This window comes from Ischnura elegans, chromosome 1 (assembly GCF_921293095.1).
Source record: "Ischnura elegans chromosome 1, ioIscEleg1.1, whole genome shotgun sequence".
NCBI lineage: Eukaryota > Metazoa > Arthropoda > Insecta > Odonata > Coenagrionidae > Ischnura > Ischnura elegans.
The window spans coordinates 82,901,379-82,973,467 of record NC_060246.1 but is presented as its reverse complement, the minus strand read 5'-3'; positions in this window follow the sequence as shown (position 1 = coordinate 82,973,467).

The following is a 72,089-nucleotide window of genomic DNA, read 5'->3' as shown; positions in this document are numbered from 1 at the left end:
AAAATGTGTCACGTAGTGTAACGTTGCACAAAGTTATGGACCTTCTATATCTGTTTACAGAACGAGTCCCAATTTCAATTTTTGAATCTTATATTTTATTTCTCAATATTTGGAGTTAAGAATTTACCCCAGTCTACAACTATATTTGATTTCCTAGACGATACAATGGAAGGCAATTCATTTTGTTCAACTGTACCAAGAAGGTTGAACAATCCAGATATATCTTGAATACGGTCCTCATATAGTCAAAGAGCAAAGGAGTAAACAAAAATTGACTTTCTATAAGCACTGAATGAAACAAATTACGCAGTCACACATATGGGCTTAATACACCAAGGATGAATTTTTCAATGTAAAAAAATCATTTGACTTCGCAGAAATTCGAATCCGGATATCCCGAATAACGGTCAGGTATGCTATCAGTTACGGCACCAACCCAATGGCTAAATAAAAATAATAAAAAATTGATTTGGTTTTAATTCTACTATGAATCCACAGTAAAATACTGCCGCAACCTCAATAGTTATGAAATATATGTTAGTCAATCTCTCTACGAAAGAAGAACGCAGTGATACATCAAAATCAGTATATATTCCAGTTGCTATTCAATAAATTCGTCTGGGATTGGAGGGCCATTAATCATTTGCTGGCGCCAGCGGAATCGAAAGGTTTCCCCCAAGGGCTTTGTCCTTCCCACTTTCACCCCTAGGCAAGAGGGGAATTGCGGGCAGGTTGGCAGGCAAAGGGTGGAAGGGGATCAGGGGGTAGGACCCTGGGGGATACCAAGTCTTCTCCCTTTCACAGCGACCCTCCTCCAGCAGCCATTTCCCAACACTTATCGACTCACCGAGTACCGTCTCCAACCCAGCCCCTCCAGGACTTGGGACCATGTGACATTTGAATCACTAAATATAATCATTTCATAATCTGCAGTCGCGTTTACAGTGATATGCGTGAAAAATCACAATATCAGATCAGATAAGAAAATATTTTATCCAAGAACCACCTTTTGCCCGTTGGTACTTTTTCAATACTAATGATTTTTTTGTGGGGTCGAATCCGAATCTTATTTTGGCTACCAAAACTGCACGATGCAAAAATACAAAAATTCAATTTTTTTTCGTTTTATTTACCTGGAATCAAAGCTGTTATAGAATCACGTTTTTCACTTTTTTATATAAATTTTATATAACTTTAGTTTTTTGCATTTGCAACGAAAATTGAATGCTCTATCGACTTAGCCATTCGCTACCAGTAAATAAGTGATTTCGCACCTAAGGCTTCTGAAAACATATCGAATTATTTCAATTGTATACCTGAGGCAGTTCCCCAGATGATATTTTTATTTTTCCCTTGTTCCACTCTCTTGCTCTTTTCCTGTCTATGAAGGTTCATAACTCGTCCATAGGACCTGTTATAATCACAATCTAAGCACGTCATATACATTTTAACAGATTGATAATTGGACATGTGATTGAGTTCATTGACATAATAGTCACATTTGAATCCAGCCGAGGTGATCAAAGGATTAAGAAACCCAATACTGCTTTAAATTTTTCCATGCAATCCACTGTTTATTTACTCCATCCGACCTTAATATTGCACTTCACTAGAGCGTGACTTATTCTTAAATGTTGCATATTTTCCACGGTGTTAGGCGAGATATGGCAGAACAACGTGATGAAATCGAAAGAAGTAATTTTTTTTAAAACACCAATTAAATTTAACAATGTCACTGCCAAAAATTCTGCAGACAGAGGAACGAAAACGTAATAATCCGGAATACCTTCTCGATATTTAATTACATTCGATCGAGAAGATTACTTGCGATTATAAATTTAAGAATCTGGTAAAATATGTTAAATGATGCCACTCTAAAGCCGAATGATTTGAATCCAGACTCTACGAATTCCACAATCCTTGAAGATCTCCCCATTAAATATGTGAAATAGAGTATTAAATTATTAAAAAAAAAAAAAAAAAACAAATATTAAAGTATCATAAAAATTTGAGCTCGTGAGAGTCAATCGAAAAAATATACGGCTACACATGCACGCCAGTGCGTCGCTCTCCTCAAGCACTCGCTCACTCACATCCCCTTGACGGCGGCGACACTTGCAGCCAGCTCATGTTCCTCGCCCGCTTCCATCCCCATCACCCAGAGAACTTTCCTCCCCTCCCACGCCGAGCCGTGGGTATATTACTAGCTATGAGATTTCATTAGCATCGCGGCCTCCGCCGCCGCCATGGTTATTCGCGTCGTCGAGATGCGGTGGAGAGGAGTGGGGATGCAGAGGGGAGAGGGGGAAGGCAAGGAGAAAATTTCGACCGTTTAATTTCGATTTTCCACGTGCTTTAAAGGAGAAGAGGTCATCCCGTCTCGCGGAAACAAATGCTCATGGATTCGGTGAGGTTTCTTTACAAAGGATACTATTTTATTATGTACACTGTATCGATAATAATCAAGTAAATTATTCATTTTTCTAAACCCAAGGCACTCACTTACTAATTAGTTGGGAATTATTGACAAATTTATGCACTCATTTGTTAAGTATGTAGAGTGTTTAGAGAAGCTTTAATAATAAATTTAAGAAACGGGTTACTTTTCATAATAAATAATAGGAACAACTGTGATAGTATCTTGACTTCAATGTCAATCACATATGGGTCATAACGTTTTAAAAACCCTTGAATAAAATTTTGTTCTCTCTTTGGGCTCATATGTTTCTCAAGCTAAATGGGTTTTCATATCTAAGTCGGCAAAAATCTAATACTATGGACAAAGAAAAAATGATAAAATCTTTCTTTTAATCAAAGGTTGTTGGTTTCTACTCGAGAGGATTGATAAATGAATAACGAATTGATAGCATGAATTCAATGAGTAATGAATCGATAGGATGAATTAAAAATAACTTTTAACACTGAATGGCACGTTTAGTATGAACGGTAAAGATTTATATGCAAGTACTTATTTAAGTTATAGAGTAATAAAATTGAAATCTTACGTGACAAATAGTGGATCATTATATTCATTTCCGTACCATAGATGAGGCATCTCACTTGGTTTTACCTGAATAGAATCCAGTGAAATTATCGGGGAGACTAGACTCATAGATCAGAAATTGGTCAGTCAATCAGCATCGCAAACTAAAGGGACTCCATTCCTCTCCGCTTTCAATTGTTCCGTCGGTTCTCTAAGGTTTTACTTTGTTCTCCATGTCTGCTCCATCTAAAGTTCTCATTTCCTCTGCGAAACCAGTGTCGTTCTATCTTCTCTTTTGTCTCCCTCCTTTTGTCTCGGCGCATTTCCCCTTTCTCGGAGAAATAATGCTCTTCACTGATATATTCAGACAAGATCCCAAAACTTTACGTTCCAATTTGTAAGAAGGGGGTGACAATAGCTACAATGAACTTGTTAGTTTTTTTTAAACCTTAATATCTAAGGTTTTAAAATTCAATCAATCTCGAGGAGTCCATCCAAATTTTATTTTTACGTAATTGATTATAACGTGTTTTAGTTTTGCCTACGCAAAGGTATTTTCAGAAAATTAGTGCTAAATAACCAAAATATATAGCATTTTAATCTTTAATTTACAGAAACATATTTCAAAGGCTTCCGTTGTGCCGGCTATACAACGGAAGCCGTGTTAGTATCATGCATGGGAAAAAAATTAGACCTTAAATATAAATTATTATTGATTTCAATTGGAAATACATATTGTTCTCTGGAAATCCATCCTGCTTTTGATGAACGCACAACAGCGATCGCACTTTCTATTCTAATTACCCCATTGAGATCATTGGCTCATCTGCTAGGATAACAGTACCTACTTATAGTTAGATTTTAAGTTAAGTTTTTTTTCAAGGTTTGATTTTTACCATGAACACTAATACAGTATTTTTTTATTATTTTCAAATAAAAGTTGATATTTTTGTTTTTCCCATGTCTACAAACCTGGGAAATGACATTTTCACCAAGAAATTCTGCCTTTTCTATCGTATTTTTAGTATTTAAATTTCACAAAACGAACTCAAATTTTGCGTTTCGACCCACAATCCGGGGTTAAAAGACCAACATTATAAAATGTGATTTAAACCAAACAAAACATAATTTTTCTGACATTTATGCCGAATTCCATCAAATCACTCAAGATAGAGAGCATAAACTTAGAGATGAAAAATAACACACGATGTTAGGGACAATATTTATTTGTATTAAAGAACGCAGTCATTCAAAAGGTACCTATCTTTATCTGTCTTCCGTCGACATATTCATCTGGTCTCTTTTAAATTTTTTCTTCCTCTCTTTCCTCTCCTTGCTCCGTCTGTTCTCGGTTTATCCCTTTCCTCCACTCCTCCCCTTCTTTCGCATTTCCTTTCTTCCATTCCCATTCTCCCTTGATGAGTACGCTTGCAGGCGTTCGAATTCTCTCGCTACCCTCAGAAACACGGCTTCCATCTCTTGTATTACTCCTCTTCCTTCCCTTCGCTCGCCCCCTAAAATCTTTCCCTTTATCCGGCTTCCGCAAAAAAAGGTCCACCACTATGATCAATAATATGTCCTTTGTAATTCGCTCCCACATTTTTTTCTGCCTCACTCCCCCTCAAGGATTTCAAGTTTTCAGTTTATCCAAAACGCCCTCAACTTATATTTTATTTACTAACGCCCTCAATCGAAAATTAATTAAAAAAAAACAGGATTGGATCGCCAACGTCGCGTTATCTACCGGAAAATGCATTATTCATTTTTTTTATTCACTCGCTCAGTTTTTCTCCTAAATTCACGCAAACGTGGTATGGGTTAATTAATTTCAACTGTATGAACTGTAGATTGTTTCTGACTCTGTCGGACCTATTATAGCAAGTAAATTCGGTGATGATACAAGGCTACCGGAAAAATCTCTATTGAGGTAAAGGGATAACTAAAATCTAATTTCCGTTTTTTTTTTACTGGGAATCATTTTTTTTTAACCTTCAAAATGGTGCTTGAAATATCATAGTACATATTATTTTAATTGAAGCTTGCTGTAAAATTACAAGGTTTTCTAAAGAATTAAAAAAAACGAATGTAATGGATTTACCAGCTATTTTTGCACCTATTCCAAGGAAAACTATTTTAAGCTAGATCTGACGAACTATTTGAAATAATTTTGAGTACCAATGAAAATGACGTCTAAAATTAACTCATTATTAGGTCTACAACGCCAATCGTAATGAATTTAGTAGAACCAGAAAACTGAAAAGGTTTAACAGAATTAACTTTATTATCAAAGTCTTTACACATGGTTGCATGACGCAATTAGGTTAATGTATCAGATATCAAAAATCTAATCGTTGGGCCCCTTATTAATTCTCACCCTGATATCGAGAGTGGAATAAATAAATCAAGTAAAACGTGTCTTTCTGCTTTTGGTATAAAATCTATCCCGAAGAACATTCATAACTTTTTACTGTCCTGGTTCAAAAATACTTCACAACAATGTATAGCACCAGAGCTTTTCTTTCCTAAAGTTTAACCAAAATACACCAATCTGGCACGCATTCTTAGATCCCTGGGTAACATATAAGAGACAAAAAGTGAAGGTCAGGCGAAAGAGGAAAACAATGATAAATGGATAATGGATATCTACGTGGTTAGAGATGGACACAGTCGTCAGCGCTCTACTTTATACATTTGTAGAGCAAATCGCAGGACTACATCGCCAATCGAAGAGCACCCGAGCATAAGATTTTGGCTCCCTTCCAATAAAATAATTACATTATGCAAGATGCATGGATGTTTTTTTCGGCATAAATAGCGCTTTTTCTAGATCTTGTTGCGCATCTATTTGCTTCCGCATTCTTAGACACATTTCCTATATACATTCCTAAGATACCATTCTTAGTTACGCATTATCTATGTACGGAAGAAGAGACGGAAAATAGAGCGATAAGTGAAAGAGAATGACACCATGATAAATGAGAACTTAATGGATGCCTATGTGGTTTGAAATGGTCGTCGTCAGCGTTTTACCACGTACACTTGTAGAGCTAATCGCAGTATCACATCTCCAACCCAAACACATCGGCAAGCAAGCAAGTTTTGGTCCCCTACCAATAAAATAAGATCGCTTCAATTCAAGAAGAATAAATGTTTTCTTCTCCGGAACTAGGACTTTTTCTAGGTCTTGCTGGGCATTAAATTCGCTCAACCGCTTTAATATCTTCGTTGTTCTTGAAATCTATGTCCGTTTTCCTCTGGGACTATGGGTACTCATGCTGAAGGAGTATATTTCTGGTCTTCGTGTTCGGTGGCTTTATTTTATGATCGAGTTATAAAGCTAGTTTTACGATGGCATCGAAGGCATTTAGTGCTTTTCTGGTTTTCTGGTCATGCGCCCGTTTCCACGAGAAAGAAATCGACGTTCCCCTTAAACAAGATCTAAATGTTTCACAAACAGCGACTCAGACCAAAGCCAAAGCCTACTACCTCCAGGTGATATAAGGAGTTGATAAAAAAAATCCTTGGGATTTTTTTGGCAAGAATTGGTCCAAATTCGATTTAACAACTTTGACTTTGAATTTAACTTTGACTTGTAACCAATGAAGGGTCGTATCAATATCAATTCTTCAATCTAACTGGTATATTGTTCCGGACGAAGTTGTATTTTAACACCATTTTTAAGTTACCCAAAAAAGTACGATATTTCATTGAATCTCATATTTTTGCAAAGAAATGTTTTCTCCAATTTATCATGCGGTAAAAAATATGAATACCCTATGACTATTAAAGATGGATAAGTAAATATGAAAAAAGGCAAAATAAATGTTCTCTCATAAAATGTGGAAAATATATACTGATTTCAGCATTTTCTCCTTAAAAACATACCCAGCCTCTGAGTATATTTCATAAGAAGATAACTATTACTATTACCTACCCACTACAGTCATATGTACTTTTGCTGACGATATTAACAGAATGTTATGTTTTTTTCGCGGTCCTAATGTGGAAGATTGTAATGGTAAAAAAATAACGAAATATATAAATCTTATGGAAAGAAAATATTGGGAATAAACAAAGGATTAATTAAAATTTAAAAAAGTGAGATATATATATATATTTTTAAATATCACTTGAAAATGGTCAACTTTGATGATTCCAATGGAGTAAGTCGTTTGCAATTTGATTCCAGATGATTTGATTAGATGTATTCATTTTGCGTTGACCCAGAATGACGTTACACTTATGTAAAAATTATTATTGAGTCAATCAATGATTCAAATCTATGATTGGTTTGGGCAGACTCAGCATTTTCTTAAGCCACAAACTTATGACGTTCACACATTCAAGGAAGAGGGGGTCAATTCCTTCCCATTGGCCACCTGGAACTTCAAGTATATGGCGGTGTCCTGAGGGTTTTGGAACACTTCCATCAGATGACCATACTCTAACATGTGGGAAACCACAATTCCCGTTCAAATTCTGAAATTAATATTTTTTGTTCTTAGTTTTGCGTCCACCTTTACGTGAATTCTATCAGATACCACGAACAGAATTTTTTTATTCTGGCGGTCGAGTACAATCACCGGCAAAATCCGTTTTCAATTTTTTGGTCGAATATGTTCTTCCTCTCATGGGAGATAATGCCTGGCAGCATTAAAACCTTTGAGCTATCTGAGCTTGTAGCGATGGGGGATGAACGAGAGGGTTTTGGCAGTGGAAGGAAAGGAAGGATGAGATAGAATGAGGATAATGGTGAGAGGTCGGTGGAGAAAGGAACAGATGAGGATAAGTCGAGGTAAGAGGAAAGAGGTCTGGAGACGAATGAGGGTTCGGGAGAAGAGGGTAGAATGAGGCAAGTGAACGATCAGGAGCGATTTGGTGAGGGATGGAAGAGGTTTAAAACTCTCAATGGGAGGGGATGAAGGGGGAAGGGATGGAAGGATTAAAATCCTACCCACAACCCTTTTCCCTCGACGCAACTGGCTGAGTGGTTAGTTCAGCTGGGAGCAGTGGGCATTGGCATTCGCCACGCGGTCGATACATAGAGCGAGCGTGACCATGAAACAAATTTTCAAGATGAGAGAAATTATTTCAGAAGTAATGTTTGACGCCTCCATTCCTCTGGTTGCCCCGAAATTGCAGGATAAATATCAAACAGGTAAATTTCTTTTGAATCCAAAACGTTGACTACATATCCTTGCAAATACAGGCGAAGTGTTATTTTAGTAGTTATATTGAGGCGCAATTTTAGTTCCCATATATAATGTAAAATATTTTTTTAGTTTGCGAAATGGTAAATACGGTATGACAAATACTGCTTGCGAAAGAATTTGCAGGCTTAGGCATTTATCGTCGTAGACTGGGATTAAATGTTTAGTATCCTCAGGGATATTGTAGTTCTTTACAATGGCAGGTAAATTATTCTCAGTTTCTATAATAGGTAACCAAATAGCGGTGATAATATCAGGACTCAGAAGTGAAACGGAAAGAATTAGGAAATGAATGAGACATATTTGCTCTTTGCGTACATCGAAAAAGGAGTTATTTAAATCATAGATAAGGGTTCATGAGGAATACCCTATGAGAAAAAATGTTACCATGGACCGATATGACCCTACCATTGCTTTCAAAGCATACGCAGAAGAATTTAAAGAAGACTCTCATTAAAAAGGAAAATTCTATGTGCAGATGTCTGCTGAAAATGTAGGACGAGGAAAACTTCGATGTTACGGTGCAACAAAGGAAAGGAAATGAAGAATAAGAAAAAAAATATGAAATCAAAAACAGGATGAGGTCAATAAATTCTGTTAATAGGGAAGAAGAATAATAAAAGGTCGAGGAAATGAGCAATGGACAATGAGGAGGAGCTAAGAGGAGTGGGACAAAACAGGAGCCTTATGAAGACTTCATAAAGATGACGGAACAGATATTTATTGAGATAGAGTAATTGCCTGAACAAGAATTGACTGAATTTCCCTGCTCCGCGGGACATGAGCATTATGAGAATAAAAAAGGTAGGCCTAGTGTTTTGGACTTGTATGTTTGATATCAGTGTGCTATATTTTACTTATTTGTCCTGATGAGACACTTAAAATATCAATAAGTATCGCCTAGAGACATACGGCGTTGATGTTGACAGGATATTAGTTAGTCACATTCATCTGCTTTTTAAAATGAGCCCTATATCACCACCAAAATGTTTCGTTATTTCAATACGCTAATCGAGGAAATTAACTGCCATCCGTGAAACTCCCTTATATTAGACTTCTTTCACCTCCAATTTCTTGGTGTTTCATTGCTTATGTTCTTCAACCTAACAATTGTGAAAAGAGAGAAATTTACCGTCACCTAAGAAACGGGAAAACTACTCTTTCCTAGGCTAGGAAAATTAAGAACTACAATTTCATCTAATATTCTTAAAAACAGCCCAAGTTTCCATTTGGTTTCTTTACTCAGTAAGAGACTACTTAACGATCCAAATGTTCTGATGCATTCATATAAAATGTAATTTCTCCAAGGAAATGTCTCATATTTCTTTTAAATGTTACGAATCTCTGCAGCTTGCTGATCAAATTATCTAAATCATGATTATTCACAATGACGAAATTAACAGTTTCCCGGTATGGTAATATAATTATCTACGCAGTAATATCAGTTAAAATAAGCTCACCAAATATTTGTTGTTCATGCTGTAATTTCCAGAAATCTTATTAGAAAAAGGGAATTTTATATTGCCTTAAATAAAGTGCTTTTCTAAGCAATAGAAAAATACAAATTACGTAGTACTGCTAAATTATAATGCATTTAGGCAGAAACTGATGAAACATTCGTATACCTTAAGAATCGTGATAAAAGTAACATGTAGGCACCTCAAGATTATACTCTTTGAGTTTCTGACAAATGAGCGCTGTAATTGAAGTAAAGTAGCGAGAATCCATGAAAATGATGCTGCGGTTGGATCGAGCAGCTGAATAAAGTGTTTGATTAAAATTTAGTAATTCATTATCCGCAACTTGTGCACTCTCCTTTTTTCTTCACCCAGGATAGATGGACACTGGATAAAGCTACGGGAAGCCTTAGAACAACCCCAAATAAAACCTTTGATGTGGCCCAGGGAAATAAACTAGCTCGCCCAACCAGAAATTGCAATATGTTAACGCGTCTGTGGCTAATTCCGGGTTGATCTCTACCATCACCTTTGGATCGAATAACTATGTGAGTGGATTTCCTGTGTATTGCCAAAATGTTTTCGTATGAGAAAATTATATATTTTGGTTTGCGCAGTCGCAATCCTTCGTCCTGAAACGGGAATTCCCGCCAGCCCCATTCCCCACCTGTCGCTCCTCGTCCCGTCTGCCGCGTTCGAAGCCAACCTCCCGACACCACAAGCGGGAGCTGTTTATCAAAGAGGGTAGATGTGACGCGAGATAAGGAATGCGCGGATTTCTAGTCACAGTAGGAGGCGTCTGGAAAATTCAATCAAATCCAATGCACCTGTGTGTCACTAACATCTTGTTGAGCACATTTGCGGGTCCCTTGCCACAAACTAACACTCTATTTCATGCCCATTACCATTTCAATTCAAAAGTAGTCCCACCGCAACGGTTTATTTGTCACCTATCCAATTCCTGCCACCCTTAATCTAAACTTTCCAATTTCTAGCATGCCATCTCCATGCATATTTCTCGGAAGATCTTATATATTTTAAGAATATAATCCTCAATTGCAAAGCAAATATATTTTTAGAGGAAAATTTCCACGTGATATTTCATCCGCAGCATCTTTCGATGACTTTCTATCACCAACTATGTCACCTCCAACTCGAGTCGATGGAACGAATTGTATCTTTGTTCAATATATATCTCGTAGAACATTTCAATAGAGATGATATACCAAAGATAAATATATGTTCGGTGGCCTTTTTCTATTAACTTATTGTTTATATCATTTATATTTCTATATCAACAAACATGATGAAAATATATTCCTTTTTCTGGTAATATTATAGGGATCCCTTAGTCTTCCGATTTCCATTCCTTTGCCGACGAGTAAATTGTTTAAGTGAAAAACCTTTGTATCTCTTTTCCCTCTTATCATAACTAATTTCCAAACTATTAAATTGTAATAGTTTCCTAAGTAGTTTGATTTTAATCTTGATTGCACTATTATAAAATAATCAAACGGTGGATAAGGTGATTGTTTTTCTTGACAGAGATTCTTGATACTTTTCCAGGATACACAAGAAAGCAACGTGATACAACCCTGATATATGCATATGCTTAAGCCTTCACCAAATACCCTACAAGCGATAAATATTGATTTTGATTTTATTTTTGTTATTTGATATATTGACTTGAAAATATTTGTTCGAGGCAAGTCATAATCCCATACATCTATTAACCAATATTGACACAAATCCATTACTTATTTGTAAGTAAAATGAATTTCAGAGCTTAGTATGATAGAAAATAGAAAAAAGATAATAGAAAAATGTTGGTAATAGAAGTTTCCCCTTCGCTTTTATTTCATCATAGCGATATAAAACTCTTTCGGACCAAAATTTACACAGCTTCATTCCTCGCAGCTTAATTTTTTTAACTCGTTTTTTATGCTGACTAATACGTCACAAATTCTTATTTGTCCGTAAGATAATAATAAATTTGAAATCAAGAGTAAGAAAACGTGCCCAACAAATCTTTAAGAGTCCCTCAATATATCCGCTAGATGTCAGGTAACAGCGCTACCAGATTTTCGGGACGAGTTCACCGTTTTCCTGCAAGGTGGCAGCAGTTGCAGCGTCCGACCTCCCGCTGCCTCTCTCCATCTGATGGGGAAAATTCAAAGTATATCGGCCGAGGCGTCTGGGAATTTGAAATTCTAGACTTAATTCTGAGTTACTCCCTAAAAGCCGAGCAGGATGTGAAAATTACGAAATTTATTAATTTGAGATGGTTGGAAAGTATTGCGAAAAAATAACCGATTTAAATTACATAAATCCAGCGCCGGATACAATTAGAATGCATGCAAGAGGCTTGTATTAAAAGTCTATGAAATTTATTGCTTCCTCCAGGCCGTCGAAGGATGCTACGAATACAGACATTATATCCTTTAAGGTGAGAAAACAAGAAAAATCATTCCAAATGGAAGAGCAAAGGATCGATAAAAGAATATACACCTCAACCCAACCTCTCCGACAGTTCTCCAATACAAAGCGATGGAAGATCAGACGTCAAGTCAAATATCGGATGAACAGATCAAATACCAATCTGCTAAAGCTCATTTCTTAATTAAAAAGCTCATAAGAATCGCATGTTCGTCACTGCCCCACCAGCTATCTTTGCACGAATGGATTCCATGGAGAACAAACGGAACTGTGAGAATATTATAATATCCCGTAACATATGCAATCCACATAGCAATAATGTAAATTGTTGCCTGTTTGCCAGGCGTCGAAATAGGTACTTCAAAATTATTTCTAAGAAATTCATGCAGAGGAAAAATTTCATGCAGGAGAGCCACTATTCCCATTTCGACGGTAATTTGAACCACTTTAAATTCATATTAATTTTTGTTGAATCTAAAATTTTTCCTATCCGGCTGAAATATTAATAGCTTACTCACTTTTCAGGTGCTATCCAACATAGATAGTGATATCCTACACGCCATTGAATTTTATGTATATTTTAAAAAATATTTTTGAGTATTTGGAAAAGGAACGAAAAATTAGGAAACTTACATGCTTTACCATGGAGCCGTCCAATTGGTTTATTTCAAATAAAGAGCTTGATCGTATTCTAGGGCGTTATGTAACTATAATGTAGTGGTATTTATCAGTTAAACTACGAAGTAAATTATTCTAGTACTTGGCTTAGACTGGAGATTTTCGATTAGACAGTAGAAATGTTTATTTCAACGCCGTAATTTGTAATTCTATAGCCTTATCATCACTTTGAGTCTGTTTAAGTAAAATTTTCATCGTTATGCCGAAAAACCTCGACCTTAAGTCCATTTTAACCAGAGAGGCCAACTGGAAATGCTTTAATGGACAGTTAAAAAAATTTAAAATTTTCTCAATGACTAATTATCATCCTAACAATTTGAATTCTACCTACTCATACGAGGGTAGATCATACAACCAAACCTTTTTATACTTAGCTCCAACTTGCAAAATATAACTAGATTTCGATATAAATGCGATCCGTTATCTTTAAAAGCTTTTTTTAGTAGATACAGAGGATCAAAACGTCATGACATAAACATATATAAAAATTTTCTTTTTTTACCATATCATAATTTATGTAGCAGTCATCTCATCATACCTAGCGATGAAATACGAGTAAAGGTAATAGTTATAGGCCATGCTGTGATTTCCACCTCAAAGTTGTAACATAAAAGTCAAAGCAAGATGCGCATAACTGTCGACCTTTATTGGTCATGCTTCATAACTCAAGTAGCCACTCTTAAAACAGGAGGATGATAGGAGTATAAATCTTAAATGTTTGAGGCCATGTCAACACCATAAGCACATCCGGATAGTGTCCACGAGTGAAATTAAAATATGAAGTAAGGGCCAAAAGGGATGTATATAAGTACTATTAATCCAACCTTTCAAACAAAATTACAAATAGGCCATTCATAACAGAAAGAGCTATTTCCGATGGTCTTAGCTAAAGATATACATCTGAGATGCTTAGCCATCGTCAACTGCGTAAAGTAAATCGTAGTATAAACGTATATACGCGTATTTTATTTCTGTTAGCACCAATATATCCCTAACATCAATTATAGGCAAGATACTTGAACATATCGTTGTTAGTAATATCATGACTTTCTTGGACAGACGTAACTTCCTCCATGACTGTCAGCACGGATTCCGAAAAAATAGATCCTGCGAAACACAGCTCGCGCTCTTTCTTCACGACGTTATAAAATCTGGTGAATCGAAAAGACAAGTTGACGCACTATTTCTAGATTTTAAGAAAGCTTTCGACACTGTACCTCACAACAAACTTTTATACAAATTACAGTCATGCGGATTAAACGAAACAGTTGTAAACTGGATACGCGACTTCCTCAGAGATCGTAAACAAAAAGTAGTTCTTGACGGAATTAGCTCTGATGTTGTAAAAGTTACATCAGGTGTTCCACAAGGAAGCGTAATCGGCCCCCTGTTGTTCATTATATACATTAACGATCTGTGCTCCCGCTTTAGCAGTAAAATACGTTTATTTGCTGACGACGCTGTCATCTATCGCGAAATTAGTGATCACTCTGACTATGGAAATCTATCATCGGACTTGAACAACGTTCATTTGTGGAGTCAAGAGTGGGGACTCGAACTTAATCTGAGCAAATGCTTGGCGGTACATTTTTTGCGGAATTCGTCCAACACTAACAATGTTTATGCAGTGGATGGCATTAACATAAAGGAAACAGACGAAGTGAAGTACCTGGGAGTTACGATAACCTCGAACCTCACGTGGGGAACTCATATAAAGAATATTTGCGGTATAGCCCTGAAGAAATTAGGATTCGTCAAGCGTATTGTGGGAAGATTTTCGGATGAGAAAGTAAAAGAAAGGTGCTATTTCGCTCTCGTCCGACCGCACCTTGAATATGCAGCGAGTGTATGGGATCCAGTGCAGAAAGACTTAATCCGCGAGCTGAATAAGATACAAAGGAAGGCTGCGCGTTTCGTCAAAAACCGCTACGGGCGTACAGACAGTGTTACCCAGATGTTAAGCGAATTAGGCTGGGAGCCGTTGGAGACTCGGAGGCTGCGCGCTAGGCTTAGATTGCTTGAACAATTAAGAATGGATATCTTTAAGAGCGACACAGAGAACAAATCTTAGAGCCACACTATATTTCCAGGTCCGACAGAAGCGATAAATTAAGAGAGATTTTTAGCCGAACGGATAGATATAAGAATTCGTTTTTCCCCCGAACAATAAAGGACTTTAATAAACGCTTGTCCCAACCTCGTTAGAGCACTTCTTTTTTTTTTTTTTTTTTTTAATAGCTGTAAACGGCTGGTGTCCTAACACCCCCTGCCACACGCCTTTTAGGCGGCTTGCGGGGTATTATGTAGATGTAGATGTAGATGAATATATTTGAGTATCATCGCACGCTTTTCATGATGTGCTGCTCATATGGGAATAAATAATTTAATTTGTTTGGTGAGCAAAATAAGTTATACCTTTTTAGAAATTTAAAATGTTTTACCTACAACCTTGAAACCATATGAATGGATTAACTGTAAAAAATCTATGTATTTTCAATATAAGTATGACAAATGTCTCACAATTTCCAGAAAAATAAAATCAGATTGTAATTGTGGCCAGCAATGAGTTAAGCTGTATATCATTGCATGCTATTAAAACAAATTCTGTATTATATTCATTGATTCATCTCTTAACCTTTAAGAATTAGAAATTGTATTTAAAAGGAAAGCATCTAAATAAAATAATTAAATGTTATGTGTTTAACGCTGTGAAAAGGATTTTTGTAAAAATCATATTTTAACAACCTTTTAAAGTTTAAAAAAATAATGTTCAGGGAATTATGAGTACATATCTATTTACATAGAGTAGGCAATTATCAAATTATTTTTTTTCACCACCAAAAACGTTTTTAATATTTCAAATTTTCAAAACCTTGCTGAAGTATTGAAATTCACCGCATCGTGCCATGTAAAATTTTTAAGCTTTCTCCAGTAAATACCCAAGGGAAAAGCTAATTACGATTTCAAGTTTTATGAGCCAGAAATAATTCAATCCAGTAACTTGCACCACAAATATATAACCTTTGATTAATCCCTTCAGAACAAGAAATTTCTCGTTTTCTGCATCAAAAATACAATTAAAATTTTAAAGGATCATTATAAACACATAATGAAACCAATAGACGTAGCAATATCAGTCATGTTATTTGGTGATTCACGAGATATTCTTCTCTGTCTATGGATCATAAATTATGTTTAGAGACGTAGGCTAATGGGTTATCACGAACGTGTCTCCAGCCAAGAATTAAGGATTGTTAAGGAGAGTAAAGGAGCGTTACGGTGAACAACGGCGATCGATGTTTTATGGGAGCTGCAAAAATCACCGCCCACTCCTAGAACTTCTATTCCGTTGACGCACATAAAGTCAGCGCGACGTGATCTTCCACTTCCGAAGAGCCAACGTAAGCAGGCTTGAGATCATCAGTGGCAAGCCGCCCTTCAAATCACCACTCCTCTATTTTGGTCCTTCAATTTCCAGAATCGCAATTGGAATTCCGAGCTCCCATGTAAATGCCACACACTTGTTCCCCTATACTCGCTTTCTCTACACCCTGGCCAAGAAGAATTTAACCTCATAACCTTCTGAAAATGGGTGTAGCTGGCCAATGCCATTGTCATTTTTTCGCCGCTGTGGAAGCGAATTCTAATTTGAGGCAGTTTTCACGCACAAGCATCGTGTTTGCCGATCCAAATGAAGGTTCCGCCGCAACCGCAAATGTTTCGTTTTCTAGCGCGTTATTCGAAAGTGGAAAAAGATTTGCCTTTTCCTGAACACAAACCAGAGTTTGCGTGCTTCATTTTTATTACTTACCTGTTAAAGAATTAAAATCACATTTCCCAGTACTTTATTGCGACTTTAGGTGAATAAGTAGGGAGTCTTTCGCATTTTCGATATCTAATGATGATTTTTCCACTTTGTTTCTTTTGTGTGCGACTCCTCAAAGGTATACCGTCAGATAGTTGAGGCTTTATTCCGCAACAGAACCCTTTTTTATGCCTGGCGTAAACATCATCATGAGTCAAAAATTCAGAAATTGTTTAGACGCAGCCCTCTACTCCGTCCCCCTTGAGCTAATCCTATTGCAAATTTTAAAGGCAAAAAAAAACTAAAAATAATCTAACTTTAACTATATATGTGATACCACTGGAAAATCTAGGGTATTTTTGCTTGTATCAAAAAACAAATATGACGAATGATGACGCTGAAAATAGCAGTTTACATGTACAAGGACCGTGAGGCTCATGCATGATATACCACAGCAGATACGATAAGGAATATTACATTTCACAGTTGCGAATTGGGCATTGGGAATGAAGTCCGAAACTGTACCACTATTTGCTATTGGTGCAATCAAGCCTTGTGAACAGAGAGAACTAAAAATGTGAGAGATTATCAAAGAATAAATGAAAATGACTTGAGATTTTATTGACTCAATGGTGGTTTTAGAGGTAGCAAATTGTTCTGAAATTACGAAAGTGGGTGTCTTCTACCTTTTCGTTCAGTCATATTAGATAACTATTTGTAATCCACATTCAAACCGTTTATTTAACGATACCAGTTGGGGCAAATTTGCATGGAAGATGACTTTAATTTTCCAATGACAATAATCTCTCCAATAAGCGTTCGTTTCTAAAAGGCTTGACTAGATTGCCTGAATGCAACTCTCTAATCCAACTTTTGCAAGATTCATTAATTATAAATGGGTATCAAAGAAAGGCATTAATGGAAACTATGTTAATCTGGAAAAACGTAAAATACATGGTAAAAAGTGTAACGTACATGGTTAAAGTTTAGCCTCCATAATGCATAATTTTTATTAATCAAAGATAGAATATAAAATGTATTTCATTGGTTTTATCACGGGTCAAGGTATCACACACTTCATTAAATACGATCAATATTCGAATCCAAATGTGCCACCTGCTGTGTCCAATAACGTAAGAGTAATACATCCTCTTGAGCCTCGTTAGTAAGCCTCTTATTATCCATCTCTGTCTCAGTATGCTCCCGGGTATTGGCTTGGAATCGGCAACCAAGACCTCTCAGAACAACCCTTGTTTATCTTCTCATCTGGTGAAGATCAGCTGTTGGCACAACGGCAAGTAACATAATGTGCCACCGTCTATCTCTCGTCAACAACTCATTACAATTCATGTGGTTCTTTATAGAACATTTATCCATTTCACAACGTTACGCTGGATGAGTAACGTTTCTTGTTTACTCTGGCAATTCTTTTCACATTTTCAATTTTTCGCTCTTAGATTTCTATCATCTAACATTATTGCTGTATTTCCCAAAATTTCTGCCTAATTTCATTGACATTTTTAGGGCTAAAAAGAAACAAAAGAAAAAGGAGTGAGTATAAAATTCCTAATACTTTTAGTAAATTTTAAATGGTTACATTTAGCCTTAACGAGCATGTCATCATTTTCATTCAAAGCATATGTATACATATAAATGCATGTTTATTAAGAACCAAATATTTCATCATGAGCCACCAACACATTTTTCAATCTTAGTAACGAGTACCAAACACAAAAAAACAGTAGAAAATACTCACTTTTATTAATTACTAATAATTAATAATTTCCAATCACTTTATTATTTTGTATTTTAAATGGTTTTTGTTCACATAATTTTTTTTCATTTTATTCATTATAGTAGAATGACAAATGCTGCTATGGTGAATCTTAGATTTGCTGCTTTTGTTTAAAACCATTTCTCAAAATGTACTGCCAAGCATTGCCTTATTTTCATTGAATAGCAGTCTCTTCAAAAGATTGCATCTTCGGGGGTGCCTAATTTCACTGATTATCTATGAATCCAGGAGTAATTTTGGGGCAGGGGCATAAATATCTTTATTCTTATTATTTACATTGTGAAAACCTTTAGCATCCAATCCACCGTTAAAGATTTGATTTAACTCCACCCAATTTCTCGCATATACATTTTGGACTCCAGAGGTGGGTGTGAAATAGACTTTGCGCAATCCTCCATATGTGCACCGGCGTTAGTTTGCATCCACACCCAATACCACTTCCTGACTTCCTTCATCCTTTCGTCCACCCACACTAATTCTGCGCCCGGATCCATTCTTTGACACAGCTTTTCCATTCCAATCTGCTTAATACCGAGCCAGCCGTTCGAAATTCGATCCATCAATCTCGCAGTTGGCTCCACACCCCGCTGCTTAAAGCACTCGCTCCACACATGTTATACGAATGACGTGTTGGATCACGTGAAGTCCCGGATCACACGACTTTCATGCACAGTTGGAAAGGAAGGAGGGAGAGGAAGAGGCGCATGTTTCCGATTCTGATTCACCAAATGTACCTATTTAAAGAGGACTAATCACTCACATAAGCAACAGTCTTACTGACCCCACGATTAGGACGTCGTCTCACCATTCCAAAATGATTTCACTAATACCATCGTATTTTGCTGATTATTTTTTCTGTGGTTTATGAGTGGTCAACCGTAAAATATATTCTAGCATAGCCATTTCAAAGTGATTTAAATCCTGACATAAAGATACATTGGAAAACAATATAAGCACCTGTTGCAAACGTCATCTGTGATATCTATGCATATATGTTTTAAACCTGTAAAGCTGTATTTTCAATTGATTTCATCTCCTTTCTAGAACTACCGCACATTTTGTTCAGAAGTGAGCAATTAAAAATTAGTTGAAGTATGGCTGAACGATTCCCCTAAAACCCTGATGCACAGGGTAAAGCCAAATGACATAATAATTTGGGGAGAAGCCTCAATTTTCTTGATATTTCATATATTTCAAAATGTATCGGTCTATATATTTTTATTCGATGTTAATATGAGATGAAATACCAAAATATTGCCTCTGAAGGGTTTATGTCATCTTATAGGAAATTCTAGGGTTCTCATAACTAGAATTCAAATCCTGAACGAGACTCAGATTTTCCATAGAAATTCCTGAAACTCCTGCTCGGATTCTGTTTGGACGTTTTCTGTGCACAATTCCATTCGTTGACTAGGTGGTGTAGAAAAAATAAAAGAGAAGCCCTTATTACTTACCTCTCATGATGTAAATATCCTAAGCTACGGAGCATCTATTCCAATAATCAAAACAAGCGAATGAAAATTTATTGTGACGCATAGTTTTAGCCTCTATCGTTTAAATATCAATGGACCGTTATAATAATCGATAATTCAATACTTAGAAATTTAGATAAAATCTGGTTTCGCTTAGGTAAAAACGGCGCTACTCTTGACGTTTCTTTGCACCCTACTATATGCCCTATCCTAGTATACGACGCGTCGTACCGTTCGTTGGTCACCTGGTGATAACTTTGTATTAACAGGAAAGGTATTTATTTGTGGGGAATTACTCGTTAGAAAAAAAAACTTTTTCTGTCATCACGTATCTTCAATAGTTACATTTGCCTCTTTATTTTCTCGTATGTAAATTTTTCATATTTGAAATGCACGTGATTTTGTATTAAAATCTATTTAGAATACGAAAAATACTGGTCCAAAGGAGGGATGCGTCCTCTTCACTTCCGACTATGAGTCACGAGGTGAAACAAATCAAATCTACGAAATTCACTCTATTATCCATCGTTGAATGTCCAGACATCAGGTCATCTGGTTTTGATAGAGCGATAAAGATGCATAATGGAGAAATTTCTTTTCTTCCCACCGTTCCAATCCTATGGCATTTATTCGTGACTTATTTTTAGGCTCACTTGAAATATTTAATGGACTCTACTCAGGGTTCGTACGTAGCTGCACAATTAAAGTTGCCTCTGTATAAGAAAGGAAGTATGTAAAAAATTATTACATCTTCAGGTGTCAATTTATGACTACGTTAAAAATCCGGATCTTGCCATTAAATACCATAATTGTACCGCAAAATTTTAAATTCTTTTTTGGCCGTAACTGAAGCTTATATACACCAAGGATGACTTTTATCATGAAAACATAGTTGGTTTAGCCGGAATTCGAACCCGGATCTCCCTATTGCCAGTCAGGCGCAGTGAGGTGGGTTTGGGGGATAACCCACCCCCCAGAACTCAGAGAAATTTTTAGGTTTAATCCATTTTACTTGATTGGATTGATATTACTTCCAAAATAGTGTAAATTAGCTGTAAAATATCCTCCGAAAGCCGTAAAACTTCATCATTTTGAACCATTTATCTTAAAAAATTTCTAGGGGAGGGCCCCCACACCTCCCGCTTATCCTAGCGGGTAATCCAGACCTCCCAGTAGTAGTTTCGCGTAAACCCACCCAGCCATAATTCCTAGCTGCGCCCCTGAAGCCAACTAAACCATTGAGCCAACTAAACCATTGGTGGTTAGAATGCCGACAAAGTCACATATTTTTTCATGCCTTCAGCCTTGGGGAATATAACTTTGCACCCGTGCGCGTGACTCCGTATAAAGTCAATTTTTTCATTCGGTGCTCCGTAACTTAAGGGTTTCAAATAGTGAAGACCGATGGTATGTCACATTAATTGTGATAGTAAAAATTTTTAAATCAAGCTAAGAAAACGCAAGTTGGGTCTGCAGCAGACACCACCATCAAATTTTGTCCAAATGACTTAAATAATCCGTACCAGAAGTCACTTTTTTATGCAGCGCTTCGTAATCGAAAGTTTTCACTAACCATTAATTAAGACCGAAGCATAACTTTGATAATTAAATAAGATTATAATAATTTTTAAAGTAAGCCAAAAAGAAACGCAAATCGGATCTGCTGCAGACACGACCATCAAATTATGTCCAAATGACTTAATTAATTCGCTCCAGTGAGCGGTGTCCTAAATCACACATTCGGTGATTCTCGGGAGGGTTTGTCAAGAGCAATTGCCTTTTTGAAGGAAATCAACGTTTTAAACAAACTGTAAATTGATTTAAACAGATGCATGCAAACTTTTTATTTTAAATATTAATGCCCTTTATGACGTGTCATTAAACACTTGAAATTTGTTTTACGTAAGGACGGTTGTGGTGCAAAATGACATATTCTGTCGACGCACTCCAAAAAATAAAAACTGACTGACTAATTCGATCCAGAAGTCTGCAAAAGAGATATTAGTTATCGGCCGGCGGATGGCTGATCTGCGGAGAAGATATCGAAACTGGGGCGCGAAAATAGTGCAGTTTTTTCCGAGTGTGGTAGATTGCAGAGAGGCAGGCTATTGCAACGGGAGACGAGGTGTGGGCGCTGGGCAATGGGCCCGCGACGATATCCCCCGCGGGCGCATGGAACTTGGGCCATTGACGGACGCCGACGCACGAACAACAAAAGGCCAGAATTGGGTCCGGACGGGCGAGATCTGAATAAAGCTCTCACGAAAGCAAATAAACGCCGATTGAAGAAGGATCCTCTGGGGTTTCCCTTCCTTTGAGACGAGGAGCCTTCTATTACATTTTTATGCCCTACCGCCAGCTTGCTTGATTCAGGGAAAAATAACCACTGCAAAATTGGAAGAACGGTCGGCCTAGTCGATTGATAATAAAGAGGGGGAAGCGAAATGTTGGTGGTGTGCACTGCATACTCAACGTGCGTTGCGTTTTGGCTCATGTAAAAAATTTAATATGTGAATTCTATATTGCTGATACCTTCAGTATTATAACTTCAGACCCTGATTTAAGCAAAAAGAATGAAATAAGTCATTATTATTGAGCAAAGATTTTAGATATTAATAGTGACCACCTACCATTCAGCTCTTTTCGTTAAGTTAATACGATCGTATTTTATATTATTAATAATTTGATTGCAATAAATCTATCTGATCAGCACGGAACAAATGATAATATGTCAAATGGCTAAAATTATCACTATGGATTAAAAAGAACACAAGTATCTACCTAAGAATAAATTTATTAAATTAACTTATTGGCATACGAGGGTAATTTGCTTCTCTTTGACAAAATTCTTCCCTAGGATTCCATCTTGATTCTTCATTATCGGTATACTTCATGTTTAATATTTAACGCACACATGTATACGAAACATAAACTAATCGCAAGCGGACAAGAAAAAAAATCGGTATTTTGTTAGCATACAAAACATAATCCTATTGCAAAGTATTAAATGAAATTTTTTTCCGTTTAGAAAAACGGAACTAATCGTGTTTGTGCACAATTGCAAATGCGGCCAATGAGCTAAAAAAAAATTGATAAAATATGATTAAAATATTTTAACATGATGTTAATTGGTATCTCATACATTTTATTTCGAAGGAATTACTTCTTTTCTGAATCTAACCACACGAATATTTAGATTGGGTATTATGAAAACAGTAACGAATAACTGAAGAAGAGAAGCTTATGGGTAACATTATAGCAGTGTCAATGAGAGAAATATTCACGGCCTCAATGAATTCCTTATTCCAAGGGAGTTTATGAGTAAATATTCTGTACTTACAAGATGGCTGTTGCCCATACAAGCCGTGCCTCTCACCGACTCATAACAAGACCGGGCGCTTTCGAAGAAGCGCCTCTCTCGAAACCGTTGACACTCGTAAGGGTTATGTTTGTTACCTTTACACCTCGACACCAAAGCAGCATCCAAACCGCCGCATGCTCTTAGTCACAAAAAGAAAAAGTGCGAAAAAGGAGCACTTAAAAGGCCCTGCGGAATGTCAGTGACTGGCAGGGATGGCAGGTTTCGCAGCCTGCGACATGTTTGGCAGGATATATTAATCGAAGCATCTGTCGAGAGATGGCGCTCACTTGGAGAAGAAAAAATGCTTAAGTCTCGCCACGAGTGTTTCACTTCTTCCCAATTTCTCTTACGTAGGCTCCCTTAACTAGTCATTTACGTAGTTTAAGAGTACATAATTTTAATAACTCGATGTTAGGATCTAATAAAAGGTTTGAATAGAGATTAAAAATAGACAATCACCCCAAATTACGGAATAATGTCATTGATATAAAATGAAGTCAGACATTAAATGTAGATTCGTCTTACTTAAATAATTCCCTAAATCATAGCATGAGTCGAATGGTCACGAGGAATGTGTGTTTCAGGAAACGGATATACATAGGGTTTTCTTGTATACAAGCAACATTTTAGAGCAAAATATTTGTGCGAAGAAATCCACAGACAAAAGTCATTTGCTCAGACCAGAATCCTTGATCCTGGATCAATCATCCAGGACTGAATAATTCTGTTGATTTTCTCACAATTTGTGCATTGCGGGTGACTACCGTAAAAGTTATCACCGTGACTAGTCCCGGTATACTTAAAATTAGTAATATACTTCTTGTTGCTTAGCCCTTAAAAACTATAAAAGCCAATTTAAAGGTTGAATATTAATAATTTTCGGCATGGATATAGTGAGCATTCAAATCAAAGGAGATAAACTGGGAACCTTTTTGGCTTTTGGCTGGAACTCGAATGTCATTTTACAATTGCAGTTCTGCGAAAACGAAAGCATTACCATAAATATTTGGCAATTGCCTAAGTGGTAATTACTGCAGGCTATCTCAAAGAAACAATTAATAACGGGAAATTTGAAAACGATGTAAATAAAAGGTTGCAGAAATGCAGACATGAATCGTATTACACGACACATTGACTTGGGCCATGCGTTAGGTGAGTAGAAATAATACTTCCGACGTTCGAGGGTAGCGGTATAAGTAATAGGATGATTTTGGTGAAGAGAAAAGCCAACGATATTATGTCTACATTACTGCCGTGGACTGGTAACTATTAGAGGAGGTGAGGATTCAAGCAAGCTTTCACAGATGGCACTACTGACGTTGTGAGGGCAAAATATCTTGAAAGAGGGAAGATATGAGGAAAGGAGAAGAAATTGAAAAATCTACATGGAGGAATAAATGGAATAATTATAATACTTAACACATGATTGAAACTGTAAAATAATGGGTCTAATTTTGATGGAAAACCTCAAAAATGAAACTTATGGGATACTGCAGGGAATTTACCAAAATTGGAACTTATTAGCAACTGGACCACCTAGGTAATGCAATACGATACAAAATCGCTTACATACGTGGCCGCTGATGTCTCCGGCATTTAGGTGAACATGGAACCTCAAATTTCTACTCTTCCTCCAATAATACTCATACATTGTTACCCTGAAGGAGATCGCCATCGCTGATTCTCGAGTAGGCAGTAAACCTCCAAAGAATAGCGAAAAGTGTGATGAATTGAATAATCCTACACAAAGCTATTATTAGTCCTATTCTTTATTTGCGGCTTCGAAACATTAGCAAATTCTTAAGGCATTCAGTGAAAATTAAATTTTTACAGAAATAATCCATCCGCGGTATACCCAACACTTCACCGCACCGAAACGCTTTGCATATTTCATACAAAAAATAGTTCACGGTATGGGAAATCCACCAAAATACACATAATCCTTATCGCATAAATGCGAGAATTTGGCATTTCGATATATTCATACGCGCTACACATCCACTGCCGAAGCGTATTATTAGCCGATGAGTATTTCCGATACTATCTCTCTACCTTTATTCCAATAAAATGAAAAAAAAAAACAGCTCTTAAAATAAAATATGAGAAAATAATGCCAAAAAATACTGTTGAAAAGTAATGAAAAAATGATAAAAACTGATAAAAATGCACTAAAGATAGAAAATTATTTTAACAATGTTTTTATAATTGTTCCTTGATTCAATTCTAGTTAATTGGTTATCATCGTATAAGCTGGTTATTGCCATTATTGCTCGTCTCGGTGGCGCCGCGATAACGTCCCCGACTGCCAACCTAGAAGTCGCGGGATCGACTCCGGCCAGGAAATGGATGTACATGATTGTCAAAGAAAATAATTTTATCATAGGGACTATCTAGTCCTAAATTCGCTAGAAATAAAGACATCGTCATCATTATTACTATTATTATTACCATACTGAAATATTTTTACTCGCTCCTTCATAAATTCAGTCTCGATCGAAGTCCACAACACATATCGGGAGCTGAGAGAAACGATTCGATACTTTAACATGCAATTCAACCGTATAACCTTAAGGTCATAATGGACAAGTGGCGTGGAGTGAAATACATCGGCATAGACAGTGAGGCCCATGGGATGAAGGAAGGCTTTCAGGATCCGCGCTGAAAGATGGCGAACTTTTCCGAGGGGAGAGTCTTCGGTGAAAAGGGTGAAGGGCGACGGAGGGGTGTGGGTGGAAATACGCGGAGTCGCCGCTCGGCAAAGAGAAGAGAGGGGGGGAAGGGAGGGGAATGGAGTTTAAAAAGGGAAAAAGAAGGAGAAGCAGCCCTTCTCCTCTCGGCATTTGTCTGCTCCACAAATCCTTTTCAGTTTCCTTCCCTCTCCAGCTCCGCAGAATTGCCCGCACCGCCGACCGGGCGTCTTCGAAACCTCCGGCGTCATTCCACGATCGCCCCCCGCATCCTTTTTCTTTTGCTCTCGGCAGATTGAGTCGGTGCACGCGGCCGGACGCTTCTGATTCTCACTGGCAGTAGTAACAGTGGGCTGAAGTCGAAAAAATCTGGACAAAGCCTCAAAAATTATTTTTTTTAGTACGGAATTTGGAACTTTGCTCTTGTTGTAAAGTTCATTTTTTCATGTTTTCACTCACACCGTTTTTCATTGATTGCTTGCTTAAACAAATCAACTTTGAATAGTTTCAATTTGAGGCCATATATTTTGTTTAAAAAAGTAACCGATTAACAACAGTTTTCGTCAAAAAATGAAAATAATACATTGACAAAAACTGCGCAAAGTTTCATCTTCCATACGAAAAGAACATTTTTCAGGATTTGTCCTGCTGTTTTCGATTTAAGCCCACTGTGATGGGGGTGAAGCTCACTTGTGCGTCGCCGAGACAGAAATCAAGTTTTCTGGCTCTTCGTGAGAATGAATTTATTTTGGAATATCCTTATTTTGAGCAGAAAAAGTGAGCAAATTTATTTTCTGTTTCGGCGGCCGAATTCTGCTCAAAATTAGGATATCCCAAAATGACTTCATTCTCACGAAACAGTAATACTTCTTTTTAATTCCACACTTGCTTTTTTGCGAAGCACGGTTCAACAATCTAGCTTCTCAGCATTACAGAATTTGATATTGATAAGTTAAACAAAACGAAGGTCGGATGATAAACAAGTGTGGATTTGACTAAAAGAACTATTTTTGTGAATGAAAGGCATCAAAATTAAAATACAAAGTAACGCCGTCAGTCCTTTCTGATGTCCCATAATGTACTCAGTGCTAGGATTCACTATCAATATTTAATCTGAATTTGGCACTTTTTACTCTCTTGCGACTCAATTTTGTTCGTTATTTGCCAATATTTTTCCGTAGAATCACGTTATTTTCAATCGAACTGAACGGTCCTAGTAAAATCTTTGGCATTTGGCAATGGTCAATTTTGGGACTGCAAAATTTTATCCATGAAAGCCGTCAGTCGCAGGTAGAATGGTACAACCAGTGAACTGGTAGAGGGTAACTGATGAAAACCGGTTGGAAACAAAACATGAACTTATACATTGGTATCAGCTGTGCAAATTTTCAATTTCCATGCTAAAAAAACCTTGTAGAGATGTTATCCATGTGTTTTCGATTTTAGTCTACTGTGCTGGCGGTGAGCACGAATATTGCAAAAGAGAATCCTAAAGTCGTCTCTTAATTTATTGTCACCCACCGCGCATTTAAATGGCTTTACAAAAGTCGCCACTCGTGCCGCTGACGAACAAAGTGATCCGAGTTTCACGGGGAAGTAAAGTAGAGTTAGGGGCGTTAACCGAAATTTATATGCATATTGATGTGATCTATCAAATTTATAACTTTTCAATGCTATTCCTCGCAATTACAAACATTATAATGCAAAATATTGAAAAAAAGAAGGTTCGCATTGCATACATCATCACGCTGCGGACATTTTTGGAAGCCGATTAAAATTCGACCACAGTGGCAGCATAAATCAACTGAAGAATGGAATTGGGCCTCCTACATGAAGTCCCTTGGAGGTGAGGCTTACTTTCGCGCACTATTTTCGTTGGAAACTTTGAAATTTGGTGTATTCCGATGACACCGTCATGCATCATAAAAACATAAACCTTGATTTCGCCGCCTTCGGATATTTACCGGTATACCTGGTTTATCATTTACCGGTTCGGATATACGCCGGTCTGGTCCTAGTTTGTTCCTTCTCGAGATTTTTGCCACTTGGACAGCACAAGCCCTACCGACACAGCTCTGGAAGGTGCACTTGACACTTATTGGGCGAATCCGATCATTTATCACTGTGAACGCTCTATTCCGAGAACTTAATAGCGCCATCGGAAATTTCATGCTCTACCCACTTTCAATGGCTGAAACTTAAGGAAAGAAATGAGACACCATCAGGCGCCTGTTTAGACGAATAATTACCTGAGAAATGCAATTAAATCAATTTTTTGTAAATAGTATATAATGTACTATAGAAAAATTATTTAAAATAAAGCTGAATATCTGACGCCTCTAATATACAGCTGGAAAAATGGAAGAAAATACTTGGGGTTGGTCAAAAAGCAGAATTTTTAGATTCAGCAGGAGAAAAGGATTTGGAGGGACGGAGGCTAAACTATACGTAGGGATGTCGCAGTTAAGTTGAGAAGTATGGAGTGCCATAATGAGCAAAACCATTAGACTGAGAACTGAGGAGTATACCTATAGTACAGGAGGTTACTTATGGAGAATCGGCCAAAGAGTATATACTTTCTTAATTTACTCATGAAAACTGGTCTGTAAATGAAAATCATTCACTAACCCCATTGAAGTCAACTATCCAGTAAGAATAAAAGTACATGACAAGGTGGATGCAACTTAGAATCTAGACTTGCCAAACGCATCATTTGTATAAAATGTCAAATTGAGGTATTGCAAAATATTTACCTAAATTTTAGTTTTATAGAGTTACTTTCTCCTGATGCCAAAACGTAACGTTGCACTTCATTGGCAATCAAATTTTGAAGATAAATACACCTTCGTTGTAAATAACACCACGTTTGGTAGAATTACATGGACACGAGTGCATCAGCCAAGCCTATCCCATCACCCTTTCTTTGCCCACATTTTCCCTATAAAATAATTCCACCATCTCGTCATAGGACCTTAAAATCACTGATTAATCCCCAGTCACTTGGCTCTCAGTCGGTAAGTCTTATCTCAATGCATCATCCCAATGAGAACTCTAATGACATGATCCTGATTTATCAATAATTTCTTCATGCAAATTTGAAAATCAAATAATAGAGCACGGATATCGGTTTTAAAGAGAGGTAAATATGCTGCGACATCCAGTGAAATATTGATTCACATTATATTTATATAATGAGGGAGGTGGCAATGAAAAATATGAAAATAATAGGCTATTTTAAAATGGAAAATTTATTTGATAAAATAATCATTCTCATAAAGTGAAATATACTCCTCAAACTAACAGATTACTGTGCTAAATTTAGAAAAAAATGAGCCCATTCTGTGGAGAAAGAAATTCATGAACTTAGTCAATGGAACTGAAATTCTACGTGCTACTCAGTACGAGGAGTACCATTTCAGCAAGAATATTATTTACGGAAAGGAATCATGAAGGGCATTATATTGAGGATACGAAAGCTCTGAAAAGGTGAAAAATAATTGTCCGGTAAGAATAAAAGTGGATGACAGGTTGTGTGCAAAATGTAATCCCCAAATGTTGTGAAACGCATCATTTGCTTTTTGCGTTTGATTATGAATGCAAGGGAAAAGGGGTTGCTAAAATTTAACGCAAGAAGTACTGCACTGAATTTGTACATTGGTTCATAACATTTTTTATGGCATGCCCATGGCCATCGATAAGAGGTAAACGGCAGAAAAGTGGCGTGGAGGCATTGGACAGCCATGTGTGGAGAGGATTGTACGGAGGAGAGAAAGGATCTAAAAGTCTCAAAGAGGAGAGTGAATCGGAGGGAAGGGGGTAAAATAGTGCGGAGCGAGAGATTGAGGGAAAGTAGGAGTGGGGCTGGCGGCCATGGGGGGAGAATGGGGGAGGAGTAGCCCGTGCACCGACCGAGGTTATCGCCAGATACGCTGAGAGGTTCGGCCCGAGGAGGAGGCTCGCCCATTGAAAGTAAAAACCGGAAGTTTGTCGACCACGTGGGCGGATTTTTTTCCTGTACGCTTCTGGAGGAAGGCGATTGAGAGTGAGAAAAGAAAGAGAGAGAGAGAGGAGAAGGGGGTAAAGGGGGGGAGAGAGACTGGAAGGGATAGAAGTCGAGAAAGAAAAATAACCGTTTGGCGAGCAAACGAGGAAAAAGTGTAGTCACCCCGAGGTGGCGGAGGGATTATCTTCACAGAGAGAGGAGAGGATAAACGTCCCATTTCGAGAAGAATAGTCGGATGGATATTCGCACGACTTAGGTATATGCGAAAGATATATCTAATCCCGAGTGACTAAAGGAATAATCCAGAGGCTAAAGGAGGAATTTACCCTCGGGAAATCTCAAACAGGATTATTCGGTCATCGGCGCTGCGATGCTTGCCGCGGCGGCTCGCCCGACAATGCCCGACGACTCACCCAGCAGTTCCCCCAGCATCCATCGCCCCAGGGAACTGCTGAGACAGTGGACAGAACCGGAAGATGGGGGTCGCTGCACCCCACCAACCCCACACTTCGTCCCCCATATCTCAGTCACCGACTTCGACGGCTCCGGAGGGCGCTGGCCTAGACCCGGACTACCGGACCCGTTGCCTTCCAGCCTCGAGGATTTTCCGCAGCCACGGAGGACGCCTTCCCGGAAGCGATCCAGCAGCGTGATGGTGCACCAACACAGGAGGAAGGCTTCCCTGACAGAATTGCCCATCGGGGACTACCCGCCGGAGCTGGGCCTGCCGGCGCCCAGGCGGAGGGCCTCCCAGCCGCCGGCAAGGAGGCGCAGCAGCAGCGGGAGCATTCTGTGTCGCGGGGATAGCCTAGGTCCGGGCCCTGGGCGGTGCCCGAGGAGAAAGTCACGGAGTGCAGTGGTGGCCTCGTCGGGGATGGAGTGGGAGGTCGGGGGGGCTGCTTCCGCGTGCGAGGACTTCCTGCACCCGCGGAGGGCGTCGAGGGGAAGCGGGAGGAGGCATTCCGCAGTCTCCGTGGCCAGCGCCGCCGGTCGGAGGCTGTCCACGGCCTCCGTGGTGGGCTACAGGGGAGGCCGCGGGTTCGTGGGGGCCGAGTGCGGTTATGCGGACGAGGAGGAGCCGCCCGATCCGGCCGCCAAGAAGAGGAGATACGTGGTGGCGGCTTTCGGCACCTTCGCCGTACTGCTCGTGGCATTGGCCATCCTCATGATCACCATCACGCTTAAGATATCGCCGGAAATCGACGCGATTGGTGAGTCGTGAATTCTATTAGCAATGAAATGGGGACAGGATATGTGCTGTTCCGTTTGTAGGGGAGTGACAACAAAAAATATCGGAGCAAAGGGAATTGAAAAATGAAAAAACGTTGTCTTATTGTTTAACTGGATTGGGCTCCGTATTCTTGCCCTTACGCGTGAATGGAGCGGAGTGATACTTTGCGATACACCAGTGAACTGAAAAAAATATCGTCGGTTTGTTTACCGAGGCATTAGCTCCTCATAAAAGCAACCGGTTACGAAACTTTCACTTCATTATAAATACATACGATTTAATCTAATGAGATTACTCACCATTAATTGGTAGTAGATTTTCAAGCTTCTATTTGCCTTTCTTTTACAATTTAAACGCAAAAAGGGTTTATATAAACCATATTTAAGCTTGAGTTTTTCGCTTGATTCAAAGGTACAGAGAAAATATTTTGATAGTTGTGAATTTAAATGAAATATTAGTCATTTTCGCAATTCCAGGCATCAAAATATCAAATATGCATTTTATATCCACTGCCTTAGAGACTACAAGTCTGAATCTGAAAGGTGCGTGGTTATATTGATATTCATAGCATAACAACCTATTTGCAGGAAATGTTTCGCAGCAGTGCTCTAAAATATTACAGCGTTCGCCGTCGATATTTTTCTAGGCAATTTTCATGACCACATTCATCTTACAAATATTCGCCGTGAATGCGGAATTGAGATTTACCCATTCTTTTTGTTATTTAAAAGGGTTATTACACTGATAATCTGTGCAACATGATTGCTAGAATGGGGGACAAATGGACAAGGAACATGGACAGTACGATCAAGGACAGTGGTGCTAGCCTTGAGTGGTCTTATTAGGTTTTAACTTAGTCGCGTCATCAACTTGGATTCAACGATACATTAATGTACTACAACTAACTTCGGGTACTGATGCACGTAGTCGATAATTAGTCTTTTGGTGTCTTATAAGTCACGTTTAAGTACATAAATACAATTTTTAGTCGATATATTTTTGTCGTATAACATCTGAAAATATCAGTTACGGTAGTACCTCGAGTTTCAAAATTAACGTCACTACTGTCAGAACAACATATGACAATTGCAACCACGAAATATAATGTACACTTATCAGGCACTTATCGAAAGTCAGCTAGAAAACCATGAGTGACTAACGAGTTGAGTTTTAATCATAGTTTCCATCTCAACAATCTGTGCAATGAAAATTACTGAGACTTAATGTGCGATGTTAATTATAAGCTTAAAACGCACTGGACGGACTAGTGATACCATGCACAAAGTGCTTTACTTGGGTAGAGTGCAAGATAACCAACCGACCATCTTGAAATATTAGGACGTTTATATGTTTCATAGCTAAAGTTGTATCTTAATAACTTATATGACAATTGATAAATTGAGGAAATAGATCAATGAATGGAAAATCAAATAAAACATTTAAATTTAAATATCGAGTGCATAATGACAAAAAATAATAATTATTTATGATACAGTACTGAAGAATTTGTGTCCAATAGAATTTTTTGAGTACTTAACCCATTATAACTCAATGCTGCTTCAAAGCAACATCAAAAAAGCATAACATTTTTGCTCTGTTTAGGAAATATCTAAACTATGAATTATTTTGTGGCGTAAATTTTAATGACGAAATATTAGGTAACACGATAATAGTGACAGAGCAAAATTTTCAGGTTTTCAAAATGAAATATCTTCAAATTTGAACATTACCAGATGCAGTTCTGGGTTAGAAAGGGTTAAAACATCATTTTGTTGGTCCTGATGACAACAACATGATGAAGGATGAGATCCTGGGGAGTGCTTCAATCATCTAACATTTTTATTATTATTATTATTTATATATTGACGGGCATGCTGCCCTTTAACATGGAATACATGGACACAGCATGTAATGATTAGGTTTTGGGTGAAGGAAGTCCTAGTAAGGAGGAAGATTAGAGAGACTACAGCGTGTAACTCTCAGGCTCTGGCTCATAATAAAACACCGTGTCACAGCCTCGCCTCAGGCACCAACGGCAACATCTGCATAGGAAGTATCGGGCGAACGGAGAGCTGTCGAACTGACGAATTTGGGCCACGCTGGGTTTTACGATGGGGTGGAGAAACGGTCGTGTGATCCTATCGACGTCATACACAGCCGATGCCTCCGGCTGGATTACAAATATTATGGTTGCTCAAGTATTTTTTGTGTACGTGATGTTTGGGGCGAGTTTCTTTTTTTTTAAGGGAAACACACCACAGCACAGGATTAGGGACACGGTTACAAGCTCGCCAGCGAGGAATAGGCGGCGGATGTGTTCAGCTCCTATGAAAACTTGTGAAATTACCGCACGTTGTTCCCCGAACATGACTGCATCACACTATAAAAATATTATCTCCAAAATAATGGACTTATTTACCTAGACAGTGAGCTAGGGGGCTAAACAGTTCATATTTCTATTTGTTTCACCTGAATACTACTGAGAAACTTATTGAAGCCAGCAATAATTGTTACTTCGTGTCTTATTAAATAGTATTTCAAGATGATTTGCCCAATAAATTAAGCTCTGATGTGAATTAATGGTTATGAAACAGTAAACGAGAATGTAAATACCATAAATATAAATGCGAAACTAGTTATTTTTCGTTAGTTTTTGAAATAGTTGCCTAATCAAGAATTTAATAAAAATTTGCCATCAACAGCCGTAATATTCTAAACAATCAAGGTGATATGTCTTTCTTAATGTGCGATTAATTTTTTTTTAATCCAGGAATAGCGGTCTATTGTAAAGTCAAGCTTTTAGATGCGTTGCTCTTCGCTATTTTTTGATTTTAGAGAGATGCTGTAGCTCAAAGCGATAAAATAAAACTGATTATTTCATGACAATGGTTTATTTATTGACGCTCTTTGACATAAAATGACCTTGAGCTTCCAAGATCTGAGTACAAAATAAATTAGATTTAAAGAAATAGTGAGCTAGCATAAAATATTAATGATACAATCTTTCGATTGTGAGAGCTATTTACACCGATCTTCCAATTTGCTAGATTTCTATTGGAAAAAATGTAAAGCAAATTCAAGACGCAGTTTTATTGAAAGAAGTATTTCAAGAAATATTTACGACGGAAAGCCATATCCCTCGTAGCTTATGATCTAGACATTTAATAGTACAATATATATCTATCAATTCATGCCCACGAATAAAGAAGACCTGCTTTTCCGCGAAAGGAGTTCTTCATGTAAGGGCCCATTATTTTAAAAACTTTCTCCTTTTTTACGCTTTTAGACCTGAAAGTACACAAGTCTAAACCTCAGAATATTGCCAACTATTTTTACATAAATTTGAGATAATTTGAATGACTTTTTTTATCATTTTTGAGTAATCGGCATATCATCTCTCTACAGAAAGAGATACGTTTTTGTCTGCGCAATCTGCATAACAAACACTTCTGATACAGCACCGAGCACCTTTATCCACTGTCATTAGTCCAGATTGATAAATTTATTGATAAAAATAAAAAGAAAACACGAAGTAGTGTATGGATTTATATAACATTAGTCGTTTATGTAAAAAACTTGTTAACATATTCAAGATATGGACGATAAATATCGTGATTGAGTGTAGCATTATTAGAGGAATAAAACTTATGTACTCAATAATGCCCAAGTTCATCAATAATTTCCCCCTATTTCCCTCAAATTTCATTCTTGTTCATGCACAAATGAAAGTGAAATATAATAATAGTACGATTTCGCCTTTGAGTGTGCCCTATAGACGGAGTAACAAGAAGGATCTTTATGACATCGATCACAGAGTCACTCTGTACAATGTACATGTGTACTCTGACTCAGTCAGTATCCCAATAAAATTCAACTACACATGCTTACCACTTAACGAAGAAAAACAAGTCCCCGCCTGTGATAGATGCGATTTCCGCCTCACTGTGAGACACGCTCTGTTAGAATCCATGAAATACTCACTTGAATGGAGGAGAGGAGACTAATTGACGACAGGGAAATAAAAACCGTCCTCGGTAATTATATAGATGCAATCGATAATTTAATCCTCTATATCATGACAACGGGCATAATCAAACTCTTTTAATAACAAACGATAGGACACCCTTTTATACTGAATACTCATAACAGAAAGAAATAAGCTTCCTTTTACGTTGGAAACAATGAGCGATGCAAATGACCTAGTAGTCGACGCTCCCAAAAGAAAACAGATTTCTAATTCTAACTACTACTAATTCAGCTCTCAAAACGTCAGATTATTAAAATAATAAGCCGTTAAATTTCCCATCATATCAATATTTTGCTATTCGTGATTTCAGATCAAAGGAAACATTACTGCACTTGTCTTGGGGTAAGTTTTCTCCCGTGCGTGCTGGCTCATGTCACGGTCACCTTTTCCTTTACCTCCGTCTCCATCCACTTCCATTTTCTTCGCCCACACCAATTCTTTCGGGGGGCGTTCTTCATCGGCGCACCCCGCAGCCGCAGCCGTGATGCACGAGTGAGAGAGAGGGGGGACGGAAAAAGGAGGGATTTTACGCTTGCCTCGGGAGACGGGGGAAATGTTTGCCGAGGCTGCTGCCTCAGACGCCATAGCAAGTGACATAGAAAACCATAAACCTATTTTCGAACCCTTAAGTAAATCAGATGCTCGTAAATAAGGCATTTTCTTCTACAAAAAAAAACCTTCCCCGGAGAAAAAGGAAAAAAGAAGGCATTCCGCCCAAGAAACGTGCAACGCAGCAAAATGTTTCTTTTTCCTGCTGGCATTCAGTCTGGAAAGGGTAGTATCATCATTGTTCCTCTAGGTGGGACAGAATTTTATGCTCCAACTCGAAGGCTTTTTGTTTTCACTTCGATCTCTTTGTGTTGAATCAGCCACTAATCAAGTCAAAACTAGACAAGAAAGCAAGAAATTAACACAATTTTTAATGTCTGTATTAAAAGGTTATTTTTGATTTCATCATCATTATTTTTACCTTCTGACCATACAAACGCAATATGTATTAACCGCTTCAATGGAATTACATCGTAAAAAGGAAGCGTAGTTGATAAAACGCATTGTATTTATGATTAGAATGTTACTTAACGCTATCGTTGTGCCCATTCAACATCCCTGGATTCGTAGTATTCCAGCAGGATTTTCGATGAGGATCAGAGATCACAAAAATTTTCTTTAGTTAATCAAATATTGAACGCATTACTTGGTAATAACAAGCATCTGCAAAGCGTATAATTATTATTAGAACATTTATATAATGCACTGGAAGCAAAGTAAAGGGGACAAAAGGTATTCCAATTGACCCTCGTACTGTGGCATGTTAATTCTTCAGTACAATTATTAGAACTGTCATTTTGTGTCGTGCCTATATCGTTCCCCATAGTGAATAAGATCAACAAAGAGTTACAGACTGATCATACTATTATAATTCAATCCCTTAGTTTATAATCACTTTCCAGCTGTATGTAGGGATTTGCTTCGCTATATTCGACGTTGAGGTGAATCAATCATAGCGCGGAAATCACTCAATGGCAACAGCAGGATACAAAACAATTAAAGGATTAATATATTTTACTTTGGAGCTATTCAGGTACTCTAGAAATAAGCATTTTTTCCTTTTGATAACAAATAAAATACAATTGTCACGTGGCGACATCTAACATAAGTACTTTATATGATATTGCTATGAGTGCAAGTTTTGCTTTCGAATCACGAGGCAAAAGTAGGTAACGAGAGAGATCAGAGAAACAAAAATTACCCTTCCTACTTAAAATCAATTAACTTGTATTTATAAGTATACTTTGTGAGAAAATATTCGTTGACATGAACTGTTTAAACGTAGCTGAGTACACCCCACGGAACGGAAAGGTATTGAATTTGAAATTCAAGGCCACCGCATGGTGTGGTATGGTATTTGGAGGAGGTGACCGACCGGTATGAGGACATTAGGACCATGGGAGAAGGGTTTTGAAGGATGGATGGAGAGAAATCCGGCTTCGGAATTATCCTGCGATTAACGAAAGGCGTCAAATGGGGGACCATGGCTTAACGACGGACATAGTGTTGCGATTGAAATGTCTTCCACAAAACTTTTATGCAGTGATAGGGCAGCCTCTAAAAAATTTCTTCCACAGCCAGGATTTGAACCTAAGCCCACAGCATGGGAAGCCAAGACTCTAGCCACCACACAAACCCGATTACCCATCGCCGCCGTGTACAGAGAATTTCAGCAGTTAAAATCATTCGAAGAAATAGTAAAAACCGCTTCCAAAACTTTATTTTTTTCTATAATGCCTCATGCTACAACAATTTCATGAATATATTATATCAAAAGAACGTCATTGGAGAACGGTAGTAATCTTTATATATTTATTTTGACACACTAGGGATTTTTCAAACAAGGCACCCTTTTGTAGTGGTGTAAATACGCTGTTACGTAGGTTTTACTATCTCCTCTCTTTCGTGAAATAACTTCACTTATACCGATTCTCAGTACTCTGCAGTTCTTCAACGAAATATTTACAACATTCCAATGCCAAATTTTACATTTGTGAAGGAAATGTAAAATTTTGTGAGAACCCACGAGAATTTGAGGACTACAAGGTCCTAGGATTAAGGAGACAGTGATGAAGGTATTCTCAATCTAATAGCAATTTATCCTAGAACGCTTACCAAGGCTTCACAGTAACCCAAATCTGAGGTTCAATTCAAGGAATTCAAGGCCAAACTCCACTGTCATTGTTGGAAATGCAAAAAATTGCTGATAGATTGCTTACTAATAGATTTTCTTGAAGTCGTGATAATTCTCCTTTACAGTGAGAATTAAAGTTTATGGTACTAAAACGTACAATCAAAATTAACAGCGTGAAAACATATAAAGCATCGCTGTCAGTCAGTCAAAAAATTACGTGATCTCTGATTTTGCGAATTCGATCTTGATACCATGCGCAATATACTAAAATCGCTTTCCTTTATTTTTACTCCTAATTTCTCACTTTCTCCCGCCTCAATCACTTTTCAAGCGTAATTAGTTCAGTCCTCGTCTCGTTTGAATCCCTACCAGCTTGACGCCCACACTCACAGAAAACACCCATTTTAGCTGGCCTGCAATCTCTCAAGCTCCCGAGCGTGCTAACTCTACCACGCTTCCGACAAGCTACTCACGCCCTCTTTAATTCCCCTGAGGAACGAGACTAAAGCTGATCGGTTGGCATTCGCTCATGGGGACGCAAGAATGTCTGATTTTCATGAATAAACCATGGAATGGCACACTGGCAAGGGATCACTGTCCGCATCATTCGCATGCTTTTGCCCGAAGGTGGGTCCGGAGAGGCATTACTAAGAAATCTGGAATAATTAACAGGTTATAGAAAAAGTGCATCTCTACAAAATTGAGCGGGCTAAATTTAAAGGCTAATTTGCTGAAAATTAAACTGATCATAGTGACGTGCAACGGGAGAGGCGACAGATCTAGTTCAGGAGTAAGGAGACGACTTTTTCGTATGATTATCTTTCATTAACCTAACAGGATACGAATTTTTGTGCATTTCACTTATTAATGTAATACCATATACAGTACCAGACAGAGGATATCCGCAAAAGCAAATAATGTGCCGCAGTCAATAGAATTCATCGATATATATTCATCAACGACGATCATTACTGACAAATCAACAAGTCAGTGAAAGATAGAGCCCCTACAGAACAGTTTTAAACACTATATAATGAAACAGGATTTAAAATGATAAACTGTGGGTGCCACATATTTGAATAAGCACCAATACCTAGGCTATTAAAAGTATTGATTCTCAACATAGTAAAGAAACAAGTAAATAATGATTCAAACCCACAATTTCGACGCTAAAAATCAATAAAATCCCATGTCAAGGACTAACATTAATATTAAGAAAATCGCCGCAAATATATATGAGTCATCGTTCGTTCTCCTACTGACCGGTTCAAACCCAAAGCAGGCCAGGGATCGCTGACTTGCGAGTTTCCGAGGAGAGAAGGAGAAGGGTGCCAACCAGATTAACTCCTACACACTTCCCGTGTGCCATTCTCCGCACAGCACCACTAAACATCCCATCCATCAGCAGCCTAACCCCCCACACTCCCGGCAACATCCAGCTCGTCTTTCCGAGGGTGTTTTACGGCCCATTCCCTGGCTGTACACCGAGACCTCTTTTGTGCTCCTCCACTTCAGCTAACTTCCTGCTCTCTCCAACATACGTCCCTATCTCCCCATCTCAACCTCTCTCCCACTTCTCGAACGGGTGGCGCATACCGCAGGTGCCAACAGATGCACTCGCCACGATGCGTAGAGGGGGGTGCAGTTAACACCACCATCGCCTCCTTCATCTCCTCCCTCCCTACAATCCTAGTCATGCAACTGCACACGAGGTGTGTCGATTATTTTTTTAAGCGAAATCTGGTTACAGTAAAATTGCTCAGTGATGTATACGAAGACTGAGGGTTGCAACCAAGACGACTGCATTAAGGAGGGCCTAGCCCGTCCCGAAGAAGCTTTAATATGTGGCCACTAGGGGCGCATTTTACTCAGTTTGCAAAAATCACTGTAATAGGGCGATGAGTGCAGAGCGACGGAAAAGTTATGAATTAATATGTCGTCCCATATCAAACGTACATTTCTGTTCGCTTCATTCTATTTATTATAGCCCATTTACCCTTGAAATCCGCATCGCTTTGCCGTCGGTGACTTGAGCAGCGAAGACAGTGACCATTTTAATGGGCGGTTCGACCGCAAACACAACATTCAGCTGAGAAATTCTGCATTGTGATCTTCGAGGTTGCAATATTTTGGATGAATCTAACAGTAAATCTTAAGCCAAACCAATGCTGATTAATTTTAGGGGACAGAAAATTAAGGCCGTAGGAATTTTACAGGCACGATATAGATATTTTCTGGCTTAGGTCGTTTCACGGAATCTCTTTCACATTTAATCTTCATAAAAACATTTTCATCGGTATATCAAGTAGTATTTAGGTATTTAGATTCCGGCTTTATGCTTAAACTCAGCACCACAATCGCTGATAAAAATGTCATCTGAGATTAAAAGTAACACGGAGGAAATCATGTTATACGAGCTGCTCTCTTGTCACTTTTCCCTTAACACTTCACTTATGTTTCCATTCTATAATCAAAAACTATTTTCTATCAATAACAGAAATTTATAATACGTTTAAATACCAAGCAATGAAATTATTTTCTATATGATACACTGAACTTGTATGCATATTTTAGAAATTTAAATTGGCAATCAGTTTCAATACAATACAACATATGAAATTCCTGCAACCCAATAGGTCTATTCGCTAGCAATAAACCCTAATCCAAGGGAGATTATTAAAGTTTTTCTAGGTACTTTCAAGGAATTCCGCACACACAATTGTATGTCTTTTTTCCATAAACCTAAATATATTTTTAGATCATAGGTGTTTGAGATCATATCTTCATTCCTATACCAATCAGTAAATTCATAATATGTGCCACAAGTGTGTAAAACCAATCTTAAACAGTAAATAACATGTATTTACTGAATAAAAAAATGGTAAAATTACTTTAGTAAATGTTTTATAATTATATTAAACTGATTATTGACATTAAAATTCAGGCCGCAGGCATTCGATTTGTTCGGCTTGAGATGTAACTGGAAAAAGTAATCCACGGAATGGCTAGATATTACCGCCGCGTCCACCCGAGCACTCATGGTTGACGAACTTCTGTTTATTCGCCCCCATTTCAACCACGCGATCGCTGATTGCCAGTAAATCCTTTTATTCCCGTTGAAATACGCCCCCTACACGTTAACTACTTGAATCCTCTGACTCGCGCTCGAATGGAGTGGTAAACAAAAGCAAGATTGCGGCCGGCGAATTTCACATGCTCACTCATCCCCCGATTAATTCCCTGCATCCCCCACCCTATTCAACCTTCTCCTCGTACTTTCCACCCCCAATTCCATCTTCATTCCTTGGAATCATGAAAGCGAAAATAAACCCTGAATTACGTCCATCGCACCCATCCCACCAAATGCTCCATCTAAGTTTGACTACGGCTACATCGAGGGTTCATGATCGAACCTTGTGATTAAAAATTAATTAAACAAATTATAGCAATTAAAATCTATAATTTAGTGAAAAGAATAATTTATATACCCATAGCAGTTATGGATATGCCAACATCGCATTAAAATTGGGAATGTATAACTGTATGTGGCAATGCAATGAATACTAAGGTAGTATTTTACATAAAACTAGGTTCTTGTAATGTTGACATAGAGAACATACATTTGGAGAATATTCTTCAGGAGAAAGTTCAAATATTGAACACATAGTTACCGAAAAAAACATTACCCATTACATTCATTACCATTTTCTGTTCTATTACAACAGACGTTCTCAGTATAAATAATATCAATTTCAATTGCTTACAATGCTATTAAGATTCTACTCTCCCTGCTATATCACACTACTTCGCTGGATTGGCCGAATGGGGTCTGATGACAGGGCCGTTTTCCATGGCCTCCACGGTAACACGATCTGAAGCCGTGTGATTTCTACCTTTTGAGGATTAATAAAGGAATGTGCATATGTATCCACACTATCAGTTGGCCTTTCGCAAATCAAGAAACTGAATTAGGCGCGACCGGACCGGAGCCCCTTCTTCGCCAATTGGCGTTTTGGCGGTGGTTTCTAGAACTATTTTTCCCGCGCGCTATGGTTACAAAAATTTTATCAACAAATCATAAATTTTATCAAATTTTATTTGTTATTAAAGCAAAAACCGACTCAACCCAACCCAAATCAACCCAACCCAAACCAACCCAACCCAAACCAACCCAACCCAATCCAACCCAACCCAAACTATCCCAACCCAAAAAATAGTTCTAGAAACCGCCGCCAGTACGCCAAGGGGCTTAAACTCCGGTTCACCCCAGAATTGAAGCAGTTATTGTTGCAATTACTCGAGAAACACTGGTAAACATTTAGGAAGATCTCGCATATCAGATCGATGTGTGCTGTGTGAGGAATGGTGCTCTAATTGAACAGTCGTTGCCTTTTAAGTTAAGTTATTGGAGTTGCTCTTTCATTTGATGCATCATTTATAGCTGTGAGTTTAGTTTAATACATATTATAAAGCGTTAAAACCCCGCTATTCATTTTGGAACACCTGGTGTATGTACGTTCTCAGAAGAACATTACGGTAATCATTTCAATCGAGGCATACCATTTTTTTTTAATCTGGATGCACTATGTAAAAAGCTGTCAGTTCTTCTGTGATCTTCAGCAGACAACTTCATAACCTCTTGCAAATTTACAGCATTTACTTCTAGCACTATCCGTATGTTCAGTCTTTCCTTTCATTCTTGTAGTTCTTTAGAACTATTATGGAAGAATGTTTTCGGGAATATATTTTTTCACCTTCAATACTTTGTTTTGTTTGAACAGTCCGTATGGAATTTTAACAATCCAATTTCTAAGCTACTTAAAGCACTTGCATGGTGTGGTTTAATGTGACAAATAGCTTTTGTTGTACCAATACAAGCCAACAATGAATAAAAGGTGCATTTACTGCGGTAGTCATGTAATTGCCCAATTGAAGTCTACACTAAATTGCTCACATTTAGCTGATTAGCGTACTTAATTTTATGTCGCAATTTAGATCGTAGAATGGTTATTTTGGGTTAATATGAGGCAATTTAGAAAGGGAATTCAACGATCTGACGTTAAGTCGTATATGCTTCGATGCCTTGCTATGATTCCCTTCATAAAGACCAACGGTGTGAGGTGACATAACCGATGCAAGTTAAATCGTGATACGTGTCCATTGAGCAGAAAGTGAGCGACATCCACAGCTGGCCCACCATTGTCAGACCCGCCTCTCTCTCCAATTCACTTCACTCGGGTCCGAGCTTTGATTTTCATCACGACGAGATAGAGAATAAGGCTGACGCAAAGCTATAGACATCTACATAATTGACTCTAGATCCCTCGTTATACCGACTCGAAGCTTAGTCCTTTCAGAGATACGACTTCAAATTTGATGTGTCCTAATTGTCTTTGATGAACTATTAATGAGGGCAGGAGGTGCCATTGAAGGTGAGAGCTTGACTCGTTTAAGATCAAGAGCGCATTTATTACTGGGTAACATTTTTCCATTGTCTTTCTCACTTTAAATTGCAAATTCGTCAAAATAGAAAATGGAAAACATTCCCAAAACATGCATTACAAATCACTAGTTGAACATCGTCCCCCTTGCTGTATAGTAAAATTATACGGAAAATATATATAAGCTACCTATAATAATTAATTTCAAATCGATTGAAAAGGTATTAATGGTTGAAGAGTTTTAATGGATAAATAAAAAATAACGCTCAATGTAACTGTAACATGATTAATGATGATATCAACTTTTAAGCAAAAGAATTATTTCTTCTATAACTCTTACATCGTGATGATGTAGCAATTAACAAAAACGGTTTTGTGATTCATGATTATATTTTAGAAGCTCTTTATATAAGTTTACAAATAGCAGCTATTTAGTGGAGCCCATCCTGAGTAGGTGCCCCATGAATACCTAAATGAGGGACTTCTTCTCCCATACCTATATTACCTCCCATACCTCTATTACGTTTAGGATTTTGTTATACAGAAAAAATATTAATAGAAATAGAATTTTTATTTTGTAAGTGTTAAACTTTTTCAAAATTTAATAAAAATTTTGAAATGGTTTAGACACTAATTTATTTAAGAAATTTAATTGCGTAACTATTGAAACTTTGGACAACAGTTCACGTACTCTGAATATTCAAAAAACTACTGTACTATACTAAAATTCCTTAATTTTATTCATATATGCTACTCATTTTCACTGGAAAAAAATGAAGAGAATAAAATTCAATGCAATGAAATTGGCTAGTAAATCCTATAAAAAAGGGTGCGAAAAAGTGAAAAAGTAAGCCTCACATGTGGAGATATGCTGCAAAAATAGATGAAGATAAAAATGATGAAATGAATACGTAGGTAAATGGTCACACCAGTGGAGGGTCCAAGGCTAATAAAAGTTGTTACGGTCGGTGCTAACGTCGGAATCTTTTCCTTAATTATTTTTAGAAATCTTCATTTTCCTATCCAGCTCTTTTTTCATGACAACCCCATTGAGGTGTATACGTCTCAAGTTCCTCAAAAGTCACAAAGAAAGAGTCTAATTTTGGCAGATTCATTTTATGAGAACCCCCACAATAACTTTTACTAGGCAATTATTCAATCTCGTGTACCATAGAGGAGGAAAATGATGGCTACTTCAGTATCAATTCCCTCAACTCGTTTTCCAGGAAGTCTAATATTGGACAGTGCCCCAGTTGAATCATCTCTGAATAGAATCAGACACTAACGAAAGCGTTATTCTAAAAAAATCCCCATTTTGATAGTTGAAATTATTTCTAGTGAGAAGAAATAACGAGTTGGTTTCTTTTAATTTATTTACAATAAAAATAAAATTATTTTTAGCTGAGCAGACAAAAATAAAGCGGTTTCGTCAAATCTGACAGGAATTCACGTTTTCCTTTTTCCAAGAGAAGATAATGCAAGAATTCAACGATTGTTTTAACTTTTGCTAACCAATAGAGAGAAAACAATCCATTATAAATCCGAATTGCTTGCTTTAACTTTTGAGGAAAGGCGGAATATCAAGTTTTCCAAGTAATTGAGGTTTAGTGTTAGTATGTAAGAATATATAAATATAGGATACAAGTGCTAAATGTTTTTATTCTTTAATTTGTTTTCGAATTCCCGAATTCAACACAATATTAACTTCAAATTACATTTTTCGAGATGAAAAGGGGATAATTATAGGTTTTTCTCATTTTCATTTCAAAAGCATATATGTCTCTGTTTATCTCAAGACAATTTAATAATTAAATTATAATTTGTATTCCTGTATTCAAAAAAATACATTTCTAGTTATGTTCGTAGATTTGTTCTTTTTCTCTTTCACGATGGAAACGTTTCATCGCATAGAACTCGAGTCTACTGCGTGGGTAAAGGTGCTTAGTTAGTTCAAAATATCCAAAATGCTGTCATTTTATTTTATCTAAACACTTAGATTTATGCGTCAAAAAAAACTTATTCCTGTAAATGGCTGTAGTTATAGGTCTCATTTAAGTCTTTCTGCTGCAGGAATGAATGCATCTTGTCTCATCTATCGTGTTGGGTAAAAAATTCTTTAACCCTGCGATGCAGGCGCACACTTGCTAGGGTCGAGAGATACTACGTACAGGAGACCCAGTGCTTACTCCCGCGGGAGGCTGGCGAATGAGGTGCTTCCTTATAACCAAGACGGATTGTTGAGAAAACAAACTTGAAACGCTGACGGACAAAATGAGTTCCGCAGCGGGAAATTTATCGGCTGAAAGGCCATAACCGCGACTTGATTGATGGCGGAAACGTATTTGAATACCAAGAACATAAATAAACACGTGCCAGCAACAAATGCCGTCCACGCAGCGTTTCCGTAGTTTCCATATAAAACCGAAACATGAACCTACCCGGGATGGTAATGTACGCCAAAGGCCGTTGCATGCAATACACAGAGGTGTAGCGAGGCGGGTCCGGACCACCTGCAGCCTTCCCGAAATTTAAAAACACAACGAATCTTCTTCATCATAAGATGGAAAAATAATTTTTTAGATTTTAAAATACAATATTATGAATTTCAACGACCAGTAATTGAAACTGCGATTTCTCCTTATATATAATATCTCAACCCACTGTAATTAAATCTAACTTCCGCACATTCAAAACTTCTTCTTAGCAAAACATGTATCGTTTGTGGCAACCATCTATCTGAAGTGGTGAAAAAAAGGAACGCATATTCAACCAAATCAAAATGCTTGGTATCATTCAATGACTTTTTATGGCAATGTTTTGAGGCATATCAGTCTCTTTGTTATAAGAGGAATAACTACCGTGATATTTTAAGCCGAATGTTGATCATTGCCGTATATCTTTCAATTGCTAATCATTCCAGTTCATGCATTCCGTTTTTTTTTAATGGATTCGAGAATGTTCATGCAATGATTCAAAAGAGTTGTTAGTAATACTTCATTGCTTTATTTAGCATCTAGAAATATGGATACCATCTAAGCTAAACTTTGGATCGCATATTCTTCACTTAAGCGTATCTTCTGTCCCATCGTTAACAGATATTTATTCGGGAGAACCAAGTACCTCGGTTAAAATAATCATTTCCGTGAAATGCATTTACCCCCAACTTTACCCATGGTATCCACATTTTTGCCCTTCCTGTCTTCGAAAAAGAATCTGCGCTGCAGCATGCATGAAAGGAACTCTTGCATTCATGAATGAAAAAAACTCTTACCACTCGGAAATACGAAAAATGAGAACGCTCGCATCGATCTTGTTTAAACTATCTTGTGAATTTAATTACAGTGGGTTAAAGGTATGTCATAAAAAAGAAATCGCAGTTTGAATTAATGTCATTAATATTCAGTATATTCTGTTTTCAAATCTAAAAAGCTTCATAGTTTTTTCATCTTATCACCTACTACGCCACAACGGCCTTTGGCGTACATTGCCATCTCATATAGGTTCATATTTCAGTTTTAGATGGATAAATTCTTCTTTCTCTGCAGCTTAGTTCCCGTTAGAGGTCGCTAATCTAAATAAGTCGCCTCCAAGTCACTTGATCCTGGATATCCATTTCAGTCAAATCTTTCTCCCTCAAAATCATTCTCGATACAGTCACTCCATCTTCCCCTACTTCTCTTCCCTCGGTTAAAGATCCTGGTTAAAGACTAATTACTCAATGTTTTCCCTTGCCATGCTTTCATAAGGTATCGCTCATTCCATCGGCCTCATGATATTTGATGCTACGCGGCACCAAGGAACCGATTGAATCTCAGATGGTTTGGGCGTGTGCAAGTTCCAAGTATGTACATTTGAGATCTTAACGCAGGAATTTGTGATTGTCACTCCTTCATACTTCAGCACAAGGCAGGATAAGGCTTTCCAAATTTGTCTCATGCGAATATGGTTTAAGTCAAGAGCATTCACGTAGAAAGCCGCTGGCTAGCTTTATCAGTCTGCATATTTCGCCAGCCGGTGTGGTATTTACGGATGAATACCCTTCAAAAGACGAGAAAAGGGTTCTTTGCATTCTCTAAGGCATCAAGGAGCTCTGACGCCATCCATCCCTTCCTTGAGAAGCTTTTTTTTTCTTTCCCTTTCATGTTCTTCCTCGCTATAGAAAAGCTCTCAGGACTTCCTCGTGGCTATTTTTATTTTTCTCTCATTCAATAGTTAAAGGGTGCTATTATAGTAGCTTGACTAAATTATTTTTTCCTTAACTGTACGAGAATACACAGTTCCATTGAAATTGTACCACACCAAGAGCCTGACTAATTACGAAATTCAATAATCAGAATTGCTTTGGACTGTAATTCGATGACAGAGAAGTGGAAATTTTTAATATTCGAAGCTGAAGGTAACTGATTTTTAACCTGATCAGTCAATTTAGCAACAACATAAAACGAAACATTTCTTTTCCAACGATCACATATTCATTAAAAATCACAAAATAATTGAAAATGAACTCCATGTGCTGAATTTCTTTGAATCAATCGATGACTTTACAATACTACTACTAGCGTATTTTATGTATCATATGCTAAGCATTATTGTCAATCGTCAAGCTGAAGACAGCAGTAGAAAACGTGAGCGGAAAAGATAGCAAAGCATTTGTTTTATCATCACTAAATAATTTATAACATTCAAGTGATACCTGAAAATTTTAAAAGGGACCATATTTATTCCCATTCCTTTGTATAACCATTTGTAGTGAGGGCACCAGCTTAAGAATTAATTTTTATTTTCGATGGGTATGGGAATTCCGAATTATTCCACAGATTTCTTATCTTGATAATGTTATCTATAGAACGTTTTATCAAATGAAATTTAACTGATGGCAATTAGTGGGACAAATAATGTTCTATAAAATGCATAGCTACATATTTCATTTATAATTTTGTAATTATGCCCCTGAATGCCATACCGTATTTGCTGCTAACCTTTGGGATTTTTTTGAAGTTAGAATTCACAGCTGAGATTAGATTTATATTTTGAGATTCGAATGTATAATAACAATATTGCTGCCAAAGTTGGCAGTTATACTTGATATACAGTCGAGAGTGTGATTAAATACAATTGAAATATGTAAAATGAGATTAGTTAACTAAAAGACTCGATTTATATCGGAGGCTTTCGTGAACAGCTGCGTACTACGCTTTGTCATGCAAGCTTTCGCGGCCATTACAAGGCGCATCATCAGGCGATGAAGTTGGGCATGAATATCGTGGGCATCCCTCATCGCGTGATGATTCGTCCTACAATTGCTCCGAAAGCTTGTTTGACAAAGCGTAATACCCAGCTGCTCCCCAAAGCCTCTGATACAAATGAATCTCGCTGCGAAAACCTACGTTTCTAAATTACACAAAGGAGTAAGGCTATAGGCAATCCACTAGTATGAGTTTTACTGCTAATAAATAAGAAACGAGATGTTATTAATTTTATTAAAATTAAAATTAAACTCGGAAATAAAACTAAATAGAGAGAGAATACGTAGGTATTATAGCAAAGGGACGCTTGGGGAACCAAAGATATAGAAATTGGAACACCTATAGAAATAAGATTAAGTTAGGATTAAAATTCATCAGTGATCGATAGCACGGACACAACTCCACGTTTAATGATATAAAAATAATTTTAGGTAAGTTCCAAGTCTGGATTTTATATAATATCGAAACAGTTTCAGCATTTAAGGAACACACATGACGTACGCACGCGAAAAATTCTAGGAGGAGTCTCATCGTCAGAATTGTTCTTCCCTCACCGGGCTTCAACACAGAAATCTTACTTTGAAGCCATTACACTAGCTAGATTCAAAACTTCAAGTGCGTCAATTTCATGTGCCTACTGCCGCTGAGCAAGTTTAATAACTTTTTACACGAAATTGCCCCTTCATTTGGTCCCGCAACACTCTCTTCTGGAAATCATTAACGCAATTCAATACTAATTGGTAACATTTTAAACTTCGTTCAGCAATTCCGGGTTCTCTAGCCGCGTCAGTCGCTTTTGATGGACAAAAGTTTCAAAAGCCCTCCTGGTTTCGTCTTCAGGTCGAAGGTGTTGAGTCTTGGCCGCAGACGATCTGAGGCGCCGAAGGCGCATGAAAAATTGTCCCGGTAGCTATATAGCCACCACTACCAATGCTGTCAAAAGTAATTAAAATAAAAATGACGGATGTTTGCGTGGCTTGTGTAATGTATTGTTAGTGAGAAGAGGAAACTTAAAATCTAAATGACTGTTCGTAAAAATTTGAACAACTACAACTAAAAACAATTAAAAAGAAAACAGTAGAAAAAAACGTAGCTTTCGCATAACAGTATTTTTGTGTTTTAGTTACCTAAAAGGCATTTTTTTGATTTTTTTGGATTTTAGATAAGAGTCCTTTTCATTTTTGAAAATTTTCAGAGTTTTTTTGTAGATTTTCTAAGTTTTGTAAATTTTCTATTTGGTTTTTTAACGTATCTCATTGTTTTTTTTTAAACGATTTTAAATGTTTTTTTTTACAAAAGAACGCAATTCAAGAAGGAAAGACATACGATAGACTCATAGACGAGTGATATGTTTAGGCAGTGGGGTGATGAGTCTTGATTTTTCGCCACATTAAAAAGCACTGGCCATCCTTCCCCCGAGCGCTGATTGGTTAATGCACTCTTCCACATGTTGCTGATTGGGCAGCCATTATCTCTGTAAATATTAGGTTTTTTTTAGGGAGTCCCAAGGCTTCCCTGATCTGCCTTTGGAAAGTGGCGGCTCACTTTCGCCACAATCTTCGATCTATCGAAATCAATTATGTGTCTGTCTCTCTCTTAACATACTCTACAACGGCTGAAAAGTGCAGTTGTTTCCGATTTGTAGCTCTTACGTGCTCCTTCATCCTTGCTGCCATTCCTCGGTATGTTTCACCAACATATGACCTTACGCAGGAGCATAGGATTCGGGATTCGATCCCTTGAGAATCACTCAGCAATACAATCCCAAAGTTGGTTTTTATTGGTAAAGGTAGACTTCACCGTGGTCAAAGACACAGACGTTCTAGGCATGGATGCTCATTCCTTTCCACGTATCATTTTTAACTCAGGTGATTTTTATGCCAACGGATGTCGAAGTATTAAATGGGATTTGAACGAGAACCATTCGCTCAGCAGCCAAACGTCCTTCCTTTCAAGGCCACCGTCCTCTCCATTTATGGATAATATGAATAATATTCTGAAGGGTTCGTTTTCCTTATGTTTGACCTTTTTTGACAGTAGGGCTTCGCTATATTGTATGAAATGAATCCCAATGGATAGAGACTCGTATCGCACAGTGCAAGTTGTTGCTGCTCTTCGATATCCATAGTATCCAAAGGACAAAAAGGATTCTTTTTCGCGCACAAAAGTGCGGAAATAGGTCACCAGGCTTTGTGGATGGAAGGCAAAAGGGTAGATGGAAGAAAGGTGGCAGCGCTCGATACTCCCGCCGCCCGGCGGCCAGATCCGAAAAGAAGAACAAAACAATCACTCACGCCGCAGGGCAAGACCGGGAAATGGATGGGCGAGGCAGCTTCGCGGATTTCCGATTTCTCACAGGAAATCACCGAGTGCGCCTCGATGCCCTGAATGAGGCAAGCAAACAGTGGAGGATAGACTGGTGCGAAATTAAAAATCTTACTTACTTACGGAGGAGGGCCTCTCGGGAAAGGTTGGCGTTCGCTACCACCTACATTGTCCGCATCTCCAAAGGAAAGTTTCAAAGGTTGAGGGAGGTCGGCAAGGGAACAAATAATTTTTTTGTCTTTTCAGCGAAAAACATAGGACTTACACCCTTCTTTCATTTAGAGCAAATAGGCCCAGTTCGCCTTTTTTTAACGGGTGAAAAAAAAAATTACGTAACTCTGAGCCGTGCGGGTGATTGAAGTAGAGGCTCACGAGGCTAGATTGCCTTGACATTAAAAATTCCATTAGAAGGCTTTCAGAGATCGTCCCTCAGTCGCAAACTCATAAATAACATATTTCGTGCCCATTTTTCATGACGAATAAAGAATGACACTCTACGGTTCAGATGAACGCCATAAAATGAGTCAAGAATTTTGAAAATATTCCGTCAGATGCGTAGCAGGAAATAAGTAAATCGATGGAAACACATTAAATGGCATATGGCCATCTGAAGATATAGCATTTGGGAATATATTCCAGCAATTATCGACGAAAAGTTTTTATTGATATCGGTATAACCTCTAAAAGTCCTTTCTATTTGGCTTTAATTTTGTATGCTAGCAGTCCATGAATACTTTAAAAACACCTTAAAAATATGATAACCGCATTAACTCAGGCTAAATGAATTTCATTTTTTGTGCATAACGAACAACCCCTGAAAAGAGGATGAATTCTTAAAACTTTTTCTTACTTTAAGATACAGGGAGTTTTTAAATTTCAGATAAAGTTACATTTTTACAAGGGTTCACTCAAGTACAAAATGATAAGCTGAAAAAGGGTGCATCATACCCTCTAGACAGGTTTTTTTAACGACGGATTACTCTTTAAAACTTATTCTATCATCTAGAAATTTTTCTGATACCTTAAGTATACCCTGTTCAAATTTGTTCTGTGTCTCACACTAGAAACTTTTTCCTCAGTGTTTTCTCGAATGCAGATGTTTTATATTTGATAAACAGGAAAACGTTGACTTATCTCTTCTGTATATACTCTGAACATTTGCTGGATTACGGGGTAAGTTTAAAGGGAGTAATTTTATCAAAAAGACAAAACACGACTGATCGAGAGAGAGGGGTAGGCATCCTAACAAGTCTCAATGAATTACACTGACTATTTTTATGAAGTGATGTATTAAATTTAAGTGATATTACGATGCAAATTCATGTTAAGCGTTAATTATTTGCAAAGAAAATCTGTAAATATTAATCTTAATCTTAATGTTTCTGACTATAAGATAGGAATTTTTGACAACTTAAAAAAAATTGTGACTCCTCAAACGCTTGGCGGTACCATATGATGCCGGACAGTATCTTAATGATTACTGGGTCGAGGCGCCGCAAATTTCAGCCTTCGAGGGAGAAGCAATCACCCACCCAGTATCGCTTCTCGGATATTTGGTAACAATTTACTTTTATCGAATTGCCAATTATCGTCGGACCTTCACCAAATTTAATATTCATAATTTATTTTACATTCTAATAAATTCCAGGGATGGGCGAAAGTGCTGCCATAATTATTAAAATATGATAAATACGGTACACATCTTCATTTTGGAGTAGTAACCTTTTCCCTGCAGCACCCATGATAGACAAAAGACTATCTAGGATTGTTTATAATGTGAAATAAGTTATCGGTGCGCGAGTTGACTGCAGCAAAGAAGCCTACGTAAGAATTATGAAGATAAATTGGATCGACCGATTAAGTAAAGAGAGAGTGCTAAGAAGAGCGGGAGAAAAATAGAAGTCTTCTAAAAACCTTACGGTGGAGACGCGACAACCAAGTTGGCCACATTATGAGGCATGACGGCCCGATGAAAACCCGTAGAATTACAGATGGAAGGGAAGCAAGATACTGCCCAGAATTAATTAAATAGGACATGCAATAAATGATTTGAAATAGAATACATACGCCGCTATGAAAAGGATCTCGGAGAGCGGAATGATCAAAACAACCTCAGTATTTTTAACTTATGATGATGATGCAAAATAAGTTGTGAATCCTAAGTTTGGTGAAGATCAGAAGGAAATTGGCAATTCGATTAATGTGTACCGTCACCGATATTTGTCGGTCGCATTTTTTTTTTTTTGCTACCGGACGGCCTCGGGGAATCTTGGCGGGCGAGGACAGGACGACGTAAGGCAGCGGTCTCACTCGTTCCCCTCCTGTCTCCCGCAGAGGCGTTTCATTTTTCACTCATCACACCACTTCACCGAGACCCTGAACTCGCCTTCGCCGTGCACTCGGTCACAAACTTCAGTCACACTCTCCATCCTTTTCACCCTCTCGCCTTCTCCAGAGGTCGCGCGAATAAAAAAAGAGAGAAGCAACTCCAAAGTCCGATGAATCGGAAGATTTTCGTTTTCAGAAAGGATCAAGGGCTGCCAATCCAGGGATCATGGTCAAGGGTATGAAGATAAAAATCGCGCATTTTCAGGCGTTCAATAACTTTGGCAAACAGGCCCTCCTTACTACAATGCAAAAATTGCCGTCGGAACCTATTTCCCTGGCGTAATGATTTGGTTGCGAATAAAGTACCTACTCAAGTAAAACTATTTTTATTAATTTCAAAGCAAAGGAAACGAGTGCATCGATAAATATGGTAAAATTGGATCTGAATTAAGTCAAGAAACTCTGTATAACTACGGCTACCTTGCATGAAGTTTTAAAACGGTACTACATATATTAGGCCTCCAATTTAGTCATTTCTTATCCAGAGAATTTATCAGTATTACCTTAATTAAACACGTTTTTCATACGTGAGCTGAACCGCTAACATGCTACTTTGAAGTACCAAGGAATTTCATATCCAGAGTAGTACATAGCTATTATCCAAAATTAGCACAATTTGGATGATTCCCCAATTGGAGGGAATTAAAAAGAATCAAATATTATAAGCTATCAGGCATTTATTTCGACTACCCTTCATTAACCGAAACATGTTACAATTAACATATTAGTAAGCCCCCATCATTTCGAAGCTGCGAGCAGTTGACTGCTACAAATATGGTACTCTAAAGAAAGTCTTTTTCAATGTTTTTTTGTTATCGAGTTTCCATCAAGAAGCAGACATTTTCCTAATGGTACCATCTTATGATAGGATAACTGATTTTGAATTTTCCCTGTTGTATACGCAGTGGATAAGGGACGAAAAAAAATAGTATGCTTAAATCATCAATCACGATTCACAAATTCTATAGGTGGATCGTAAAAAAAAGTACGTGACGATGATAGAGAAAATTTATCACCACGTGATTCAGTTTATTGCATGTAGCTTCCTTGGGCCAAGGCGAGTCTTATCGCCCGAGTGACTGCTGCACTTGTGGACTACTGACATCACTTGAGCCACACACGGACGCTCCCGGCGGGCAAGCACACTTTGCACCGTGCTCTTCGAAGCGTGCTATTCCTAGCGCAACGGCGGATTTCCTCGACTCATTTCCTCCGATTTCCGTCGCGCAGTCCTCGTCGCAGGAAATTCCGCCTATTTTCCGTCGAACGTGCTACAATCAGCACTTGTAAGTCTCACTGAAATCCCTACTACGATAAATACACAGTAGCTTCAAGGGGACAGATCCTTATCCAGAACACTTCAGCAGTGCTATCTGCAGATGAGGTATTGAATCTCAAAACTTTTCAACTAAAACAATTAAATTTCCTAATGAGTTTTGCTTAAATAAATCTTTCACCCCGTTGAAACGGATCTCCTAGTAACCTACGTCTTCCTAAATACCACGGAAGTTATAGGATTAACGAGGAAAATCTATCGCGGAAAATTAGTTATTGCCATTATTAAGTACGTCGATGTGTGTCCACATTCTCCCTGAGAATAAACGAAAGATTGAAACATCGACCTAAGATTATCAGGCGTTTATTTTGACTAGCCCTCCTTTAATTACGAGCAAGTTACAGTTAGCACGTTAGTCAGTATCCACCGTTCCGAAGCGGCGAGTATTTTAAATATGCTTCACACTTTTTCATTAGATGTGGAAATGTAGCTGGTTTTAGAAAATGTTATTTAGTCAATACTTCCTGATAATATACATAAAATATGAAATCCTTGGAAAAAAAAGATAAAATATGTGCATTTATTTCACGGAATAGAAATCTAAAAATCCTCTCACTATGCGCCTACATACTTGACACAAGCAATATTAAGACTGGAAATATGAAGACTGGATCTTCAGTATTTTGTACCAAGCGTTAATGAGTGAAGGAACCAGTCTGTCTGTCAGAACACTTAAATAAATGTAAGAGATTATGAGATAAAACGTAATAACCACTCTTTTAAGTCCCTCATTGCGCAATACAATTCAAAAAAAGTACAATTACAAATTTTGAGTGAAATTAAAGTTTTCAAATGTCATTCATTAAAAAGAGCATCAAGAAAAACGAAATTATGAAGTCGAAATCGCCAGGATCGCGCCATATATTTTAATATTTTTGCCTTCCATTCCATAAAATTCACCGTGAACTCGGTCCTAATAGAATATAGGAATATAGGAAATAGGTTCATGCACGTGAATTAAATGATCGTCATCAATTTTCCGAGTTGAAAACTCCTCGTCCCTTCTTTCCCTGGCTCGGGCTTTCCATCCCCTCCCCTCTTGCTTACACGAAATCCCAACCTCATACAATTCCACACCCGGGGGTGAGATTCTTCATTCTGCCTCTCATGCTAGCCTTAAAAAATTTGCATACACACGCAGGGATCTCGAATCTCAAAATCCTCAATATTTAATCCTTGCCAGCGAAATGGAAAAGTCATGTTTTCTACTCTATGGGCCCACTTGGGTATGCAAGTTTTCTCAGGAAAAAAAGCCGAGCCGTTTTTATTAACTTATTCCCTAGCAGCCCCTATTGCAATATATCTAAGCAAGATTTCACCTTTTGGGTGAGTTATTTCTAAAGGTCAGCTAAATATCATGGCCAGTGGCAATAGTGTTAGATAATCCGCATATTTTTAATATGAATCGGTTTGCGATCCATTTTAGGGTAAACTGGGTTTGTGAAAGCTATATAATAGACGATCGATCATGAATTTATGCTCATGGAACGTTGCGAGCATTTTTTAGGCTAATATTGAATATAAATTAAATGGGGAATTAATTAGCATACATATTTGGTGGTATTTCTTCTATTCCAACATTACACTGATTTTCTTTTAAGGTCTACTCAATTTTCAAAAACATTTCGGGGATTGGGGGATTTGAATCTTTAGTTTTACTCTCGTTTTGATTTGGTAGAGTATGAAATTCGTGTAGCGCATTTTCAAAATCCCATACTAAGCTTTATGCCCATGGTGGAACGCCAGCTTCATAGAATACCTAATTATCAATAAATAATATTAAAAAATGAGTTGGCCGAATATTTATGACAGAGTCACTACACTTAAAATTTCCAGGTGAAGAAGTTAAACCAAATATAATTATTTTATTCTTTATAATGAACGCTTGCTCATGAACACAATTTTTATGAGTAGTGGTGGATGGCATGACAATCCGGCTCTATACCCGCTTAAATGTCTCCAGGCTGTTTGATTTCTCTGCTTCGAATAAAGTTATACATAAAATTGAATGACAAAGTTTCAAAAACCCTGAAGATATCAGTGACGAAAGGCTTCCAGGAAAAATTATTGGTCAAGGAAATAATCTGATCAAACCGTCAGAAAAAAAACATTCAAGTACATATAAAGTTCAAGTAATATAAAATTACGGAGTGACCAACCTCACAGATTGGTTAACGAAGATGGGTTCAGTTCTCCATGGACGATCACATGACACGCCTCCACCAGAGCCATTTCATTTTCGCCCGGCCATTTTAGGATTCTGCGGCTTTTGATTTCGGATCAACACTTCACTCCCCCCGCGCCGTATGTGGGTCGTTCCTTAGTCAGCGCGGCGCGGTGGCGGCGGCAGAGTTTCCCCGCGACTGACTCGAAGGCCGAGGGCCCCAATTCCATCGCGAGATTGGCATCTGTTGACATGAACTCAGTTTGCATTTCGGCGCTAAACGGTCTGTGACGCACGAGAACCAATACCAAAGCCGTCTGCCATTTCGAATGCTCAAACGTAGAAGAACAGATATTCCGCAGTCGGAACAAACCCGTCAGCAACGTCTGGGTAATTTTTGGCCCTTTCTCCAGCTCCAGCTTTTTTCATGGACAATATGTGTTCAGTCACTCTCCATTTCCTCAAAGGATTTCAGAGCATTCCTGTGGTAATTAGCATGTTTGCTTATTATTCGAAGAAAGTGATACCCCTTGGATTTAAACGAGCAATTCATTGCAATCAAATCACAGAATTCGATATGCGTAGCCTCCAAGATACACAAGCTGGAACATCCGAATTTCGATTGTCATTTGTTAAAATTAGTGGGCTTATTTTTGCATGTCCTTATGGACATATCACGGGATACTATGAATATGACCTTATATGACTTGATTTGGACTTCTAATATTTAGCTGGTACCGTAAAATTCTGTACAATAATTATTAGAGTTGTAAATCACTCGCTAATGATGACTCATGAAGTGTTTTATACCATTGATTCCAATATATTAGCTCGTCGTTCGAAAGGATTTTTATTTGATATTTTATCAGATTGACTTGACAGCATAGAAAATACATAAATTGAAATCATTAATTCCAAAACGTCACAAGTCCAATTCGTAAAAAACCCACCGTTTTTATATACATTTTTGATCTTCCAGGGCTGAGACTTGATTGTTAGCCAGATTTTTTTCTATATGAATTTATTTAATATATACTAATGTCAAATAATGTAGAAAAGTCAATAATGATGGTTGGTAGCTTTGCATTCACAAAAAAACATATGTCTCAAAACTTCAGTGATTGGTCTTCTGCAGGGTTGGAATTCGCAGATTTAATCATTATATTATTCTTAAGAGAGGCAAACTTTCGCATATATGTACTAGACATTAAACAAAAAGCCCCTTTTTATATAATAGGGCATGCTCACTACTCAAAGTTATTCATTGAAAAGACTAGTGCGAAGTAACAAGGCTTCATTCAGGTTTTATAATTTCCTGATTCCTTTACCCATTTCTCATGAGAGTATTAGGATGGACGAAAGGATTTCTAAAATCTCTCGCAATTTAGATGAACCTCACCACCTCTGCAGTTTATGAGATAAGCCGCTCCGACTACATGTGCTTCCTTTTGCAAATAGTACTTACATTACATTTCCTACTAATTCCTCATAAGAAGTATCATCAATTGTGGAACTTTTTTTATATTTGTAGACTAATCAATTAAGTATCTGTGGAGAGTTCTCTGGATCGCCATCGACATCGAAACGTCGGCAGTAAAGGAGTTCCTGATCCGGTGGCGATATCGTGAACTATTCACGAAGTGTCTATTCGCCTTGAAAGCACTAAATCTTTCTTCAATAAAGGATTATTGGTTCCTTTAATGGACCGACATTCTTCCGCTAAAAAAAGCATAGTTAATCTTTTCCTGTAAATGTGAAGATAAATGATGAGGTCATATATATAACGCTAGATAATTCAAGAAAAATTTCCATTACTATTTCACAGTTAAAATATAATGAATATTTTGTAACCTACTATAATTATGACTGATTTACATTCCAAAATTTTGGCACATTAATCCCGGGCGTAAAAGTGCATTTAATCCGGAGCCACAGCGAAGTCTTCTGCTACCAATTTGAGGAACATATGATCTCTTTAAGCAATATTATGCACGCTACCTACGCCCAAGGCATAAACTAATTCTAAGATTTAAAGTTTCATTTACGTATAGGATGGATTTAATTTTTCATCCTTTGTTTATGATTTAAGCAGAGGATGAAAACTTTTCTGGAAGATATTTGGAATTTGAAAAAAAGCAGTCAGTCACCTTGAAACTTTAAAAACGTACAGTAAAGTACGAAGAAGTAAAACGATTTAACGAAAAGTTTAGCAATTCAACGAGTCTAAATTAAATCGTAACAGAAATCGTATACCTCACATTTTTTCTCAAATTTGGATTTTTTGCACGTTGTGACCCTGACCTACAATTTTTCATATCTAATTTGATGAAAAAAACTACACAACTGTGACTACTCTGAAGGTTTTATATTAAGTACACAATTATGCGTTTACGGCCGAAACCCAGAAGTTACAGGAGTAGGTACAATTTTTATTGATTTCTCTAAAATAAAAAAAATAGTTTGACATGGAATTTCTGAAATAAAAGATTCGATTGTTAATTCCATAGTTAATTAAATAAAAAAAAACTTTTCGACCTGTTTTTTCCTTCGGTGTAATACAGCTTAAATGAAGTATTATCATGAAATCCGCACCTAGTATTTCAAGGCCAATAAATCACACACTACTAATGAAATCTCCTCGTCCCCTTTTCCAAATCTTTCGCTCCTCAATCACCACCCTTTGCCTTTCATTGCAAGTTAATCTGACCGCCTTCACTGATAACTCCGCGCTCATAAGCTCCGCTGCAAAGCACTCTCTCGCCACTTCCTTCGGAACTGGAGTCCGACAGCACCTTCGCTCCTTTTCGCTCGACCACGCAATCCATCACCACTCCCATTTCTCCGTCCGATCATCATTCCTGCCTCACACCCTCGCCTTCTCCCGGCCACAGAAATCCTCCCTCGCCCTCCCTTGCCCCGCTGCTCTTGTAGCTGGCGTGACGGATCGTCCGAATTTCGAAACTTTCAGTAACGCAAGTCTTTATTTCCAACTTCTCCAGTTTTCACAAAGCCGCAGCAGTTTTATCTTGATCGTGCAATGACCTCCCTTCGCGCAATTAAAGACTTGCCGAATGTCGCAGTCGGGAAATCGATTCTTGTTCTTGAAGTTTCATGGTAAAATATTCCTGCTCAACTATAAGAAATGCCGGGGAGCTAAGAAAATGAAAGCACGATTCAAAGAAATAAGCGAACGATAAAGGTTAAATATCATGAAAATTAAGTTCAAAATCGTAAACGTGCCCAAAACATGGTTCATAGCAGATAAAATGGAAACACAATTTATAGAGGCCGCTGAAAAACTATAGAGGTTTAAAATTGAACGATTTTAGTTTCGATATTTGAACATTTCGAAAATAGGATATTCATGATGGCCAATATCTACCCTATCGTATAATTATTCACTTTTATATTTTTAATTTCTTTTTTCTCATTTGATCCATTTTTCTTATAGAGATATCCTGTCAATAGGATGCTCAATTTCTCGAACCCATAGGTTTCAAATTTAACCGTCTATCTATTGAGATATTCCCGATAAATATTTATAATCAATTGAATTCATTTTTTATTGAAAGAATAGTTATTGCACTTAACAGTGGTACATTTCTGTAACAGTGATATAACTCTTTTTAGTAACACTAAGAATAAAGTACGGGTAGATTGTAGACCGTCGGAGAAGATTCAAAGAAGCCTCAAGGCTATTATACTTCCGTTCACATTAAAATACATGTACCTAATTTTATTGTTTTTCCTAATGATCACCTAATGTTTTCCTCCAAATTCTAGCTGTTACAGCCAACATTTCTTCGTTGCTTCGTTCATGAAAGAGATTTCACAATTCAAATATATGACTACTTTAAATTGTTTCCTGCATACCACTGCAAGTATTACCCACAATATCATAAAATTAATTCCATCTCACATGATAGAAGCGTCTATTGCGATCTCTGTAACCTGTTGGACAGCCCATTGCCAACTAGACAGACGATCGTCTCATTCCTCGAAAGGCTCCTCAAATCGAACAGGCAGTCGTTGTCAACACATTTTTCTTCAGCATTGATGCCTCATTTATTGATTCCAGGTGTTAGGATTCAAAGCGAAAAATCTAGCAACCATTATCAGAAAATAGCTTCATTTTTCAAATTCGAATGCAAAGCAAAGTTAGTAAGTTTTAGTCCTTCATTATTTGTAAGATGATTGTCAGGGATAAAATTATGCTAAATATTCCATTTTGCAAAAATGCGTTTTGTATTTATCTTTTTACAATCAGTTTTCTGTTTATCTCCACCGGTTGCCAAATTATATAAAATTTAGTTATCTAATAATCACCAAATCAATATGGGTTCCTATTACTTAAGCTATAGGTGACTCAAACTATGTTTTATGAATATCTGACGGAGGAGAAGTACAGGGCAACACGAAGGACTATGTTAAAAACATATAACCAAATATTTTATAGGCAAGAGGTCAAACCAATCGTTACGATAATTATTTCTTTGAACGAATCAATTACGATTTTCACAACAATTTATTGTGAAAACGTTAGGGCCTGATAAAGTCCTTTTTTAGCATTTACCATTCGATCATCCGTTAAATTTGACAAATAATTCCTCTGTAAAGGAACGAAATATCTAATCCGTTTCATTTCTATGCAATTATTGTTTCGTAATATCACTTTTTTCCTTAAAACGAGGGACGATGGAGCTTCAAAAAGATATTTCTACCCTAAATATACATTATGCTGCATACAAGTTTCATATAAGTTAGCTTACTATCTTTGAGTTATTAGGGTCAGCTCAATTCTCTTTAAAACGTACCCTTAAAAATTTTAAGCAGGTCTCCAAAACAAGGTAATCCAACACTCAAGCAGTCACCATTAGCGCAGATCAATTTCTTTCATCCGTGCACTTCAGGACTACCTCTGACACATAATTGGAACCTTCAATCCTTTGTCATAACAATAACGCAGTTAAAGAAGTATTTTTCCAATTTAAAAATAATCCAATGAATATCGAATAAATCGTATTTCCAACTACATTCATTCCATATGTACTGAAATCTTTATAGAATGGATGTCATATTTGAATTGAGCAGTAGGATAAATTGAGTCCAAAATTCCAAGATTATCTCCGTGTCTCACTGAATTCTCAAAAACTGCATCTAATGGCGGTATTTGAACCCGGGTACCTCAAGGAGTAAATGCTCGTCCCTATCATCTCCTCTCAACCGGTGTGACTCTTGTACCACCACGAGAGGGTGGGGGAGTATAAGGAAGGGGAAGGAAGAGAGAGAAAGAATAGTTCTCCATCCTCCATATCGACCGCTGCTTCGTTGGCTGGAAATGGAGAGGGATGGAGGGGAGGTGGGGAGGAGTGGTGGTGGGGGAAAGGGCGGGGATGGAGGGGAAGGGTACCCCCTCCCTCTCGCACCGTCCACACCACCTCAATTCCTCCGGAGGAACGTCGGAGAGCGGATGCAGATGAGAACGGAAGGCCTCGGATGGCTTTCCAAGGTAAAGAGAGACGATGGCTATTGTGTAAGCAGGTTGGCTGGTAGGACTAATCGCGCAGTAAGTGACGGGCGGATGGGCCGGGCGAAGAAGGAGCCGAGAGGGTTTCACTCCAGAAAACGCGGCAAGGAATGCGTTGGAAATTGAGCGGTGGTGATAATAGATTACCTTAGTCGGATAATGAGACGTGAATTAGCCTTCATTAGCCTTATTTATTATAGTATTGTACCGATTAAGGTAGGTTTCCATGCAGTACTAAAGAAGGAACCTGGGAGCCTACCTTTCCTTCCAACACTGTCTTCTTCAATTCACTGTAAGACCTACTCCCTTTCAATCTATCTAAAACTCCTACTCTCTTCCTTCCCCTCCCTCGTTAACCTAACATTCTACCCTCTACAATAAATATTAAGTACTCGCTCCATTCAAACCTTCTGTCTCCTCCGTATCTCATCTAAAAGTTGCCTCTCCTCACCCACCATGTCCAGCACGTCTTCGTTTCTCCTCCTCTTTGTCTATTTCACCTTCTCCATTCTTCTCTACACCCACAATTCGAATGCCTCTAATCTTCTCTCGTCCTCCATCTTTAGTGTCCACGTTTCCGCACCGTTGAGAGCTACACTCCAATTCAAACTCTTCACTGACCTTTTCTTAAGTATTATTAAATTACAATTAAGACGCAATTTTTCAAGCACTTTAATTATTTTTTTGAAAATAACCAGTAATGAGATATTTTTCGGGGAAGAGAAGAATAGAAACGAAACAAATAGATTACGATTGGCTAGAGGGAGAAAGCTGTGAAATTTTTCGGTAGGAACTTGTTATTTACAACAAAAACATGGTTTAAACGTCTTCGTTAGATACACATGGGAGAGTCCGAGGGATACGGAGAGATATCACTATCAAAGATTATATCTTAGTAAGACCAATTAACGAATCGTGTGAAAAACTCACGCTGCAACCTTGCAGTGGAGGGACCACAATATTTCCAATTAAGATGCTTCATATGGTTCAAAATAAGTTCGGGAGTGGAGACAAATGGCTTCAGAATCAGTAATGATCGTTATATCCTCCATTTCTCTCATCAATAAATTGAAATCAGATATAAGCATTATAGATGAGTGCAGAGGAGAGGAATGGAGAAGGTGAAATAGACAAAGAGGATGAGAAACGAAGACGTGCTGGACATGGTGGGTGAGGAGAGGCAAGTTTTAGATGAGATACGGAGGAGACAGAAGGTTTGGATGGAGCGAGTACTTAGCGGGAAGGGGATGTTAAAAACGGTGATAGAGGGTAGAATGTTAGGAAAACGAGGGAAGGGAAGGAAGAGAATAGAATTTTTAGATAGATTGAAAGGGAGTAGGCCAAACAGTGATTGAAGAAGGCAGTGCTGGAAGGAAAGGGAGGCTCCCAGTCTACTTCTTTAGCACTCCATGGAAACCTACCTTAATCGGTAGAATACTTTAATGATAATAGATGAGTGCCAGCAGAGGGATTGGAAATTTCAAGAAAATGCCCATTAAAATTGTGAAGATGGATGAGGTGCGATAAAAAGTAGACGGAAAATTTTAGTAGTGAGTAGATTATCCTTTTTACATGCATTGCATGAAATCAATCTTTTAAACACTAATTTACAACCTGCTCCATTACCAATTAAAAGAAGTACTAGTAAATTTGAAATACATGCAATCCATCAAACGAAAAATAAATCACCAAATCGTCCATCGTTAACCTATAATTATGTTGTGTTCATGATCAAAGCCATCAAATCGCTGAATTTGACACATTTTTCTGAAAGTAAATATATGGTGCGGGTAACATCGAAACGAAATTCGAAGCGTTCCTTCGGTTTCGGTATCATTTAGGTTTACGTAGACAACGTTTGAAAATAAATATATCTAAATGAAATAAAAATATATTTACTCTTGTCTTAAATTTCAGTTCTGTGTAACGAAGTCGAACGCTATGTTTTTGATGTCTCCAAGCTGTAAACCCACGATATTTCATTAGACAATCCTTGTTGTGATAAAAAAAACCTATGGGTTCTATTGCTAATTCATCTATGTGAATCGATTCAATCCTCTTTGAGTGGCTTGGGAGAGAAGGCGATGGCGATCAAAACATAGCTTTCACCACCACTTGAGTCAGGCACCCGTTGACTATGAACGATAAGGTAAACAAGTCAGTGACTGGCAACAGACGGGAAAGCGGAGGAATCCTGCCCTGCAAACGAGGATAGACTTGAATCCTATCCGCCAATAATGGAAGTTTGATGCCGAATATGGATCATAATAGGACCTAGAAAATGGATTTTCTGCCGTTGTTGACAAATGTCATCGACGATAGGATCCACTGGAATGAATATAGGAAGAGAGTGACAGATTATGATGAGCAAACGGTAGCACTAAAAAATGTTATGCCTTTCTAGTTGTGATTCGCAGCGAAGACGTGTTGTATACCGCCATTAGGTCGGTATACAACGGGCGTTGGGGATTTAGTAAGAGCAAAGCGACATGAAAAAGAGTGCATGTTTTTTATCTTTGGGTGTAATTATGAGAATTTATGTTCGCACACAACTGAGTACGAATTTCTCACTTTGAAAAGAAAACGCTGCGAAGTTTTTTTTTTCTAATATTCGCTCCTCCATTTCTTAAAATAATCGGCAAATTTCATGAAAACTTTAGCACAGCGGATGGTATAAATGAGCCAATAAATGAACCAAAGGATATCAAAAATAAAGCTTGCCATAAATTCATCCCACTCATCGATGTACAGCCCAGTAATCCTAAGCGAATGGATTTATAGCGATTCAACATATCATTGTAATATGCATGAGTACACGTTGAGGGAATATTGTGTGGATTTCCATGTGTAGAGGAAAGCCAAAGTCACTGTTACGAATATCATTCGTAGAAGAAGAGATTCTACAATGCTCAAACCATGCATAAGAAATATGTTCTTGATTGGTTTGTAAGGAAATAGAGAGAAAAGTAATAAGATTGAATATTAAACACATTGTGTCGACGGAATTTTCTCTCAGAGCGCAATAGGAAGAAAAAAAGAAAGCCCGATATTCCTTAGAAATCGAAGTTTTCCATCGTCGCGAGAGGCTGTCTTTTTAACGGTAAGGAATAAATACTATTCCGAATACTGCGTTTCTCGAGGACTTGAGGAGCAAAGCTTCTCTAGTACTAGGATTTTAACAAGGAAGACGGCAGCAGTAGGAATTATCACAGCCTAAGAACATTTATGTTCTATCTAAATGCTCTGCTCCTTTAGATTCCTGCATGCAGAATTGACAGATATTTTCTCCTGAACAGAGCCTAGACTCAACGTAACTCTTTTGAAGAGTCAAAAAGCTACGCGGAAAAATGTCTGCTCGTCTCCATTTCATATCAGCGACCTAAAATTGTGATCTCTTCCTACTTCCCCATACTAACTCTTTCTTATACTGTTTCATAGAATTTTCCTCCTCAACCTAAATTAGGCATCCACTCAGACCCGAAATCAAAATTATTCAAAATAATAGGGATGATGTATGAAATCCGTTAACTCTCCTACTATCTCTCATTTTAATGGAAATTTTCTCACGAATCGAAATATATACGACAAAACTCCATCACTCCGCCACAAATGTTATTAAATGCTAATTAGGAGTTCTCGAAAATCATCTGAAGTCACGTCCAGAGACATGAAATTGCTATTCACAAAGATTTGCAAAACGATAGGCTATTACTCTTGTATATCAAAACCTTCCGCGGCACCGATTTCTTTAACACGAGAAGCATTTCACAACAAAGCCAAGAGTTTTTCCAAACTTGGCGGGTAAACGTTTTCCCCCATAGCTAAATTTTACGCAACTTTTCTTAACACTAACCTAATACTCCCACTCTTCTCATCCATCAAATATTTCTCGGCATGCTAGGGATATATCTGTGGTGACTATTTCTTTTTCCATTAAATGAGAATGGAAAATCATAGCCATAAACAACTCAGCGATGTCCAGAGCTTTTTCAAAGGTTCCATTCCGTCATTTTTTTAAGAAAACTGAAATCATTTAATTCAAAAATAAGCTCATGCGATGAAAGGGAATAACGGAAGAGACCTTTCATCGCCATGTGTTTCAATACTAAAAATTTCTTGGATAAAGAACTTCCCATGGATGTGATCATGGATTGCAAAAGAGCCATGGAATTAATCACGTCTTAAGCCTTTGCTCGTGCGACAATGATTAATGATGACTGTTCCTACGTTAGAAAAAGTTCGTGTGACAACTTTCACTCATCATTCATCTCCTAGAAATTTCATTCAAAGAGAGATGAGATGAGCAAATATCGGAGCTCAAAGAGAGAAATATTATGATGTTCCCGTTCCACCCAATTTCACAATGATGCTCAACGGTTCACTCGATTGTTCAATCGGGAGACGGTTTTTGTTTATCTACGGTTGAACCAGGGATGAATCAGCTCAACGACATTCGTAAAAAAGTTTTCACAATTGGGGAAAATAAATTTTTATTCCATGCTTTCTGATAAAAAATTAAAAATATATGCATCTATCAACGATTATGCAAACTTTTTTACTCTATCAGTTAACAAAATTGAATAAGAAACGAGAGGACAGGCAAGAATCAACGGGGGAGAATCAATTTGAGAAATAAAATTTGTAGGTGAAAAAACGTAAATGCGGAGTATCTATATCTATAGCGGAGAATCACAAGATTTAGATATTGATTTCAAACGGCTGAACGAATTCAAATAGTATGCATGAACAATTTTGATGGATCTGAATGTTCCATTCAGATCCATCAAAATTAAAATAGCTCATATTGAATGCACGGCCATTCGTAAAATTTGGTTGCCAACACGCTGGGCACTCAAGTTCATGCATTTACACCCTAACTTGTACGTATTTGTACATCACTTAGCCAGACCTTAACGCGACGATTTTTTTGCATTCCAATAATCATGTTTTCCAGGAACAACATGAAAATTTAGAGATAATCGGATGAGCAAAAAAATTATTTATGAAAAATCAAGTCTGCAGAATTCATTTTGAAATATTTGCTAAACATAAAATTAATAATAATTTTTTGCATATTAAGGATAAAAGTATTTTTCACTTTAAATTATTTCAAAAATATTCTTTTAATCCCACCCATAAAAATATAAAGAACTGAGTGCTAATTCTCAAAAAAATATACAGATCAATACACAAGATTTCGTGCGAAGAAAACGGGAAAAATTGATATTTTGGCATTACCGTTAGCGTGGAAAAGAAGAGAAATCACTCATGAAATGAGGAATGATCATCGGTATTGCTTTATCCTCAGATTGCGTGATGGAGCACTGTGAGCGTTAGGATTGGGCGAACATGGCAATCGGATACGAAGGCATGTGCGTGGAGGATTTATACAGCGGTCAACCCGGGAAGGTCGAAGTAAACTTATACCGGAAACGGTCCTGCTTCTCTGTGCATCAATAAACTCAGGGAGGGAGTTGCCACGTATGTTGGAGAGGGGCCCCAGGATGAGGAGCAATGCATGGGAGATTAGTTTATTTTCCCCCACCCCTGCCCTTACTCATCCGTGACACATTAATGAAAAGGAAACGAGCCGGAGAGGAAAATATACTCAAAAAAGGTGATGTAGAGCAGGATAGACAAGGATATAGCATTAAAACGTTATTTCCACCAGAGAAGTCAACGAGTTTCGAGATTTTGATTGTGCGGAAGTCGTGAAGCTGTAGATCGAATAGCGACTGCCTATACAATGAGAACCAGAAACGTTTATATTTTAGTGTTTTACTGACAAATAATAAGTGTGAGGATGAGGAAGAAAAATAAAATAAATAAAGCTCACTCCACCTCGGCACACCATAGAGGAAACCATATATCTTTAAGCGGAGGCGATAATCTGCTTAAACACGTTGTACATCACTAAAGATGCCAACCTACATGTGGTGTTGAGGAGTGATTTAAGGTGTTGATCGTTCCCCCGAGAAAAGTTTGAATTACCTTTAACTCGCTTGTTATCGCTGTTATCGATGAGTAATTAATGATTATGACGACACAGTAATTGTAGGAGGTAAATAACGGTTTTTAAGGACTTAAATTCACTAGCCACTTCTCAGTAGTGATGCGGAAAAAAGTAAGTATTTGAGCGATGATGATACATTTCGCATAATAGTGGAAGCATTCCAAATAATAAAAATGGATGCCTTCCATTGCAGGCCTCAGCGGCGGGGGGATAAAGACCTCGTCTGCCAAACCGAAAAGTCGCGTGTTCGAGTTCCAACTGGGTTGGTGGTCCCCATTCAGGGCATGGATGTTTATGTTGTGCAATGTTAATGTTAGAACCCCAGTTTTAAAGGCGTGTTGTTTATGGGGTGATTAGAAAGAAATAAATATTATCATGCAAGTGCACTGAATCAATAATTCTCAGTAAAATGCTTTAAAAAATATCTTGTAAGAACAAGCGAGACATATTAATATTGTTATTGATATATTATTGATATTATGTAATATTGCCATTTTAATATTTCAACACTTAAATTTTTTCGAATATTCGATTGTGATTTAAAGATTGATTTATAATAATAATAAAATAATTTCACATTCTTTAAATATTTGCACATTGTTCTCATTAATGCCGCAAAAGTTTTGCGCAACTTAATAAAAATTAACCTCTCCATGGAAATGTACGACTCGAGCTGTTTCCGTGAATCAGAAAGACGGAGGTTGCAAGGTCTCCCCTTATCACCTATAGGGAGCGGACGTAACACGTTTTCGGTAACAGGTCCTCGACACACTCCTGAGAGAGGAAACGGAAGGTATGTGTTCTGGGAAGGGACGCGCGTGGATGGAGAGGGAAACGTAATGGAGTAGGAGGAGGTTATTTCAGAGGCGGGAAATTGTCGAGCCAACCGCCCTCCTGGCATATGCCGAGCGCGCGCCGCCTACCTGTTCGCTGGGGCGGGGACCGCGGTAACTCCCGCCACGGTCGTAAAAGATGGCCGTTTGATCATGTGCGGGAAACAGATACGGCCCTTTGCACACCTCGCCATCGTCGCAATTGATCCTAACATTGGTCACAGACGGTAAAAATTATGAACGGATGCTATCTACACATATTTTTCGCCAAATTTGTGTGTAACTACACTCTCGTTACAGGAAATTGATACATCAATGGAGCCAGTGTAATTCCAAGTCAACATGTTGAAAATATTGTGATGAATTGTTCAAAAAAATATTTGTCCTTGAATAGCTATATCTAAGAAAAAAAACACAATGTTCCCAACCCCATAGAAGGTCAGTGCTCCAGTGAAAGCTTCACAAAACTTCTTATGAAAATTTCTTGCAGCTGAGACCTCAAGAGAAATAAGCGCTAGTGAGATTATAGACTTCTACGCATGGGACTGAGATTGAAATAGAAAAATCCGAGATTGCGTAATGGATCTTATGTGCGTGATTGGCTGACCACAATGATGACGTTTAAATTCATGCGATTCATTTCGATCAGGGAGTTAATTTCCATTGAAGTTATAGCTCAGGAAGAAGGAGAAATATAAGGGTTTTTTATTTTAATAAAAATTATTTATTAGCATTTAGGTACTTCACTTTTTCCCACAATAATACGCAGTGGCGGATCCAGAACAGGGGCAAGGGGGAGGGGGGCTAATAGAGGATTAACCTACCAGCAGTAGTGGGGGTCCGAAAGAAATTAAAATTCTATCTAGTGTAAATTGGATAGCCAAGAGGGGCTATAGACCCCTCCCTCGATAGATCCGCCACTGATAATACGGAAGTTGGAGTTTTGATGTTATAACTATATGGTGTACATATAGTATATATGGTGTACATTGCCTTTATTCGATACCAGTATATTACATTTTTTGGGATTTGAATCAATGAAAGTGACTTTTGTCTTAGAAATGGTTAGTTTTTCATGGAAAAAATATAATTTTAGCAGTTCATATCTAAGGTAACAATATTTTGTGCATTTTAAGTGGGAAGGACAAGAGCATCATTGATATTTCAATTTCCAGCAACAAGTACGTAGTTATAAAAAGTCCTCGGCTACTGGTTCATGAGTAACCATCACGTGCACTCTCGTGCACATATTTCTTCAAGCGATGAACAAAGATATCGTACTGCTTATTTACGTTTATTTTACAGCTCTACTACACGTGTTTCCATTGGCTTGCAATCATCATCATTACCTGCTTATGATTGCAAGCCAATCGAAACTCGTGTAACAGAAGTGGATCGAGTTGGTTTAGTTGCTAGAGTGTAGGCTTCCTACCCTGTGGTCTCGAGTTCAAATCCCGGCGGTTGCAGAGAATTTTCAGAGACTGCCCGATCCCTGTTTGAGTGTTGTGTGGAGGATATTTCAAGCACAACACTTCGTCCGTCGTATGGGACGTTGAGCCGTGATCCCCTTGCGCCTTTCGTTAGGAGAAGACCGATGGAGACGCCAGGTTTCCCTCCAACCTTCCTTCCATAACCTTCCCTCATGGCGCAAATAACTTCATCTGTAGGTCGCCTCCTCCGAATACAATACCATACTTGATATAAGGATGTGAAATAAATTTAAGCAGGCAATACTATATGTTAATTTTTCATTTGACTTGTTGTTCCACGATCTCCACGATCCAGAAAAATTTGACTATATTTCCTTAAAGCTTGGGACCAGTATTCTAATAACTCATCTGCTTTTTACATCTACATCTACATAATACCCTGCGAGCCACCTATAGGGTGTTTGGCAGGGGGTGACCAATCACCAACATGCAGCATGCAAGAGGACGGCCACATGCACACCACACAGTCAAAGAAATATTACGCACACTAGAAAAATGTACATGCTTATTCATAAAAAAAATTGCTAATGGTTAGTAATTAGTAATTACATGAACGAAGGAATTTTCTTTATCAATACTGGTCACATGGGCGGATCCCACACAACTTCGCTTTCCCATCCTTTTCTCTTCACGGTTGCGCGAGGTCAGGCGAACACGTGTGGCAGGGACGATGGTGAGAAAGTGAAAGGCGATGCGTGGAGGGTTTCGACCCTCGGGAGGAGAGAAACCCAACACGGGAGAGAAATGTACTTGGGACGACAGGTTCAGAAGCGTCGGGACGTGAGGAAGGATAATTGAGAAATACGGCATCCGGTAATGAATTGAAGGCCATAGCGAGGGAAGCCTTGAAATGGCCATGTGTTATAGTCAGAGAGCTGAAAGCTACAAAACAGAGTGGCATCAATAGTGGGGTGGCATGGTTGGGTTACCACTTCCTATAACTCTTCGAAATAAAAGGTAGTTGCCATAATTATCTAATGCGTATGACACTTTTCAGCTCACAGAGACATCATCTGGTACAAGACATCACCTGGTGCAAGGTCGCACTTCCACTACTTCGCGCCTGAGTCGGTTGAACATAATCCTAAAGTAGTGACCAAAATACTTCAACAATAAATTAATACTTTTAGAGACTAGTTTTACTTCAGCTTTCTACACATGGTACGTTTTTTATAATGATAACAATTTTTAAATGTGGCAGTTTAACACTAAATGCAAACTAATATTTATTTAAATTTATGGTCCTGCTAATCCACTCTTCCCTTATCAGCAGGTGCCTCTTATAATTTATACGTAGAGTCATAACGTATCTATGGCAACATTATTTATGTGCATAGTACCCATTCCTCTGTTCTTCCCTTAACTTCCCTTATAGAGTCCATATTTTTTTAAACCCAAATTTTCATCACACATCTTAATGAATATTTTGGGAACAGAAGAACTTAATCGTCTGCAGCCCTAATGTGTGTAATATCTTGGAGTAATATATCTTAACTTT